Genomic DNA, 72089 nt, shown 5'->3' on the forward strand with positions numbered 1-72089 from the left:
AAAATCTTTCACTACAAATATGAACCTAATAATTTAGATTAAGTTTCAATCAGAATGTTTTCTACATTAGTCTAAAAATTCTTTGAATTTGAGAAGTTCTTTTCGGCAAATTAGGGGATAATGAAAGACGTTATACCGTTGTAAACTTGTTAAAATACTATTTGCATGTCTAGCAGCATCCATTATTTGTAACCTAAAGGTTTAAAAGACGAAGTTCTCAATTTTGTTGCCGAGGAAAAACTCATACAAACTTTAAAAAAAAAACATTTGAGGTCATCAAATTTAACAAAAAATTCTTATTTTAAACATAACACCGATCTATGAATAAAAGTTATTGCGACAGGAAACATTGCTATAAGGGTTCTCCTTTCCAGACTTAGTTCAGAGTGTACCTAATCACATGATCAGGGCTATTTTTCGTGCAAAAAGAGGAACAACTACGTAATGTAAAGTAAATTAGTATCAATAATAAGTATAAAACATTAAAAAATACATAAATCATCAAAACTTTGGATTGTGCCCTTGTTAAGTAGCAGAACACATATCTAAAAGTGCTTTTAGTTAGTTCACAAAAAAGTTTTTAAAACGCAAAAGGTCTTGAAAACATAAATTTAGCATTCTTTGTCTGTTGTAACACACATTTATTTCATATATTTATATGTATAAAGATATACATAGTAAGCTTTGATACTCGGGTTTAAAATACAATTCATAAAAAGAATTAAATTGTACAGGCATATTGTATATTCACAGATACACGAGTTATTCGTTCAAATAATCCTCAAAAAATTACCACCTCGTAGATGTGTGATAAGTTAAAGAAAAACTATTTGTTATTAGGTTTAAATTGTGAAAAAACCTACAAAAATAACATATATGTATAAATTCAGTACTTTTGAACATGTAATTGAAAATGTTAAGGAAAACTCTTCATATTAATTCTTGATTTAAGGTATTGATCCTAATTAATTAAAGTGGGAACAGTGCAAGAAGCTAATAATACGTTCACCAGTGGTGGAAAGGTCTCATGAATTGACCCACACGCAACATAACCTTCCCATTATGCAGATCTTAATACAAAATTATTATATCCTACATGGGATTCTATGTTTTGTGTAAAGGAATCAAGTTGAGCAACAATATCATTTTCAATTGCATTAACTCTACTATTAGAAACAGAAATGTCTTCCCCACATCACACGTCATTTTAGATTTTGGCATTTCTTTAAATCAAAAACCTCTGCCACTATAAATATGAATCTGATAATTTAGATTTATTGTCAATCGGAATTGTTTTCCCGGCCACATTGGTGTAAAAACAATGCTATGCACTAGAGAAGTTCTCTTCGGCTTATTTAAGGAGATAATGAAAGGTGATAATACTGTGTGTCCTTGTTTTGTGTTTCCTAAAATACTTTTTCGATCTATCTAGAAGCATCCCATATTTGTAACGTAAAAAGGTTTTTATCCGAAGTTAATTTCTCAAATCCCTTTCCCTTAATACATGTAACTTATTCAAACTTAAATATTTACATTTCATATGTTTTTTGCATATAAAGTGAATGGAAATGCTTTGATACTAAGTCAATAAATCATGTAATAAAATATAGAATTCGAGCTAAAAATACAATTTGTAAAAAGAATTAAATTGTTCGAGCATATTTCATATTCACCGATACACGTATTATTCATTCATTGACAAATAATCCTTAAAAAAAGTACATAATTGTAGATGTATAAGTAAAAAAAATTGTTAATAGGTTTAAACTGTGAAAAAAAAACAATAAAAGTAAAACATATCATATACGTATAAATTCTGCACTATTGCATCTGATTGTGTTAGGGGAAAGGTCTTCATATTAACTCTGGATTTAAGGTTTTGGTCCATTTAACAGTGCAAGAAGCTAATATACATTCACCAGCGGTGGAGAGGTCTTATGAATTGATTCCATACAAACCATAACCTGCTGCAATACGTAAAACAAAATCATTATATCTTTGTAATCATACATGGGATTCTGTGTTTTGTGAAGTAGAATCTAGTTGAGCGACAATATCATTTTCATTTGTGTTATCTCTACCATTAGATACAGGTTTATTGTCAAGAGAGTGAGTTCCTGAGTCTACAGTATCTGGTTTGGCTGAACTTTTCACGTCATTGTCATTTTGAGGTTGTTTTTGGGATTGTCTGGATTTCTTCTTATCATTGTCAGATTTACTGGAGGAATCAGAGGATTTGGAGGAGTCCGATTCACTACTTTGATGTGTATCTTTAATCTTTTCTTTCACAGAATCAACAGAAACCCCTGTAGTCCCCACGTCTAACAGAGGAGAGGATGACATTCTTACAATACTTTTGGGGGATGGAATCGGGGAAGTTTTAACTTTTGGGTCTTCCTTTTTGACTGAGGGTGCTGATGGAGTTGTCTTCCGTAGTTTGAAGCCCTTTCTTATGTCAGTTAGTAAACGATCAATGATACACCCATCCTCGTCGGGTTCTGGTACTGTAGGGCCATCTGAAAATATTTTTTTTTTGTTAAAAACAAAACCAAACAAGAAGAAGATACAGAGTTGTCCACAGATATGCATAATGACCTACGTTTAGCTCGTTTGCTGGCCATTTCTTGCTGCTGCTTTTTCCTACGCTCTGCCTTTTCTTCCTGCTGTTTCCTTTGAAGATTCTCCTGTTTGAAAATTCAAAGAACATATGAGTGGTGGGGTTTTTATCAAAGTGTAACTTGAAGTGGGAAAAAAGTCCTTTCACTTATAATTTTTACCTTTTGGCACTGTTTAACACGCTCACAGAACGTATTTAGGTTGTTTATACATTCCTCTAATTTAAACGATTTTTCGTTCTCACAGAAGTAGCTGACCAGCTGTTTGGTCAGTTCGGTGATTTCCTGTAATTTCTTGTCTAGGGATGCCATTTCTTCCTCGGCGTCCTACAAATACCAGGCTATTGGTTAATTTCATTGTAATCAATCTATATTTTTCTACAATGTTTTCAAAGACAGGGAAAAATACGATTTGACCATTACTTTCGTTTCAGGTTTTTTATTTCTGCAAAACAAACATGTACATATATTAAGATATTAATTCAAATACTAGGTTTGAATTTCCGTGGTATCCGATGGTAGCTAGGTAAACCAAGCTTTATCGTCCCTAGGTCACACAGCTTACCTGTATAAAAGTTTTGAGTTGGTTTTTGACGTCCTCGGGACAAGTCTCCAAATCTTTGTGAAGTTTTTTGACGTTGGTTTTCAACTGTTTCACTTCAGCTGTTAGAGCATCTACTGTCAACCTTTACAAATAAAATGGCGGGCTGTTGCTTAAAAATTCATGAAAGACTCATAAAATTAAAATTTTCCTTAAGATTTATATTTGGCACAGCAAAATGTTTATCATCGAAATATTAGCGCAGATCTAATCAATTCTAAGACTTCTTATAATTATAAATGCGGAAAGAACAAGAGACTCTGATGTTTTTTAAACGTGTTCCCAAGAGAAGTAACCAGTGCGGGTATATTTTCATTTCAAGCTTTTGTTCTTAATTTTTCTTGGTTTTTTTCTTGTATTTTTATTCATGGAATATTTTGTTCTTCAATAACTTAAAACTAGAGGTACTGTGAGCAATGAGCTCACTAAATGATATCCCCCGCCTCCCATATGAATATCTTGGCAGTGTCCATGTTTTGATCGGGAAAATCCAAAATATATGTCAGATCAAAAAGTAAAACAGGAGGTGCACAATGGCAATATGTAATAAAGATTCTGTGAAAGTTTCATTAAAGATCCTTCAGTTGTATGAGAGGAGTTGCGGATAAGAGATGGGTACCCCAAAGCGTAACAGAGGGACGGACGGACAGACAGACAGAAGGACGAACAGACAGACGGACGGACATACCGATTACTATATGCCCTCCCGCTTTTCAAGCGGGGGGTATAATAATAACATATAGAACGCTAATCCATTCACTTTAGGTACAAGATAATAAGTAAGAATTTACTCGTATAATCAGTAGTAAAATAGCATCTGGCCTGACCTTGAAGCTTTGGCTAGATCTGAGGACATTTCATCAACAAAAGCCAGGGCGTCTTTATTTTCCTTCTCCGCCTCCCCCACCAGGTAATGAAGCAGTGTCACCCGAGGCTTGTTGGCCCTCGTGTCCATAAGCTTATTCAGGGAATTTATCCGAAACCCCATGGCATTTCCAGCGTATCCCCCCTAAAGGAATGTTCAGCAGACTTAAAATACATATAAGCTAGAAAAATTTTGCTTGTTACTGTGAAATCACTCATTTCGTGGGGGTTTATTTTCGTTGTTTTCGAGGAATGATCCAATCACGAAATCAAATCCCCACATACATGTAACAGTAATTTTTTTTCTCAAACCTTGAAAATTTACCCCCAAGAAAATATGTGATTTTACATTATTGTAAAACTTGTTTGAGCAAAAGATTCCAAATTTATGTGTTATATATGACATGCAAAAAAATTTACGTGGGTTTAATGATAAGATATCTAGATATTCAGAACTTTGTATTAATTGATAAATATCTAAAGATTTACGTATTTCACAATTACCGCGTTCATGAAATTCCCAGCATGTAAGACGTATCGTAGGAAGACTTTGAATGACTCGTTCTCTAGAAGGTGTTGGCAGGCCTTCACCACGGCTTCAATGTTTGGCAACAGTGTATCCAACGTTACTCGAAACTCGTCTTTTAGAACCAAGCCATCAATACGAACCTTGAAGGACGCTAACTGGATAAGTTTGAGGAAGAATTTCTCTGCGTTCCCGAGTTTCTCTTTGTCTCCCTCAAAACCCTTGATCATGTTTACCTGATAAACATGAACGAATAGAATAAGAAAGTGAACTCTTAAATCAGAGGTTTATTTTAGAGTCCCATTGAAACTGTGGATCAGCATGTGTTTAGCTGATGATGGAATCAGACAGGATGGTGCTTAAAACAAAGGGCACGAAGATATTGTTTTCGAAGTAAAGGAGGAAGAATGTTTTTTGAACAAACCAAAAAGAATGTCTTTATTTGACAGGCATCCCTACCCTAAAACTATCCTTACTGAAAAAGACTTTTCTCGAGTTACATGCCTGAACAACATTGTGAGGAACTAAAAGCAAGGATAGAAAATATATATAAAATCAGAATTCTTTATTGCTAGAGTACGTTCAGTAATGGATATGTTTACTTTACTATCGGACCTTTTCATTCTCAATTCTATGGTTTTATCCTACAAAATATCCATAACCGGTAGTGATAGTAAATCTTCGAAGAATAAATGAGAAGGTTATAACAAGGAGGTTCGACGACAAAGGACGTCTTGAACGATTCATTTGAAATGAAAAACGTATCTAATGCATAAAGCCATATGCCTTATTGAAGTATAGGTCAAAAACTGTAAGAGACTCTCTTATATGTCTCTGCATAGTTTAATGATTGAAAAATTGACAAAATACTGGCTTGAAGTGGGGATGCTGAAATTGAGTTTGGTACGTTGTGGTAAGAACAAGTAGGGTAGCCCTGTTTAGAGTGAAATATACCGTATAAGAAGAAATTTTAGCGAGACGCAAATTTAGCGATTTGTCCTTAAAAACTGCTATTTTATTTTTAGCAAGATGTAATTTTAGCGATTTTAAAATGTTCATGAAAGAACCTATTACAAAAAAAAACGCAATACATTTTTAGCGATCTCAGCATCCTCGCTAAAAATGCCAAAATTAAATCCTCTACTTATACGGTATGTCGATAACGAACAATGTTCAAGCTCATTTGTCCAATTTAATGCCCTGTTCACACGACGAGTTTAATTCGCAGTAAATTAATGCGAAGTAAACTAATGCGAATCAAATTAATGCGAATTAAGAGGCTGTCCACCGAAAAACCAGGCAATGGGTGGCACATCGCATGTCATGGATTTTAATTATTTTTTGCATGTAGACTTATTAAAGCAAGTGTTTACACATGACAACATCAAAAAAATTTATAGTGCTTCTCTAGTCCTAGTTTTGGTAAATGCTTAATTTTAAGTGCAAAAAGGTCAACATGAGGGTAAAAAAAATACTACGTTTTAATTTTGTTTTATATGTAACAGATACTCCAGAGGTGGATGTGCCGATGAATATTATTTATAGAATAGACTTTTATCTTTTATTTTATGAATGAATAAGACTCCAATTTATACTTCTTTAGAAAAAATTATCTGGTCCAAATTTGAGTTTAGCAGGTAAATGTTTAAATTCAGTATCCAATTTTAATTACGTAATAAAACCCAATACAATACAAGGACATATTTGTTTACCTATGTTTTTATGAATACAAAGTACAAACTTTTGGTTCATTCAATAAAATCATTGGGAAAAGGTATTTTGAAAGAAATAAAAGGAGTCAAATATTTACTTATTTTTTATAGTTTTCACAAATGAAACCGATCCCGACCGGAATTGTATAAAGAAGAAAATACTAATGTTTCGTAAATCTAAAACATTCATCATTGATTCCCAATTTTATAAGAAATGTTCATTATAAACACTTCATTAGTTATTTTAACGCATATCCTGGTAAATCAATTTTAAAAAATTAGTTCTCGGACATGTATGAAATTACTTATCAAAACGTCATCTTGCTGAGACGCCGCCCGGGTACTGTGTAAAATACATTTTGATATTAAAATATTTAACATTTAGTATAATGCACTCTGAAGAGTAATTGATCAGAAAAAGAAAAATCATTTTTTTTAAAATATATTTTTACACTTTACGGAAAGAATTTACGAGCTTCTCTGAAAAACTTGTAACTATTTCATTGTGACGCAATATATTGACGTCACTGATACAAGTACATCAATGGAAACGTTATTTTACCTGAATATTATAGCCAATTTAATCTAAATATTATGTTTGGAGGCGAAAATGAATTATATTTTGAAAATAAATTATTTATTTTTTGTTTAATAATTTTCTTTAGTGTACTGATTCTAAATATTTCACTAGGATTCCGATGAAAATGTGTTTGGCAGATTTACCGATGCCACGGGAGATAACTCTTGCATCGTAATTTTTCATGGAAACGTCTATATATTTTGCCAGAATACTTCTATTAAAAGTGTTTTTCCCAATGATTTTATTTTTTTAACAAAAAGATGAAATATTTCTAGGTTTATTTAAGTGTGAATTATAGTCCTGTTAAAATTGTATTGGAAATTACAGCTCTTTGTTTCTTACCTACTTTCAATGGTTTATATAGGGGAATTCAAAAACACAAAACACAAGGATATTTTACTAAATAAGCAATTTTCAAACAAATCTTCAGTTACATTATTCCTTTTGGACTACATTGATATTGTTTTTAATAAATTACCAAATATTCCTCACATTCGATGTGCCGCCTATTAATACAATACTGCCTGGATTTACGGTGGACTGCCTCTTAAATTGCGTTCACACGACAGCTAATGCCAAGTAAACTAATGCGAATTAGATTTCTTCTTCTACAGTAAGTCTATTATGACGTCATTTGTAAATCACGTCATGTATGCAGAGCCATCCTTTGATACATCATGTAGTGGCTACAGGTATTCATTGATTTTAGTGATTAACATACTTTCCCTCAATTTTTGAACCAAGTATAGCACAAATACCTATATATAACCACCAACACGTGTCCTGTGACTTAATTCTGGCCTTACGCATGCGTCAAAATTTAATTCGAATTAGCTTCGCTTAGCGTTCACACGGAGCTAATGCGAAGTAATTTAATGCGCAGTAAATTAATTCAAATTAAACTAATTCGAATTAAATTCTCCGTGTGAACGCTAAGCGAAGCTAATTCGCAGTAAACTTACGTTTAATTCGAATTAAACTCTCCGTGTGAACAGGGCATAATAATACAAAATAAGAGAAGAGCAAATACGGAGCTCCAAAACATCAGAGGTAGGATCAGGTGCCATGGAGGAGTGAGCATCCCCTGCCGACCGGTCAGTTGCCGTGTGCTCCTTATTCATGATCAGGAAATAACCAAAAAAAAATCCGTTGTCAATTAAGTGTGTAAATAATGGCCTAACAATTAGTATGAAAAACGTCAGTCAAGTGCCTGTGTACTGCTCCCTTCCGCTAAGTAACCTTCACAGTCATCCCGAATGCTGTATTCTGTTAAAACTATTTTCAGAATCTATAGCTACTCTTTCAATGGAAGAAATTTAATGATCAGTTTTAAGACAAACACATTTAAAAACACAAACATAAATACGAACTTCGTGACCTGGCAATAACATAGGTAATCAAAGATTACGAAGCTCACCTCGAATGTTATCAGTGTAAATCATGCAAATCTCACATCATATTTTCTTAATAGTTGGTATTTATCCCGACAACAATAATCTTGCAAGTTCTGTTTAACCCCTTACATGGCATATACACATTTCTAAGCGTCTAGCGTGAAAAACATGTATAGTGTAAACAAATATTCATAAATTTGTTAATATTGCAGATATCTAGGGCTTGATCTGATCCAAAAACTTTAACCTGGTCTCTTGTTTGGGAAAATATAGGTCAGATCTAGCACCCAAAGCAAGTCTGGTAGTGTCCATCCCCAGATGCATCATCCATGCAAGTTTGGTCCGCGTAGGGCTTATAGTTACTTGGAAATAAAAATGTAGGTCAGATCCAGCATCCGAAGCAAGTCTGGTAGTGTCCATCCCTAGAAGCATCATCCATACAAGTTTGGTTCAGGTAGGGCTTTTAATTACTTTGGACTGAAAATGTAGGTCAAATACAGCAAGTCAGGTAGTGTTCATCCTTAGATGCATCGTCCATGCAGTTTGTTCCCAGTAGGGCTTATAGTTCCTTGGGAATGGACCTGCACCAAAAACTTTTACCTGGTCACTCATCTGGAAAATGTAGGTCAGATCCAGCATCCGAAGCAAATCTGGTGGTGTCCATCAATAGATGCATCATGCATGCAAGTTTGGTCCCAGTAGGGCTTATAGTTCCTTGGGAATGGACCTGCTCCAAAATCTTGAACCTGGTCACTCATCTGAAAAATGTAGGTCAGATCCAGCATCCGAAGCAAGTCTGGTATTGCCCCATTCCTAGATGCATCATGTATGCAAGTTTGGTCCGGGTTGGGCTTATAGTTCCATGGGAATGGACCTGCTCCTAAAACTTTAACCTGGTCACTCATATGGAAAATGTAGGTCAGATCCAGCATCCGAAGCAAGTCTGGTAGAGCCCATTCCTAGATGCATCATGCATGCAAGTTTGGTCCGGGTAGGGCTTATAGTTCCATGGGAATGGACTTGCTCCTGAAACTTTAACCTGGTCACTCATATGGTTAATGTAGGTCAGATCCAGCACCCGAAGCAAGTCTGGTAGAGCCCATTCCTAGATGCATCATGCATGCAAGTTTGGTTCAGGTAGGGCTTATAGTTATTTTAGAATGGACTTGCTCCTAAAACTTTAACCTGGGACGCCGACACCGACGCCGAGGGTATAGCATAAGCTCATCTCGACTTCGACGGTTTTAGGTTTTTGAATCTGATTTACAACCTTTAAATTTTTCTGTTATACATTATTATTTTTAAAATTCTAGTTATGCAGCATATTTTTCTGTACTTGACACTATTTTCTTTGGGATTTTAATGTTCTTTTCTTTTTTTATTACGTTTCTGTCTGTGGCTCTTTACCTCATCTGGTTCTGGAAGTATCTTTTGCAGACCGCGCAGGCGCTCTTGACCAATAACGTTCACGTCGCCTGCCTCAATCATGGACATAATTTCATCATGGCTGCACTTAAACTGTTTCAGGAAGATATTCACATTCATGCTTCGCTTTGTATCCAGCAGTAATATCTGAAATTTTGATTTTATTCTTACAAGATGCGATCATTGTATTAATTGAATGCACAGCTCCGACGATGTTTTGCAAATAAAACCTTCGATAAGGGGGCATATATCTTAATTAGTTAAATCTTGTGTTGATATAAACGGTATAAAAGACTCCATTACATAAGAGGCATACGTTCTCTCAGATCTTTAAAAAAGAAAAAAAAGTTTATTGTGGTATCCCTAAATTAAAATCGGAATACATTGAAGAGACTCTTAATGACAAAAGTGGGCGTTTATTAGAAATCCAGGAGGCCCGCTCATAAAATTAATCACTGCAACAATATTGGTTAGAGTAAAACGGAAATAAAATCGACATTTACACACAAGGAATTTGCTTTTTTTCGGTTTTCCCAAAGCTTTATTGGACTGTGGCACGAAACCTTTTGTAATTCACAGTTATTACTACTTCACACTGGAACTATTTCGGAGTATGTAAGTGATTTGTATTTACCGTAAGCTAGGTTGATGAAGAAAACGGTCTTCTGATGTTTACAGTCTTACCTCTGATGGCGGTTTGATTTTATTTTTCTCGTTCTCTTTTCTCTTCTGGATTTGCTTCTGACAGAACAGTTGTTCTAAAGCTTCATACTTTACACTAATCAGATCCTGCATATCAAGGATTTCTTTCCAGACATTTTCATGAGCTGCAATTTTAAAAAAAGAGAAAAAAACTTATTCAAAGCCTCATATTTTGTTTCTAAAGCTTAGAGTCTTCAGCAATTTACCTCTCGTCCTAACACAACAAGTACACAATTTGTTACAGTGTATTCATTTTATTTATCAAAGACATTTGAAAAGCCACACTTACATGATATAGTGTGGGATGGAACTTTTGTCCAGTTGAATGTCTTCATTTTGTGTTTAGGAGTGGGAGTCCACATCTTAGAAGAGGTAACTTGACTGTTTGAGAATGTTAATGGTGTCGGTTTTGACTTGATCATTCCAGGTGGAGGTGGTGGTGGGGGTGGCCCACAGCCTGGGGGTGGAGGAGGAGGGGGAGGTGGCCCACAGCCTGGGGGTGGAGGGGGAGGAGGAGGGACTGTAGGCCCACAGCCCGGGGGTGGAGGAGGGGGAGGAGGAGGGATAGGTATTCCCATACCAGGGGGAGGTGGTGGTGGTGGTGGGCCCACACCTGGGGGCGGTTGAGGATTTATAGGAGGTTCCGTTCCAGGAGGAGGTGGGGGTGGGGGAGGGGGTGGTGGTATAGCACTGTCTTGTGGATATGACAGAGCTGATGACCCCATACCTGGTGGTGGTGGGGGAGGGGGTGGTGGAGGTGGGGCTGATCCTCCATTTTGCTGAGAGATTGTAGATGATAGTGATGTTGATTCCGGAATGTTTTGATTTGGTTCTGTTGAGTCTGTTTTTGGAGATAAACTGGAATGGATGCTACTTGATGGAGATGATAAATCATCATTCACAAAATTAAAACACTGGTCAATTTCTTTGTCAATTCTTTTAAGTGTATCACAGGATGGCTTTGAATTTTGATTCAATTTTGCTTCTAATGCTTTCTTCAAGTCGGCAGACATTTCTTTGGAGAGGCCGGAAGAGACGGTGTGTGCTGGAGGCGGCATTGAGACCGATCTGTTTATTGGCGTGGGGTCAGTCTGGACAGCCCTAGACACCCCTGGGTATTTAGGTAAGACCTCTGTCCCTCCTGCAGTTGCTCTGTTAACATGTGTCTCATCGATCAAAAAGGCACGCCTCACGGACGTTTCCACTATGTTCCACTGTACGTCACTACAAAATAACTAGGTGTTGTCTTACTTTGGTCAGGTGTTCTTTATAGTATGATGGATATGCAGATAAAGAACAGTATTCAATACCAAAGTCGATAAAACAATAAAATATAGGAGCAGAGCAAACACGGACCTCCAAAACATCAGAGGTGGGATCAGGCGAAATAGAGGAGTCAGCATCCCCTGCTGACCGGTCACACCCGCCGTGTGCTCCTTGTCATGATCGGGAAATAACGGAAAAAGACGTCTTCAATATCGTGTACAGTGTATAAATAATAAACTAACAATAAGTATGATAAACGTCAGTCAGCATTTGACTCAATAATACATTGTATTTGCTGACAAGGTCATTGTATCGACCATAGAACTTCCGAAATGATGACTTTAAACGAGACTACTGATATTCTTGTTTCATCAACTTGCTTGTCAATAATTTACCTCGTTGTAGAAATTATTCATACGTAGCCCATGCTCTTGCGTATCGAATCAACTGAAATATATACACTCCGTATGCAGGTGATGAAGGTATATTGCAGCATAAGTAAGGGAAGTTGACGATATAAAAGTTAGTCATCACGTTGATCATATAGCTTGGTTGTTAGATTACCATTAACGTATTAAATATAATAAAACCAATCTTTTTATAATAGAGGGAATAAAGAAAATCTGTTTGAGAAATTCAATTAAAACCTTTTTAAAAAAAACCCATTAAATTGCATAATTGCTGAAAAATTCATAAACATTAAGTCTTCACTTACTTTTTTACGCTAAAAAACATTCATTTTCTAAATACATGCCATTAACGTCTTTTTCAAGCATCCAATTATGAAACAGATGTGTCAGACTCTGTGGTATCTTTTATCTCTAGTTCACTATCTTTTATCTCTAGTTCACCAAGAAATGGAAATTACCATTGTTAATTGACAATACGTTGTCGATATATCTAAATGTCGAGTTAAAGGCCACAGCATGTGTTTTCTTCTTTTCACGCATAAGATTTTGCACAAATTCTGCTTCATATGAACACAAAAATAGGTCTGCTAATAACGGAGCGCAATTGGTACACATTGATATTGTCAATCTGAAACTCAAGCATCTTTTTATGACAACTTCAGAGTATTTGTGTGTGCAATCAGAATGTGTTTTAACAAAATAATTTTGCAAATGACCAACGACCACGTAAGTAAATTTACAAGTTCTATTTTAATTGAAAAAGCAGCTGTTAATGATATCAAAAATCCTGGACTTTAACTCGTGGGGAATGGTTGTGTATAAAGATTGGTCTATATATTTTTTAAGGATATTTTTTAAGGATATCCGATCCTCAGCCAGGAAGGATAAATCCAAAAATTAATATTTTATTTAAAAAACATCAGTATGAGGCTTGAAAATGAAAACTTTTCATTCAACAATTTTCATTTCATTCATCTTTATATGATTCAAGGTTTATGGAAGTATTAGAAAAGGTCCTATAAAAAATTGACATTTGTGCCCCATAAAAGGGAAAAAATAAATACGGTTTTATAGAAGTGAGATTTTCTTGAAACAAGCATCATATACCAATGCTTATTAGCATGATATGAAAGTTATTTGTGATGTCTTGCAATGATAGCAAAGACCTTTTACACCATGTATTATATAGTACATGAAAGAAAGACATAGGATATCAAATAAATAATATAAAGTTCACGACAATTTCTCTAAAAGCCTGGATACATATTTTTAACCTAAAATATATTTATTGATCAATTTGCAATTTGAAAATGCATAACTGGTATTCCTATTCGCTTTCTCTGAATATATATTGGATATTTGACAATTTTTTCCTATACAATATGGATAACTTTAATATTTCACTTTTAAGCAATACTATGGATAAATTAACATTACTATGTATATTCAGAGATATATTTATGAGTAATTTCAATTACTTAATTGCTTATTTTATAGACCTGAGGATCGGACTACCTTAAATGCATGTTTTCTTGTACATGTACATACCTTTTTGATTTATTTTTTTCCGAATGACAAGTGTTACATATTTATCAGAGAACACTGCTTTTTGTTCTGATATACTTTTCCACGTTTTCCTTATCCTATCAAACATATTACGCAACCAAACAATGATACGGGAGACACAAGGAAAAAGGAAGAAATAAGCACCAGGATCTTTGTTTGAAGAAAGATTTAAATCGATTCATCTACAGTATCTCAATTGGAACAACATTCCGCATCAAAGTTTGAGATACCGCGTGTCTTCTTCTTTCAATGACGCCTATATATATTAGTTTACTAATAAGTTTAATAAGCTTGCTTATCTGTTTTGAAATAAATCTATTAGTCTAGAACAGGATTCCATGTTCAACATTTCAAATAAACCGCAAGTCTATACGTATGTCAGATCTACAGTTATTAATCAGAAACAAACATTTTGTAAGAAATTGAATTCTGTAAGATTGTGACAATATCTGTCCTCATTTATTTCAGATGTAATGCTGTTAAAGGTCTACTTGGGAAAGAAATTAAATTTGGAAAACTTTAATAATTAATCTACAGCTTTACGTACCTCAGTGGGTTTTCTGGTTCAATTTGTAAAAGAGTTTGCAGCACATTTAGAAACACATCAGCTAAAGGCGTGTTGTAAACCTAAAAATACGTGACAGTGTTAAACATATGGAGGTTTAGAACTGTGACATTGCAAAGATAGAAAGGTTGAGACTTTACTGTACATTTGGAAGTTAATTTGCAATATTTACAGTTACATAAATACTCTGGATATCTAAGTACGAGTATCTGAAAGATGTGGAATCTAATATACGTTTTCTTCATTATCATAACGATATGGAATACGATATATTTTTTAAGCTGAGCTCACTTCCTAATAATCTTAATATGGAATAAGATTGGGTATGAAAACTTAAAAAAATCCAAATACGTTTTAAATCATGTGGAACTTTATAAATAATTAGAATTTCTACAGCACTCTCTAATGACTACACCATTTCAATGTTTTTCAATGAAGTGTATTTTATACATAATTTATTATTTGTTGAGGACCCAGATGTTACCAGGTTGATTTGTTTCAAGGAGGAAATACAACAATTTCGGAAACATTGTAAAAAATGAATTTATGACTACTGTTATAATGATAACATTGAATATCTATAAACAGCAGCTAAATAATAAAATCTAGGCTAACGAATGAAATAGCAGACGTACTCATGGAAGCTCTAAACACTAATGACCATGTTTTATATAGAACACAGAGTTTATTAAATTCATTGTCAAAAAATGTACCTTCTGCCTTATTTCTCCACGAAAGTATTGAAAGAAAACGACGTATCAGTGTACGGAAGTCAACATTGTGAGCTTATATTGCAAACATACTTCTTCTTGGTCTATTACACTGCTAAGAATAGCTTATCAAATTCGAATCGCATGACATTTGCCGTAGATTTTCCTTTTAGTTTATCTTAAACTTAAGGACAACCCACTCTAACTACATAAATTACAATTGTTCAGTTTGAAGAGATCATTGTTTAGAGCTTCCTTAAGAATCGCGTAAAACATTGATTTTTCCATGTAGAAATAAAAAGTTTAAAACGAAGTAAAATTGATAATAAATATTGTAGTTTTAATTAGAACCATGCATTTGGAAAATTCTAAGCTAATCATTTTAATATATAAAAATTACATATATAATTTACCTTGTGATAAAGGGCATTAAAGACTTCTTTATGATCGTTAATGTCGACACACGCAGGGTTCAGGGCCGCTAACTCTTCATCGTCTGATTCCTTCTCGTCGTCAAAAACATCGCACTGAATGATCAAATCCTCGTCATCTTCATTTCTTAAATTGTTGATCATATCAAGGATGTTCAATCCTATAAGACAGGAAAAAACAGAAGACGCATTAAATCATAACTAGCAATAACTTGAGATCGTTAGTTGGATAAGATGAATCATTTTCTTTTAAAAGATGAAAATATGATGGTAAAACTTTAAAAAGCCTTACCTGATTTCAAAGTTAATACGTTACATATATCCATTTGTGTATATTTCACTTTATCATATACTTCCAATTACTATGTATAGTATTGAGTAATCAATAGCCATTGTGATAAGAGAAGGATTTCCAAGTTTCACTTTTGCTATATGGAGTTTGGGCTTCCCGGATAGAATTAAGTATATGCCCATTTTTTTTTTCGGAGTTACGTTTTACTCTTAAGACTTTCCAAGATCCGTACAAATTTTTCAAATAAAAATACTTTCAATTTAAAGGTCGAATTACTTTGTAAATAAAAATGAAAGAATGTCAAAAACAGTTAATTACTAATGATATTTAGAAGGGCAAATACTTTGGTTTAAAAATTATTATTAATGAGATACGATGTAAGGACATACCCTACCCTTTCTATTCAAGACTTGTTTTATTTCATTAGGTAAATCGCATTTGTTAAAAATGTTAGAAACATTAAAATGAAATCCATTTACTCAAACAAAATACGGATTACAGCAAAGTCAACTGTAACTTATCCTCACTAGTCCAAGATTGCATGTCAGACCAACTAACTCTGATGGTTTGACTGGAGGGACTCATCATCATGATAAGTCTGTTACATTTTTTGCATTCTTTAGTACTTGTACTAATCTTTATTTGAACAATGGATAATTTGAATCGAGTCAATAAAAAATAAATCTTAACAATTTTGCAGTTATTTTTTCTAATATAACTAAAAATTAAATTTTAAAAAAATCACACGGAAACCATGTCATTTATTTCTAATCGATATGTTTCAAAGAAACAAAAGTATCTATTTATATCTGCAGTTCATTGCTCACAAGGGCACACTTAACAATATTTTACCTTTCAATAAGTGGGAAAAACAAACGTTAATGTTTTTAAATTACCTCTTTCTCACGGCCACTTTTATTTTTAGCAAATACTGACGAAGACGAATTAAAATTAGTGCACACGGTAATATTAACCTTCTCCGAGTATCGTATTCGAGCACGCCTTTTTATGGTTTGATCGAACAAACTGAACTCACCTATGAATTCATTACGGACTCTCACTCTGTCTTCTAGCTCTTCATTAGCCACGATGATGCAGTTAACAAAAGCCATTAACGCTGTCTTGTATGGAACCAAGTCCGCCATCCTCAGCTCATTTACAATCAAACTGAAACGGTACCTCTGCTTCTTTAATGTCTGAAAAAGGAGAGTACGAACAGACCTTAGATTAAGATGGGTTTAATTGTTACAAAAACATTCGAAATATACAAAATAACACTCACAGTATATTAGTTCAGGATGATATTCACACTAACTGAATAAAATTAAAAGGCCTATCCTTCCTTTCTTGAGATATTTCAAAGAATAACATGAAAGAAATGAGGAACAGAAACTTCAATTTTCAAAAATTTTATAAGCAATAATTGATACCAATACGTGACACAAGATTATGAAATAATTTCGCTAAAACATCATGATATTGCTATTACAAGCATACAAAATAACAAAAATTTATTAACTGAAATGAAATATTCTTGTACTCTTTATGGTGTGCGGAAATAAGATAACACTACGACAAAAATAAAAAATCCTTAATGAAAGTGTATATCGTGATAAGGAATAAAGATGATCAAAAGCTCAATATTAAATGTCTAAGTACACATGCTTCCAACCTATCTTATATCTATACCCTGTACATTTGAATTCGTAATCATTTTGTGAGCGCTGTATTCATAGCACCTATAGTCTGAGAAAAGATCTGAAGTAAACTGTACTTAAAAGGGCATGGACACAGATTCAACTGAATTTTTTTTTATCAATTTTAATTTTTAGAATTCCTAACTAAGGCAATTCTAATGATCAGCAAAAATTTGAACATCATTTGTTGATTTACAAAGGAGATACAGGACTGAGAATTCTTCATAATGTAAACAAGGCTCGTGCCTTGTTTTTGTTTACATTTAGAAAATATCATGTTTATAACAAAACGAGATTCAGCAAATCATTAGAAAATGTCTAATTGTATTTAGAATTAACAACTTCATTGAAAAATTCTGCTTTGAGGAACACATATCAGCATGTTTAACCTATGTAAACAAAAACACGGCTCGGGCCTTGTTTACATAACAAATGTTCTAAATCTGTCTTGTAACTCGACAACTGAAATTCAAAAATTTGCTGATCATTAGAAATACCTTAGTTAGGTATTTGTAAACATAAAAAATGGTATGAAAATTTTTGGCTGAAACTGTGTCCAGGTCCCTTTAACCTTAGACCAGAAAAAAAGATTGACTTAAAAAAATCTGTACAAATGTTAAATAATTAAAGATAAAGAAAGCTACATTCTCTTCTGTTGAAACCCTACACTTTCTAGTGACTCTCCACTTGATCTAATTATAATTTTTATTTAAATTCATAAAACCATTAAAAAAATAATCAAGTAGTTCCAGATAGAAAATTTATGATGCTTTATATCGATTTTCAGCAGTGACCTTCTTCCAGAGCTAGAGTCTAGGCACAATTGTGTGACAAACTACTAAAAGTTAAAAGACACCCCCATTGCACCATTGCAGGCAATTTTACGTTTGATATGAAGAACTGTCGGTAATTCAAGAATGTCCTATACTACATGTCATCTACTCAGAAATAATCATTTTATTGCAATAGTTGTTTTAAGAATACATTTTTACATACAAGTAAATTTTAAGATTTTCTAAAAAGCATATTCCCGCATCTCTTCTATATTTGACGAATGTTCTATTCTTTCTCAAATCCGATAGTAATCTTAAGAAGCGAAGCCATGCCATTTTTCCAAAAATATTGAGGACCTGTAGAAGAAACCTTCCTCTTTTCAATGTTTTGCATGACCTCTGACCTGTTAAGCTTTTTGTATGATTATTTTGTCTTTTTGATTGCCTCTTTTCATTTCGATGTAAGCGCTACAAAATCTGAATTATTTTCATTTCTTTTTGTATGTATATCTCAGGTTTTTGTCTTTCCATTGTGTTAGAGCAAGTAAACAATTAGATACCACATTATATCAGAAGAAGCTCACAAAGATAATCATAGCGGTTAATCACCGCGGCGGAGATCGGGTTCGTGGAGGATAAAAAAAAAAGTATCCGTTTCTAGTCGTCAACGCTGTCTGATCGATGTCAATGGACAATGCTGTAATGAAACACAGCATTACTGAGAGAACATTATTCAATTACTAGAAAATAATGAAAAATGATCTACCTTAAAGCTGTCTAAGGCGTCCATTGTCAGTCTGTATCCTTCATTAGAATACACGCACAGCGCCGAAAGTAATTCGAACACTTGTTTCTTCACCATAACATTGTTTGTGTCCAGTGCTGTAACCGAAAAAAAAATCGTCATGTTTTGTACAAAACAGCTTTGATGCATTAATGTTTTCAATAATATAAATCCATAACAAAATTATTTCAATTCCTCAGAAATAGATCCTGAAGTTCACAAATATCATCACTATTTGGATGATGAATTCGAACCGCCATTTTATATTTGGATAATGATTATGATATGGTATATTCTAGTTTAAATATATATCGTTAGCAAAACAACATATGGGTGATAATTGAGAACCGATATATTCGACCTGGACGATGATAATGAACTAACAGATTCTAGCTGGACGATGATGTATTCATTCTGGACTTTGGTATTGAACTGATATATTATTCTACCTGACTATGATAATGAGCTGATAAATTCTATGTGGACTTTGATAATGAGATGATATATTCCATCTGGACGATGACAATAAACTTATTAAATTATTATTATTAAACTTATTAAACTTATAAACTTAAGCTGTATTCATTCTGGACATTGGTATTGAATAGATATATTCTATCTGGACTTTGATAATGAGCTGATATATTCTATCTGGACTTTGATAATGAGCTGGTATTCTATCTGGACTTTGAAAATGAGCTGATATATTCTATCTGAACGATGACAATGAACTTATATATTTTATCTGGACTTTCATAATAAGCTGATATTCTATCTGGACTTGGATAATGAGCTGATATTCTATGACTTTGATAATGAAATGATATATTCTATCTGACTTTGATAATGAGCTGATATTCTATCTGGACTTTGATAATGAGCTGATATTCTATCTGGACTTGGATAATGAGCTGATATTCTATCTGGACTTGGATGATGAGCTGATATTCTATCTGGACTTGGATGATGAGCTGATATTCTATCTGGACTTTGTTAATGAGCTGATAATCTATCTGGACTTTGAAAATGAACTTATATATTCTAGACGATATAATCTGGACAATAATGATGAACTGACATAATTATTTTACCTGGACGATGAAACATTCTATTTGGACGATAATATATTCTATCTGAACGATAATACATTTTATTTGAACGATGATAATTAGATGATATATTCTATCTAAATAGTGATAATGATATAAGTATGTGCCCTTCTCTTTTTGAAAAAAAAATTCTCAATAATAAAACTTTCATTTGTAGGACTTCTTCTTAGTCGGCCATATTAAGAATTAAATTATTTTTCTTTCTGTCGATTGTTCTTAAAAATGTCCGTTGCAGACGTTTTCCATTTATTTCCAATAACAACATGAACAAGTGGTATTGATATTTCTAACAACTGGCATTGTCAGATTTTAAATAAATAGAATTACTTTCTAAACATAAAACGCAAGCTATGTAATGTAATCATCGAGTCGTAATTAAATATTTTAGATATTTTTCCCCAATAGTCACCGGCTTAAAAATGACAGACAAAACTTTCCTCTCAATAATTGATGACTGGAAACAGTTGAAGTTGTGTAACACTGAGAATCTAAATCATTTGATGTATTGAATCAATCTGTTAGCTTTTTATCTTGCTAAGATAGGCAAACATGGGGCTGGGATGATGGAGGAAGGTTAAACATATCAAATCATGCAAAACCCACAGAGTCTTATATATTCTGTTATTTCTGCTTCTGTCACCAATCTGGGGTAGGTGTTATAATCGTGACTAGAGTTCAATCTAACTCTCCAGGAATAGTCACTGATCACAAGGAAGGTGCTGTAGTTATTATATATATGTGTACATCTTTTAGCACTTTATTATACCCCCCGCTTGAAAAGTGGGAGGGTATATAGTAATCGGTATGTCCATCCGTCCATCTGTTACGCTTTGGGGTACCCATCTCTTATCCACAGCTCCTCTCATACCACTGAAGGAAATTTATTGAAACTTTCACAGAATCTTTATTACATATTGCTACTGTGGACCTCCTATTTTACGTTTTGATCTCTCATATTTTGGATTTTCCAGAGCAAAACATGGATACTGCCATTATATTCATATGGGAATATGTAATAAAGATTCTGTGAACGTTTTATTAAATTTCACTCAGTGGTATAAAGGAGTTGCGGATAAGAGATGGGTACCCTAAAGCGTAACAGACGGACGGACGGACATACCGATTACAGTATACCCTCCCACTTTTCAAACGGGGGGTATAACAAATAAATCTTCTGTGACTGGTTTTCTGCAAGTAATCCATTTATCCAAATGTAATTTACTGGTCATTGAAACAGTGTTACAAAATGATCGACTTCCCCCATCAAACAGGAAACGTCTGCTTACGGTAAAACAGAACTACAAGTTTACACCAAAGCAGTGCCCGAATACAAAACAAAGCAATTCCATGTGTAATTGAAAACAGAGCGAAATCCTGCACGTTGGGTAATCGGATGATGAATTCCCAAGATCGGGTGAAAATGGAAACTATTGATCCCCAGTTCTAAATTGAATTCCTGAAATCTGGAGGCACGGCTCGTGTTTAAATTCTGGAAAATCCTTCTGTAACTGACTTATTCATGAGAATAAAGGGGAACAAATACAATTGATTGATCAAATTCTTTATCGTGTAATTTCTGTCATTGATGGTTCCTTAATCAAATTTAAGAGAGTATAATTATTGTAAGATGCCGTATGTGAAGGACTACACGGTCAGCTTTTATAAAGCATACGATGACTGCATGTTTCTCGAATTTTTTTACACTGAAAAAAAAATGTGAATGTAATGCAATGTCACGATTTACACTTTTTCTTAATTTGTCCTTTCGGCAGGATCAATTTTAGTTATCGTAAATTTTGTGCATTGTAAATTAAAATATTTAACATATTCCGAGAAAAAACTTAATGTATGGTTAACAAATATCCCAAAGGTTCAAATGATGAATTACATGCCAGTTCCCATCAATGTGTATATATGCAATATTTTAACAATGGTTACGTTTCTGCGAGAACTCGACGTTATTCGATCGACAGAACCGGGATCAAGACTAGCAATTCTCTTGAATAATATATAACAAGTCATATGATATGACATTTATGCTACTTAAAATGGAGAGCTATTTTGGGGCCAAATTTATTGTAATACTGATATATATATATGATGGTTTAAGTAACCGGAAATGAATTTTACAAGTCTTTTTGCAAACGAATAAATGATTGAGTCTATGAATTACTAGTATTATAAATAAAAGTACCTCCGGCAAATTGTGGGCCATATCCCGTACTAATTAATGACTGCAATCCGATCACAGAATTCATAACTGTTTTGATACACATGATACATTCTATCCGTAGGACCAAGTTCGAGAAATTGCTTGTGTACTTGGCTAAATCTCCAAGACATTCAAAGAGTAAATCTAAACCATCGCGCCTCAGAAAATCCAAGATCCACCGTTTGTCGTCACTATCAAGTTTCTTCCTTAGTCGACAAAAGTTGACAACAGAGGGGTGCCGAAGGAGAAAAACACAGGAATTGGTCAAAGACAAGTCGTTAACAATATCCGCCAGGTTGGCTTCGGAACTACACCTCTTGCATCTATTTTTAGGAGGCTGGGTCTCTTCCGTACCCAGGTCGGACACATAGCCAGAATTCGCCATAACTTCAGGAATCGGTCCTTCTGATACTGTTAGGATACACACAGGCAGTCTGTCAGGTGCGAGCTCATATATAGTAGTACGCCTCCTGTGTTCACACATTAATACCAGCAGCTTTGTATCGATTGTAAAAATACGAATACTTCATTCACTATTTCAAACAGAGGACCTCATAGCAACTTAAGACATTACCGGGAAAGACAATGATATACGTTTGTTTCTAGATCGTTACAATTGTAAGATAGGTGGTGAATTTAACATCTTTTTATTATATATTTTAATGTAAAGTTAAATGTAGAGGAAACATGGTCTTGCAAAGTATAATATCCAGCACAGCTCACACAGTGGTTAGAGTGTTTGCTGCACAAGTAGTAAAGAGATGATCCATACGTCATATGTTCGAATTCCGCTGCAGGACGTAAAGACAAGTCTTTTAAGTGTATTATTGCACGAGTAAAATATATCAGTTATTTGCTACATGAATATTGTTAATATATCTTACACCCCCCCCCATTCTTTACATTTCATGACATCGCTTCTCTTCTTACATTTTTGGAAATACAGTAGCATTAAAATATTTTGCATATGATAAATCTGAATAGGGCCAAGTAATTCACCATTTTGTTCCATCGCACATCGTAGGTAGGTATACCCTGGCTAAATGATGCAATGACGCGAAGGTGGTGTGCAATGACAGGATCCTGCCTTAGTGCTTTAATGAGACGACGATAATTCGATGAAGCAATGGGCCTACCGAATATCACTTCGATTCATCGTCGACATCTAATCCTTTTCACAACCACTTAGTCTTTTCCATCGTATCATCATGTGATAACGCCATCGATATCATCACGACGGTCGTGATAACGCCATCAATATCATACGACGGTTGTGATAATGTCATCGCACAATCTCGTGGCGTCGCATGATCGTAATCGCACTTCATATATCAAGCCATAGTGTCCATGCACCATCAACCAAAATCTCGATATTGCAATACTTGGATGGTGAACCACATGTCCCTATCCGGATTCCATTGATGTGAATAGTATGTACATGATATCTTAATGTCGATTTTGCCTGCAGGAGAGACACCAGAAGACTTAAAAGTGTCAGTGCTATAAATCAAGACTGTCTCCTACATTACACGTGTTGACAAAACAAAAATCAATTTGGCATTTGCATTTCCCTTGGTCTTTTTAAAAAGTTTGAGCATCCACTAAGCCAGCATTGTCATTTGAACTCTTTAAATTTGTTATATTGTTCCCTGTGATCTACTAGTTATAACATTAATGCAATGAGCTTTTTGCTGCACTGGACATACATGTATATTTCTTTGGTTACGTGTGACTGTGAACAAGTCTATTTCAACTTTCAAGAATTTGATATTAAAAAACGATGTTTCTGTAAAAGTCATTTGGATTCTGTATTTCAGCTGAGTTCATCGTAGTCATGTGTATAAAATGACGCAGTTCCAGTCACAAGTAACTAAAGTCCCAAAACCTAGCTTAGATGTTATACCATATGAATACGTGTACTACCATTCAGGATGCGGATAATCTTTAGAGGAACGATGAGTTGTTTTATCCTCAAATAATTTAGGTCCTACTTTATATCCCACTTTCATCGATGTTGCAACAGAAGTTGAAAACTAGTACCCATCCTATTCTGGATTAGCCACAAGGATGAAGGTTTTGGAGAAAGTTCATTCTCAAGTCATTGAAAATCTTGGTCAGAGGTTCTTGAAAAGATGATGCATCTTTGGAATTGTCTGTTAATTATAATTGGACACTGCTTATGACCTTACAGTTAAAATGACAGAGTATGGTTTTATGAAGGCCTTTCGGGTAGGTTCGTTTCTTGTAGGTCATTTAGCCTGCAAATAGGGTGCTTTGCGAAGGGTAGAAAGCAATAGTTCCTTAAAAGGCACTGAAAAACGCCGACCTATTGGCATTTGATTGTTAAAAAGGCTAGGGGGTCTACAAATTAACCACCAGATATAACTTCATTTTTTAGATATGATATCTTAAGCTGTCAACTATCATTTGGGAAAGAAAAATTTCCTAAATTTTAGTTTTAAAATTTGATCATTTTGTTATATCTTTCTATGGAGCTCTTCTTCTAAAGGAGATCAAAATAGTCTAAAAATGGCCACAACCACCCAGCCCTTTAGTGCAAGTATTTTTTATGCGCCTGGATCGATAGATCGGGGGCAAATTTTGTTTTTGTACTATCTGTTTGTCTGTATGTCTGTCTATTGACAACTTTAATCTTCGCCATAACTTTTGAACCGTGAGAGATTTCATATTGGTATGCATACTCCACTAATTAACTTAAGTTCTTTCAATTGACACCAACGCCAATGACCTTGACTGTGAACTATATGCTAAAAATAACTTTTAAATCATAAGAGATAGAGACTTCGTATTTGGTATGCAAACTCCACTAATTAAGTTCTTTTAAATGACATCAAGGTCAATGACATTGTGGTCTTGATTGTGACCTAAATGCTAAGAATAGCTTTTTCGAACTATGTTGCCGTCGGGTGCATAGTGTTTCATAAACACATTTTGTTTTCTCATCATATTAAAATGAAGAGATTTTTTAAGCTTAATTTACTTGAATTCTATCATATTACCTCTTTTAGCTTCTAATTTCTGATCTGCGGTTTCTATTCACAATCTCCTACATTTAGACCTTTATTTTTAGCTAAACTAATGAAGAATACGATTTATTAACTAGATAGGGATATAAAACTAAAAACAATCAATCGTCTTTCTCATTAGCTGGGCTAAATTCGTTCCTGACAGATTTAATTGTCCACTGGAAAAAATTTCCGTCAATCTCCATAGCCTTTACTTCACGGTGTAGTACCTAAACGGCTGCTATCGGAACAAAATCGCGTTCATTGTTGCTATTCGAAAATTTGACTGCTAGCAGAAATAAATATGTTGAAAATCTTGGAAAAAGTTGTAAAACTTTAAAATAATTTTCAAGATAGTATTGAAAATTTTCGGGTGCACGGAACAAATAAGGTATTTCTACAGATGTTGTCATGTGTAATTTGCAGAATAGCCGTCTAATAATTTAGAATTAGTAAAATTTCCGAAGCCTGTACCAAATCTTAAGTCAATAAATACCCAGTTTTCATGCTTTTTTAAATCATCTTTTATTCAGATTGTGGGTATTTTGGTATTTGAAGATGCGTCAATCTATAATTATACTTAGAAATTATTTTAAAAATTTAAAAAGTGTATTTTAAAAGAGATTTTTGGATGAAACACGATTTTTAAAAGTTACGGTTGCTATCAGGGTCTTAGCATATATTGCACCGGTTAATAACTGAAAACATCGCATCAGCTGCTATTTGAAAATTTTCCTTATTAACATAGATATAAAACAAACTTATGGCAACAAATGTCAAAATATACATTTTAAATACCCCAAATTGCATGTGAAATAAATGTCTATATACGATGTATGCAGTTGACTTTTACCAACTTAACTCAGGGGTGTAACGCCGATTTTGAAAGGGGGGGGGGGGGGGGCCGAAAAATTCAAATCTATATTTAAAACAAGCTGACATGGATAAAGGAAAATATTCAAACTTCTTTCAGAACCACTTTTTCTCACGCGCTACCGCCTACCCTTCTTTGACTATACTGCAATAAAAAGGGGGGCTTCAATGAAAATTTTCAATATAGTAAAAGTTATGCTTGGAAGAAAGTAAACAGGTTTTTCAATGAACATTTTAGAAAGTAAAGGTTATGCATGGAACAAAATGTGGAGGGGGGGGGCGCGTCTAACTCAAATGTATCGTATTTTTGCAAAGTTGAGCTGATCTTCGAAAAGCATTGAGCAGCTACACAAATCAAAAAGAAAGCTTTACGTAAATCAATTTAAAATAGCATATAATATAATATATTTTATTTTTTTTTTTACAATCATTTCTTTCACTTATCGACCCTAGCTCTTCCCCCCCTCGCCCCATTAGGCTTTTAAGAGTTCTTTAAGTTATATATGAAAACATCAAGCCCCCCCCCCCCCCCCCCCCCCCCCCCCGCCACGAAAGAAAGCGTGGTTTTCATTGATGTTTTCCACTTCTTTTTAGTGTTAAATTTCTTGTAAATCGACTTAAATGGGAGTCTTTGACAATAAAGCAAAGCTTTTTTTTAAATCACAGAAAATTCTTGAACAAAAAGGGGGGGGTGCATACCCCCCCTTTTACCTTCAACACATTACCCGTTGTGCATGTACAGTATATGAACGTCCTACGTACATAAATCGTAATAAATGTAAGCTCCTATGAACATACGTTATTGTCCACATTTTACTCTTATGTACATTGTGCACTTTAATACATGTACTTGAGTAATTATCGACGTTGGACATTTTTATCAAATATCTAAAACTTCTGACGCAATTTTAATATATTTCTTACGTGCATGTAAATGTGCCCAACGCTTTCGACAGTTTTCGTCTTATATATAGCAATCCTTTAATTCATTAAAATTCTAAATATACATGTTAGTATCAAAATGTATGTAACGTTCCGTAAAGGTGAAATACCAAGCGGCTAAACTTTAATAATTGAATTATTGACCATTTTGTTGAGCCAGCGAAGAAAAATACTTACAATTTTCCATTTTTTTTTAGCAACCGCTCAACTTTCAGATAGCAACGAAGAACGCGCATTTTTTTCTGATAGCAACCGTTTAGGTACTACACCGTGTACTTGGAATTCCTGAGTTTTCCCAACTTAGAATTATTGGAAATAAATCTTTCCTTCTTTATTCTAAATTTCTTTTTTCTATTGTTTCAGCTACTAGTATATAACTGTCTTGGGACCTCTTTAATAGTATCCCTATGTTGATCAGGAGTTTAAAGCGTTGGAAGGTTTCATAACCGATTTCACCTTTATCTTTTTAAGTGTGTCAAGTGCTGAGCCTGCTGTTTTCTTAGCAATATAGTATTTTTTCTTCCGTGTCTTATAACTGCTTTATTAATACTTCCTTCCTCTGTAAAACTCGGTCTTCGTGGACTGTACGATTTAAATTAACACGATATATCTACTTTTGTTTCAGCACTGTGGGAGTAGGTCTAAGTTCACATTTTTTTGTCATATATCAGCACTCTTCATAGCGAGCAAAATCAATTTTCGCATCAAATCCCTAAGGTTTTTTTTTTTCCCTCAAAAAAATTTTTTTCAAAAAACATAACTGGGTAAGATGGGAAACACATCGGATCGGCTTAAATTGTTCTTGTTTCACAAAAGTGATGCTTTGTATTTTTTATTGACTTTTCAGTACAATAAATTACGGTTGGTATAAACTCGCGGAATATATAGGAATCAGGATAGGGTAGCAACTACTGCTTCGCCGAGTGTTTGGCACGATGTACTGAAAGTTGTTGGTCTTCAGATGAGACCCACTGTAGGCGTTGGCACAATCAAGATCCTAGTCTAAAATATCTAAAGTTTTCTGTGGTTTTCCTGGCACGTGAAACATTAAAATTCGAAATAAAGCCTGAAAAACGTTAGATATGCAGTGCCGAGTAAAGGTCTAAATTTAACGATATCTGGTGAGGACTTTATTTGAGTGAAAACTTCTCGAACAGGATGAAAAACACCATACAATCAATCAATCTAGGAAAAATAGTTTCAGGATTTGTAGGAAAAAATCCATTTTTACCGCTCATGCAAGTATCATATCGTTCTTCAATGAAGTTTAATACATGGACAGATGCTGATGTCAAAAGAAATTGTGAAATATGACATCAAGGAATGGAGAATGACAGGCGTCAAAAAGTTATCTCCTGAGAGAGAGAGAGAGGTTATATTATATGCAGTCTTATGATATTGATTTCATTCATGCATTCATCACACGCCATGAATACTACCTTGTACGTTCATAATTAGTGACTCTTTTTTTTCATCTAGCTAGCAGGAGAACAAATCTGCTGAACGACAATATTGTGTAACAGTTTTCAATGTATGAAAGGACAAAGTTCAAACAAAAATGATATTCCCTCTCCTATCGATCAATAAATCCTAATTCATTAAGGTCTCTAATATAACAAGGTTTCGCCCACTTTCACCCCGGAACCAGGATGATTATTTTGTGAACTCGTAACAATTCTATTACTCAAGCAGTTATACAAGGTTCATTGTACCCGGGTTTTTTCTCTACATACAATAATCTTGACCAAAAGGTTGCAAATGGTCGCATCGGTCAGTGCAGTCGTTGACATACTCATTAGTTATTACGTCAAGCACACTGACACATCTTTCACTGATGTCTTCTCGCCTTGGACTGGTAGAAGTTTGTGTCGACATGACTCACGTGACTTCGACTTGTGATAATTTGTCGAGAAACTCTGTTGATTTGATGACGCAATTAACCATGTTGCCCAAAAGTTGAGTCAGTGGCATGGAAATGCCAAGTAAATGCAAAGACGTTCAAGTATATGGTACATCACGTACTTCACTGTATATTTGTATCCCCAACTTTATACGTATATCGTTATAAGAGCAGGGGTCACCAGCCAAGTTCCTTACACCAATACCGATTCGAACAATCACTATGCACCGATAGGCAATGACGTACATGACGTCATATGGTGTGTATATGAGGTTATACACACTCTGAGGGTAAAGATGATATACCAACGTTAGTGTAATCTTCTGTAAATTGAGCCTTAAACAGGCTTTTACACCCAGAACTAGCACCTCCCTTCAGCTTAAGACGATTTCTTTGCGAGAGCATCAAATTGCTTCAAGTATGTGTTTTGGTGGATCTTTTCAATCTTCAGAAGGTATAAAGTGAAAAAAGCAAACATAAGTGGAACCATTTACAGCTTGACAAACAATTTATCTGAGTGGAGTATTTGGGGACGGTACAAAGGCCGTGCACGTGTGCTCATTTAGAGGATTTCAGATCTGCCAACCCCAAACGGATGTTTTCCGGTTTCTTTTGTGTAAAGCTTTGACTTCATATGCAGCAGATTTTGGACTTTAAATGCAGAAATTTTGAGCTTGTTTACATAAAACGCATACTTCTATCGTTTTACTTTCATGAGAGATGTGATAAATTCAAAATGAACAAGATAAATTTCACACGTTTATCAATTTCGGTAGAAGTTTATTATACTATCATCTACTGCTCGAGCGGTATTAATTAGCCAAAACACAAAAAGAGAAAGTCAAGAAATCGGGAGAGTTGGTTTTCAAATGATACTGTGGGATTTCGGACCAATTGGTTCAAATTTCATAAAGATTACGTGCAGTTCAGAAGAATTGACAGATCTTTGAAAAACAACACAAACTCTGGATTACGTGACTGTCATTTAAACTTAAATCTGAACACGAATTGTAAAATTGAGGAATTTTTACCCCATATTCTTTCATTCACTCGCTATGCCTCATGGCCCCTATATAAGCCTACAACTTAGACGGGCGCATGTTACATAGCAATTGACGACAGCAACAAAACATGACAGTACTGTGTAACTTCTTGCACGGCAGATTAGAAAGTTACCAAAGAAACTTACAAAATTTACACAGGTCAGTGCTCATCTTTGCTAGCCAAAGGTTTCTGATAAGCTACTCTCCTCATGATTATGAGGAGAGTAGCGTATCAGAAACCCTTGGCTAGCGAAGATGGTCAGTGCTGTATACGAACAAATACACGTAACAATAAATTGTGAAGATAACCAGCACAAACACGTGTCGCCATTTCACGGTGCAGTCAAGTGTAACGAAATGCGAAAGATATATACTCCATACGTGCTGATATCGTAGAAAGTATTGTCGAATATGGCATGTGTCTATTTACGAGTCGTACGCGTGTTTTACAGGTTGGGGGAAAACGTAAATTCCGCTATAATAGTGGTATATCACTATTATAGTGAAATTCCGCTATATTTTCGACCGTATTTACCCTCGATATCATCAAATAACATGCTTGCTGTTTAAACCGCAATTCATGATGGGTATAAAAATGGACACTAATTGGTACCCTTACATATTATGAATTTTATTTAATTTTCTGCCGATGCAATTCATTATGCGAACACACTTTGTAAAACGGAAGTTACATTTTTAACATAGCAACCAGCGATTGTGGCAGTATTTAAGAAAGACCAAATTTCAATTTTTCTCATATATGTGCAGAAATTAATGCTTGTAATAATTTTCAATCTGCATTGGAAAATGGTTTGTCGAATTTACAGTAGAAAAGACAATCTTTGTCTGCATGGTTACGGGTATGGAGGCCCATTGTGACAAATGCTAAAAAGCTCATTTCATGTAAACTTTAATTTGGCAGAATCGATATGTCTCGTCTAGATGCAATAAATCGTAAACATTCTATAAGATGACACTTCTTCAGGTTTTATATATATATATATATCCATATTCAGGGGGTTCTATCCCCCACAAATCTTTTTCAAACATTAACTTTCACTATTGAAAATATTCATTGAAAGGTTGGTTTCCCCTTCCCCAAATTTTTGTTGTAGTACATGTATATAGTTTAATAATGGTAAGTTGGTTATGTATGATAAAGTATTGATTTTTGGTTGTGAAACGAAGTTGGAATACCTAACACCCTGCCCACCCCCCCCCCCCCCCCCCCCCCCTGGAAATAGGATTTTCAATATTTTTAGAATTCTTTCCAATTTCCAACGTTTTTTAGACAACTAATCTCTCTCACTCTCCCCCCCCCCCCCCCCCGACACAGCTTGTATGTAATGGTTTATTTATGTTACACATTTTTATCCAGCAAAAATTATACGAAACATGGCTGTAATTTCAAAAAAATTTACGTTTGGATTTAGTGATAAAGGACACTACGGATATATTATGACACAACTGCTTCATATTTGGATATTATATTGAAGAAAGAGATCGATGGCAAACCAACTACTAAATTTTATGGTAAACCTGATGACTTCAATTTTTCTATCAACTTCCTTTATTTATGTAGGAATTAACCATTATTACCTGCATATGGATTTATGAATGTCTCATGGTTGATTTAGTGCGCATGAGCATTTTCTCGTACGACAATTTTTGAAACGAAGCAGGCTTCTGACAAACAAGCTGATTAATAAAGGGTCTACAATTTCGCATGAAGTCAACACTTGAGCTGTTCCTCCTGTTATTTAATTAATTTTACAATGGAGAATTAATCTTATTCCGTTGCAGTTTCAATTAACTTGAGATTTCATAACCCTTTTCAGTGCATAACTTAGTTAAATACTAGGTGTATCATATGTCATGCAACTTAGACAAGATCGAAATCGTACAAAAAAAAAGATGTCGCTTCATATACAGGCAATCCCATGCAAGAATAATGCGAGTGTCTTTCCAAGATAAAACTAATCCTTTGAACTTGTCGTTTTACCATAAAAAGAAACGTTATACTTGTCATAACCTGAAGACTTGCCATCTTATAGATTGTTTACGATATATTGCTTCTAGACGAGACATATCGGTTCTAACAAAATAAATTTTACATGAAATGAGCTTTTTGGCATTTGTTACAACGGGCCTCCATACCCGTAACCATGCAGACAAAAATTGTCTTTTCTACTGTAAATTCGACAAACCTCTTTCAAAGAGGATTGAAAATTATTACAAGCATTAATTTCTGCACATGTGTGAGAAAAATTGGAATTCAGTCTTTCTTGAACACTGCAACAATCGCTGGTTGCTATGTTAAAAATGTAACTTCCGTTTTACAAAGTGTGTTCGCATTATTAAACGCATCGGCAGAAAATTAAATAAAATTCATAATATGTAAGGGTACCAATTAGTGTCCATTTTTATATCCATCATGAATTGCGGTTTAAACAGCAAGCATGTTATCTGATGATATCGAGGGTGAATACGGCTGAAAATATAGCGGAATTTCACTATAATAGTGATATACCACTATTATAGCGGAATTTACGTTTCTCCCCAACCTGTTTTAAGCTTTAACTCACTTGGAAAATGACCATGCACTTACCTTTAACAAGTCTCTTTGTGTAACTGCCGTGCTGAACTAAGAAAGACAGTCCCATCTTAGAATTGACCAGTTTGGTAATACAGGACACACATTCCAAGAGCTTCAAGGCTTCGGACAAATCCGTCACACGTCGACTACTGATGACGTCAACAGCATCCAACAAGACGTCAAGACCGCCACAGTCCAGAAAGCCCTGGACCCAGGCTTTATCGGACTTCTTTAGTTTCCTTTTGAGGGCCGTGAACGCCTTGACGGTGGGGGTCCTTAACATGTCCACGCACATCTCCCCGTCACACTCATCGAACTGCTTCTGCAGAATCTTCTCTTTCACTTTTGTTCGAAATTTCCATTTTGAGGTTGCACCGGAAGTCTTTTCCTGATCTGAATCCGACGATGAGGACGATGAATCCTCTGATGATTTCTTCTTGTCCTCCATTTTATCGTCTGATACGTCAGACCCGTCTTTGGCGTCAGTGACGTCAGCGTCTGTCGTGTCTCTGTGAACGTCAACTATGATATCGTCTGCTGGTTCCCTCTTTAAATCAGTTTCTGGTTGTTCCTTTTCTTTCTCAAATTCGTCGTCTGGTTGTTGCTGAGGTGAGAGTTGCGAATCTCGTCGACGTTTTTTCTTGCGTCTAAATGACAAGCGCCCTGCCATGCGCCTCAGTGCGCGGATAATTCCCGACATGGCCTATGATATATTGGACCTGGAACGATTAAACAGTTGTTACATTCATATTTAAGTGTCACACGGAACTTTTTATTAACGATTTATTTTTTTTCGTTGAATATTTTTTTTTACAACAAAGCCAGTACGCTAGTATAGGCTTGTCAAGGTAGGGCACATTCTCTATCATTGATAAGAGAGTCTATGCAGAAAATGGCATCTTAGGAATGTGCAGACAGTCTGCACAATACATGGAGATGGTTCATAAATGAAAATTTGGTGACGATTTTTAGAGTGTACACATATATATTTACAACTGTATTTGCATAAATTAATAAAGACACATCTACCTGAATTCTTACCTGAACTATCAAACCCCAGGACACTCGTGGCTGTTGAACAACATTTCAAAATATTTTGTAAAGCGGAAATCAATTATTTACCTAGACCAGGTTATAAATAGACATTTAACCTTTGCCCCCGGTTATAAATTTACCTGGCCATATGATCGTCCTCTCCCTCTTAATTCATAAACCCAATGACTTTATTTCAGTAATGGATATATGCCGAATACTGTTCTATATGTAAAATTATCAGACTGTTTGAGGCCCGTTGAAAGTGATAATTTTACATATAGAATAGTATGAGGCATATATCTTACTTAAAACATTGCGATTTAAATGTCCAAAAGTTTAGTGATAATAACACAATAGGAGTTCAAGCATTCAAGCATCCATTTTCTACCCGTCTGATAATGTAAAAGAAATGAGACAGTGAACTCTTGTTTCATTTCATTCATTCAATGGCAATATATAGGTAGTGAAAGATATTTTGGGGGAACAATTTTATTTATGTTGTGCATAAATTGACATTGATACTGACATAATTTTGGGTGATATTATAGCCATCACCATGGAAAGTAAAAATGCAGATTTTTACCCTGAAGTTTTAGTTTAGATAATGGTCAGGTTTTAAAAGTGTTCGGGGAACAAACATAAAATAAGGAGATTTTATTTTGCAGAAATGGATTTAAATTCGCTTTTTCAAAGTGCTGTATCAAAAATTCTTTTAAAGAGTGAAAAGTATTAATTTTGTGGAAGGTTTAAACTTGGATTTTTTTTTTTGATGGATTTGCTACATGTATTTTGTAGCAATTTAATTTCCTTGCGTTTGCTTTTCCTGAATTTGTTTCCTAACATTTTTATTGGGGGTTTCTGGACACACACTTAATTTCACTCTTCTTTTTGTTTTTTTCCGATATATTGTTATCATTGCCGTCCGATAATATATTATCAGACTGGCAATTATTATTATCGGACGGCTACAGGTAAATTTTTAGACTGCAAGAACAAAGGCATGACGTCACAGCAATGTTTTAAGTATAGTGACGGGTCGTGAAAGTGATCAATTATCCGTATCACAGACAGCTAATTTTATGTTATTTGTTATTTTTCCCGTTAATATTACAGTTGTAAATAATATATAGGTATAGAACTTTCAAGCTTTTTACTTAAATACAATAAAGGTCTTTTTTTTTTTTTTAAATTTTTACACCTACATTTTTTAAATGGTTGTGTTTTGGACTACGCATCACCTTGAGCTTATTCTATACATCGTTTTAGAGGAGTCCACGCCTCTTTGAGATCCGCCCACACACTATTCATTACCCCTTTGATATGGAGATTTTAACGTCATATATTGCTATCAACTTTGGAAAAGAAAGTTACGAGTACAATATTATGAATCTAAATCGCTTCTCAATGTTGTCATTGATAGGGAAAAAGAGGGTTTATAATAGGTGTCTATAGTGCATTTTTATTTTTTTCTTATCCAGAAAAGGACTTACGTACAGGCCTTCTGTAACATATTTCCGATGTGGGTGCACTTATGAAGACAAAATATGACAATGATTTTAAAAACAAATTTAATTCGACTTAATATTCAAAAAAGATTTAGTTCTGAAATTTTATACAAACAGTAATTCTTTAGATTAAAAAAAAGTTACGCAGTGAATAAAATAAGTAATCTGAAGGTATCTAAGGGCAAAGTATTAAAAAGGTCGAAATCATAGAAACTACAAATTTAATCTCTAACTCATCAACACGCTGACACGTACTAAGAATCAGCATAGTATCTGAAAAATTGGGGGGGGGGGGAATTACCGAAAACCGGTCAGATAGACTAACAGACAGAAAAACAGAGGAACAGTTTAACGGTCAGCAAGACAGACGAGAGGAGAAACCTATTGTCCCCTCCGGTTTTATCGGTAAAGGAATAAACAGGCAAGCGATCTTACCTCCATTATTATGAAAAGTCCAGACAAAGTAAATTTTAACCAATCCTTTTTTCCCCTAAAACTTTACAAAACGTGTTTGCCTCGATCATTATCATTCGTCAATCTCCAGACGTGTGGCTTTACGTGATTCACTGCAGATTTTATATAAAGGCCAGGAAAGCTGAACATGCAATGTTTTTCTTTTATTTAAAAAATCACCTAATTTAGCCAAAAAGTCGTGTTATGTAACGTCTATAATGTGGTCGGGAGCAGAGTCTAATTCAAGATACAGTATCTGGATGCAATGTGTGTCAATGAGATTGTCATTTTTACTGGTAATAATTGTTCTTACATATAATACATTGTATTCAATCCGAACCCCCTGAAAATTTCAGAATTGTTGTTTTTTATGTAAAGTAGTTTAATATTAGGCGTTCTAAGGTTCACAATCCCTCTACCTACTCGAGTAATTTTTAACCATAGCGATTTATAAGTTTTTCGAAAAAAAAATCTCATGTCTGATGAAGTTAACAGCAACAAACATTGACCTTAAAAGTCCACTCTTAGAATCTTATTGTAATTTAGCTCCAAATTTAAATAGAACTATATATGTAAGCCTGAGCTAACAAAAAAGAGCGGACAGTAACAATCTACCCAATGACAGCATCAACAGCTATAGGACATTGTTTTTTAAAAATTACATCTATTGTTTTCTACATTTAATACCCTAAAAAAAATCTCTGTCCTTGGAACTGAAATAAATGTCATGCGCCATCTAATATAGACAGCATTGTCCCAGAGCTAATGATTAAGAAAAAAAATGACTGTATATATAAATCTGAAAAACAAGAAATTTGACATGATCAAGTTAATTGTAGCAATATGAAAACGGATATTTTACTTCTCTTCAAATAGGCAAATGCATTTTGAAATAAAAGTTAACTTTGATTTTTTTTTTAAATGACCACACAAGAAGAACTTGTACTGAGAAAAAAAAATACAAATGTCAAGTCAAAATTTCAAGAATTTTAATGATTACAATAAGACGAAACAAGTTTTAAAAAATGAACGGAGTTATAAAAATACTTGATTTTTAGTATAATTTTCAAACGAATTACAAGCACTAAAATGTGAGAAAATAATGAAAAGCGGTTTGTCGACACTAAATGCCTTAACCCCCCCCCCTCCCCCCGGGCGTTCCCTCGATCACAAAATAGTTTATTTTCCCTAAAAGTTTCCGTTTTTCTGCCATAAAGAAAATAGTCGGATTTGTTTAAATTTTAATAATCAGTGGGAATGTATGCCTTCTGGTAAATATTCTGGATCCGCCCGTGATTTTATATACTAGTATATCAAATCGGCCGGATCTAACAATGTCGTTATATAGGCATACTGTAAGGATGTATGGCTATTTTTGACCTAATAATATTGTCAATATGACAGTGGAATACAAATATTGTCATATTGAGACACGATTCCCTTACATGTAAAACTTTATGAGATATATTGTCGAAAATCTCGAATGAAGAATAGAAAATAAAGGTATTGGTTTTGTAGAACACGATTCTACACTTTTAGAATTATACCTTGAAACATTCCTATAAATATGTTTTATTGTATTGAAGCTTTTGGCAAAATGCTCGTGAACGTCTGGCTATAGGATAAAGAAAAAAATAAAATGCCTAACATAATTTCAATCCCAAATCCCTAACTACTGAATTAAAATTCATTTATAATTATATAGTTCTTACCTTTCCACGACCCCGAGTTCTGTTTAAGATGTATCTTTATAGCGGCAAACTACCAATAAAACTGCGTTAACGGGGATGTTCTAAATATACTTCTAGTATTTAAAAGCTACTAGTTTTAGCAAAGGCGGATCTCGGAATTTTCTAACAGCAAATGGTCCACTTTCAATGAAAATGTATTTTCGTTACTTTCAATGAAAATGTATACTCGATTTAATAATTAAGTTGTGTGAAGGGAGATGTTTCAAAGAAAACACCTTTAATTACAAACTTCATACAATTATTTTTTTCGTGAGGGGGTTCAAATTAATGTTTGGAGGTTAGAGATCCAATCATTTATAATGGGGAGGAGAGGCCTGATATATGTAAAGCAGACATAGTCATTTTCAGCCTGGACATTTATGATTGTGAAGGAGTAATATCAACTGTAGATGTAAAAACCTGCTATACAGTCAAAATTAAAAAATTGCCATATACCAGATTTTTAGGGGGGGGGGGAAAATTAAGTTTTTTTTTTCCTGATTCAAATCAATTACTATTAAAATATCAACTGTAATCTTGTAAAAATTCCTGCTATATAAACTCGTATTTTGACTGAACCAATTTTAAAATTTTAAAATTTAAAAAAGTGTCATTTCATATACAAAATCATGGGGTGGGGGTATTTAACAAAAAAAAAGCTAGATTGAAGTTTAGTAATAAATGTACAGGTTAATTGAAATACAGTAATTTACAGTAATTAAAATTTTTTGCTAGGTGGGGGGGGGGGGGGGGGGTTCCTCTTTCAAATAATCAATATAAAACTACATTCAAATCAACATTCAGTAAGTTCAGATATTTGAAAAATGAGAATCTTTTACAAGTACAACATGCACCGGAAAACCCTGCTTCAAGCAAATTCCGAAATGACATTTTTTTTATGAAAAAAAAATTCAGAATTTGAGTAGCGGGAGAGAAATAACAAGATCGACATGCATCAGGGCTATTTTATTGACATTCTGGGCGTGGATCTAGATATTTCACCTACGGGTCGAATTTGGAGATGTTGATGTCTTTTTGTCAAAATGTTTTAAAATGCCCAAAATATATAGTCTGCTTGCTTGGCATTAAGTCAAAGATGAAATTTAAATACCAATATAAATCCTATACATGTATTGAACAAACTTTAGTGAGTTAAAACTTTTTTTGGTTTTATTTTAAATATGTACAGAATAGGCTACATTACCTTTGCTGGTGCCATATTTGTCCATCACGCCCAACTCCTTATCAGCTTTTAAGTACAAGTGCTTAAAACTTGAAAGTTCAGTTTAAACCCCCTATCTATGTAAACAAGATATCAACAGAATCCATTATTAATTTTCACAACTATCAATATTTGAGTCCTCCGACCTAATCCGTTCTTGTGGTCAGTTGCAGTTCGTTCACAATGTCCACTAATATATAAAAAGCATAGCTCGTGAATTACTGCACATTATCCACGCATAATCAGGGCAGGATTTACAAGTATTTGATGGTAATTTGTCAGAATCATATCATCATACTACATCCATCAACTCGTGACAAAAATGGGTTATTGTCTCTTTACAAACGTCAAATACATCAATGCTTCATAACAAATGTCTTAATATTAACTGGGTTACACACGAAGGCTGCTCGGAAATTGAAATATTCTGATTATTTTCGTTTTTATCAACTTTTTCTTATGAATATTGATATGTATGTACAATAACGAAAAAATATCTAAAGAAAATATTTCAAAAATATAATTCTAAAGTAAATTTTTATGTGTGTATATAATAGAGGTATTCGGTGCATCCCAAAATCAGGTTTTAGAATTGTAGTCATGGGAAGGGAAGATACATAATTTGTAATGGGGGGTGGGGTGGTGGATAACTTTGTTCAGCAGGCAGGGGGTCTGGGGTCTACCTTATGGCCCCCAGCTCCTGGGTTTTCGTGTATTTTAAGAATAAAACCAGGCACAAAACAGTGGTAATAGATAAGTTATGTACATTATGATATTTCACTTTCTATGCGATAATTCATAGACTAGGGAATACAAGGTTTTCAGGGTTGATTTTTACGAAAACTTATACTTGATAATTAAATAAAATTACCATTTTTTTAATTGAGCTTTAACTTTTAAGCAAAAGTATGGCATTATTAATATTAGTCTATTTAGAATATGATTTTGGACAATACATCCCATCAGTCATGGTCATTCATACTTTGAAATTTTAAAAGGGGGAGGAGGTGCCTCCCCCCACTCCCTCCCGGTTTAATCCGCCACTGCTAGCTGTATAACTCGTACTAAGTCTTAGTTGACTGTAATTTTAATATACTGGCACCTAGTATCATTTAAAGGGTCAGGAAAATACTGTCCATTCTCGGAAATACTATTTTATGGAGTAGGCAGGGGGGGGGCAACTGTATTCACAACCGAATTTTCTTCATACATTTCAAAACGACTTTGACTATGCCACAAAAGGGGGAGGGCAAATCAGCCCTTCGTTTATGTTTTTCAATAGTACCAGCATGTGTGTGTAATACACTGGTTCCCACGTATCACAGCTTTGGACCAACGTTAATCTTTTTTTTTTAATGTGGGGTCAAACTCCAATGAGTATAATAATCAGACAGAATGTTAGTTGTCAACTGTTCTACATTTTACACGATTTCCAGCGCAGAAAAGTGGATATAGGCAAAAACATGTCCACTCACAGGAGTCCTTAATATCGTAATGAAAAAAATGTTTTTTTCAGTTGAGGGTGTAAAATTTTTTGTCCGGAATGTTTTCCAATAAAAACTTGACACCTGTGGTCTACTTCTCTAAAGAGAATACATCCAAGGGCTGATACCAGTTCAAAACAGTAGTGTAGTGTTATGTATGTTATATATCTAAAACCATAGGTAAAACAAATGATTTATTAAATTTTGTCATGATAAAAATAAGAGTTTATCATTCTTTATTTTTGATGTGTATATGTTGCTTTAAGAAAGTGAATTATCAGATAGAGCAACATTTGCCTGGTCTTTTGAAACATCACATTCCAAAGTATATTAAAAATGGTTTTAAAGGTCCAAAGCATTAAAACAAGTTGCTGTCCTTTAAAAAAAAAGGACTACAATACGTGGACCAAATGCATGTGTTTCTAACCGAAATTCAATTTATTAAAGAAAATTTCTAAGTTTATTGGATATTCATGTAGGTTCGTTCACATTTTCTACGTCATCTGCCTACTTCGACTGTTTTGGACTATTTTGATACATATAACCCATAATGGTTGGAACTTTACATATACTAGTATTCTACATTTATTCAGAAGAGATCTATCATTGGAAAATTAGATCTGATGGTACACGTGTAGCAGAACTCTATAGTACGCAGATTTTGTTTTCGGAGCCCCCCCCCCCCCGTCCAAAGCATTAAAACAAGTTGCTGTCCTTTAAAAAAAAGGACTATAATACGTGGACCATATGCATGTGTTTCTAACCGAAATTCAATTTATTAAAGAAAATTTCTAAGTTTATTGGATATTCATGTAGGTTCGTTCACATTTTCTACATCATCTGCCTACTTTGACTGTTTTGGACTATTTTGATACATATAACCCATAATGGTTGGGACTTTACATATACTAGTATTCTGCATTTATTCAGAAGAGATCTATCATGTGTACACGTGTAGCAGAACTCTATAGTACACAGATTTTGTTTTCGGAGCCCCCCCCCCCCCCCCTCACATGGAAAACTGTTGCTACAGACTTGTATCAAGCTGTATTTGGACTCCTGTATATCAAATTACTATGCGAGCCTTGATGCTCAAAACTAATGCCTGTGAAGACTTGTTCTATTTTCTTAAAAGCTAGAACTAGTCGTTGAACGAAGTTTTTAATTCAAGTTGTTAAGTTATCTTATATATAGTATATACTGCAAGTTCTTCCTACTTATGAGAATGCTTGTGCCATAGAATGAATGTTTAGTTATGTGTATACATTAGAAATTTGGATCCACCAATGAACTCTCAATCGCATCATCTCGGGTCTTTCCGTCAGAGGTCTTAAGCTATTCGGAAAAGCCGATGGGTGTAGCGGAGTCAGCCGAGGATTGTCGCTTTGAACTCTGTAGCATTCACGCGCATGCGTAGTCTGGCGTATGCCCAGGGCATCCGGTTTAACATCGCTTAAATATTTACTGCGTGGACCTCAGGGTCCATGCAATAATGTTTTCATTTTAAAACTAACCGGTTTGCAACTTCTTCAACGAATCGTTTTTCCCCAAGAAAATCTCCTCATTAATAATTTCCGAATTCTGTAAAAATAAATCCCAAAATGCATACAGTTACTACTGGACTTTTACGTATATAACGTAAAATATTAAATATACATAATACTGGATATGTGTTGTGAATGTATAAAGAAAATAAACTCAATATATAATAATAAATAATTTATTCTGTAAATATATGATTCATATTTAGTACTGAAAGAAACAAATGGTGTTAAAGCAGACTGCCTTACAAATACAGTGACCTTCCCTGTGAATTTGGTAGTGCCTGACTGTATAAAGTTTAGGGAGTTGATCACTCTGCTGTCTCTTGTTCTTTATACATGATGCATTGAAGTCAGGGGTATAAAAAACTTATCAAATTAATTGAGTTTGTTTTCATCCCACCACAGTATTTGTTTACACTTAAAATGACGCAAAAGACAATTCCACACTCTGTCACTCCAAAATAAAGTGATTCATGTTCCTAAAATGGTTGCAAAACAAATTTCTAATTGATTCATGTTATTTACTTAATCTTCAGCACTTTCTGAGAATAAATATAAAACTAAATGCAATTTTTGATCATAGAATATATAATTTGTTCTCTCAAATGCATGCATGATATTGCTACAAATCATATTCATTGATCGACACAATATATTACAACAAAATTGCTTATAAATTACTACATATTTCAAATAAATTGTTTAAATAATAAAAATAAAAATCGCTAAAACAAAAATACAAACAAAACTGGCAATATTTATATAAATATTAATGGACGGAAACTTGATTTGAAAAAAGAAGGGAGATTTACAAAGTAATAAAGAAATAAGAAAAATAAAGTGAAAAAGAACTTAAATTTCCCTTCTGTCAGTAGTAACTTCAATGTGCTGAATCATAAACCATACTCGGATGTTAAAACCATCATCAATTACACAATAATGAAATAATTAAGAAAGTCACTGAGTACATAATATCCATCAGTAACCCACTGATGGCAATTTGAAAATATCACAGACAAAAATATCTAAAATATCATGTAGCTAGATACTAAAAAATACCTTCTACACCCAAGGTCAGACATATCTCTACAAAACTTGTCCACTAGAAATGTGCTCTTTTTAAAAAAATATCTATAACAGATGATCTTAAAAATTCTTGAGGCTTTCTCTTCCATATAAATTTCCAATAACTGACTTGGTTCAGGGCAGTGGATTTCTTACAAATCACATACATTAGGACTTATTCACCCATGTATAAAAATCTACAGGCATACTGAACATAAAAATATATATAATTTTTTTTAAGCCTATTTGTTCATAACTAAGTTTGTGAAGTTGCTGCTTTGTGATGATCATAAGACGTCCTGACCGATGCCTTTCGTGGAGGTTTCTGACGGGTCGTCTAAATAGCTGCTTCTCTCTGGACTGCGGGCTCGCCTGGCAGATGAACTCAGGTAGGATGTGTCGGGGCTCCTATACCTGGATGCAATGAAAAGGTTACACTGACGTAATGAAAAGGTTACAGTTTAAAGTGATGCAATACATTCACGTATCATCTAAGGAGGAAAAATCAAAGTGTTATTTGTTGAAATGAATACTTAATGTAAAACTGACCTGGATGGGCTGGGTGACCTTGATCTAGATCGCGACCTTGACCTTGTCATGGAGGAGTAAGTTCTGGAGTAGCTAGGATAGGAACTGTACTCCATGGTGGGGATGGGTGGGGCAATGTTGTGTCGGCGAAGTTCCTGAATGGCTCTTTCTCTCTCAAACTTCTCACTTGTTAAGTTTCTACGTAATCTTTCTACATCTCCTTCCAATTCAACATTTCTAGTCCTCAATGATGCAATTTCACGTCCCTGACTTTGTCTGAAAAATTTACAGGAAATATGATTAATAAAAGACGAAATGGCTAAAAAAACTTTCCAAAGGTCTTCATTGCTCTCTAACTATAAATCAAGTATTAAAGATAACTTAATTTTTGTATCTGAGTAATGCTGTATTTGTCTGTATACATTTTGCTCTTTGACTATTTATTATCTTTATGGTTGTATCTGAGTATTTGTATTTTGTATTGTAATATAAAATGGCTGTAGCTGAGTACTGCTGTAATTGTATACATTTTGCTCTCTAACTATCAATTTAAGTATTAAAGATAACTTTATTGTTGAGTCTGAGTACTGCTGTAATTGTATACATTTTGCTCTCTAACTATCAATTTAAGTATTAAAGATAACTGTATTGTTGTGTCTGAGTACTGCTGTAATTGTATACATTTTGCTCTCGTTGAGGGCCAGTCTGTCCTTTAACATCTGGATCTCGGAGGACTTTTCCTGCTGAGCCAGCTGACTGGTGAACTCTTTCTCTCTGTTGTTCTGTAACAGTCCCTCCAGATTCTTGGCGTTCGTCCTCTCACTGGATAACTGCTGCTTAAGGAGTTCCGTCTCCTGTTTCATGTCCTCAATCAAAGTAGACATCTACAAATCACAAAATATTAATTGTTTACAACATACTTATAGAAATTCAGAAGTGGAAGATTAAATTAATTTCATTTTGTTCTTATGCAAAATTTAAGTTAAAGTTAAGACAGACATCATTCATCAATGTAAATATAAATCAAATGAAAAAAATTCAATGTCATGAAAATAGAAGGAAGAAATACAAATCCTGGTTAGTAATAAAGAATACAAATGTATAGAACATAGTTAAATTAATTTGGTACTCACAAATTTACTTTTACGAGAAACACATGTATACCGTGACTAAATCATGAAATAAATTATAAGTTTATTGTATAACACATGAAATGATCTGAGCATGATAAGGGAGGTAACTCTGTATGAGTCTGTACCTGCTCCTTGTCGAGACTGGCCGAGGTGAGCTGTCGTTGTATGGATTCCTTCGTGGCCTCCAGTTTGGCACAGAGTTCTCGGACCGCGGTCAGATCCTCCAGGAGGTTCTGTTTATCCTCCTCTGTCTGTCTCATCGCTTCCTCCAGGTTACCGACCGAGCGTGTCAGATTAGACACCTGTAACTCATAAGCTTGCTCCGCATTCAGGTGCTGCAAGTAAAACAAGTCAGCTTTAATAAAATCTAATTATTTCATTCACCTAGCAGGATATGTAAAGTAGACCATTTTTTGGCTTTAATCTTTTTTTTTGCCTCGCCATATTTACAATTTTAGGACACCAAATTTAGACATAACCATTTTTTTTAGAACAGTAACTTTTATGGTTAGAGAATATTTCATAACAAAACAAAATTAAGTATTATTAATGTTTTAAAAACAGTTAACATCATCAATTTTGAAAAAAGTACCCAAAAAACAAACAACTGTAGAACAAAAACAAATAAAAATATATTTGTATCTTTATTATGCTTATAAATCTCACCTTAGGATAAAATACCTATCATAAAGAAAGTTTTCAAGCTTCTAGTGATAAAAATTTCTGTTTCTTACTCACAAAACACCTAAATATACATTAGAATCTGTCTGCAATAGACATACCTCCTGAATCTCTCTTTCCAGATTGTCAAGCTTATCGCGAGCTCTCCTAAGCTCGGAGTCCTTTGTCATGAGCTCCAGACGTAGATTAGATCCCTCGCTCTCCAGCTGGTGGGTGGAGGTCTGATATTGTTCTGCCTCGGCTGATAAAGCTCGGTACTGCTCCAACAGATCTGTCCTCTCGTTCTCCTAAAATAAAAATACAAACACATAAAGCAGGTCAGTTTTATACACTATCAATTGATCAAATACATAAATATATTTAGTACTGAATATGAAAAGGTAGTCAACTAGGAAACATTGACCAAAATTTTGGAAAAGAAAATTGTAAACCTTTTGTATTTTTTAATATCTGACAGTTCAATAGAACATCCTATCCTAACCTTTCTTGACAGTACAAATATTTCTACTGACAGTTCATCAGACAATAGCCCCACCTTTCTGGCCACTAAACTAATCTTCTACTGACAGTTCATTAGACAAAAGCCTTACCTTCCTGGCCAGTACGTCCTCGATGCGTTTGACCTCCATCATGTAGTCCTGTACTTGTTGTTTTAGATGTTCCTTGTCCTCGAGTGTCTCCTGAAGTTCCGAATTCAGTTTCTGATTCTCACGCGTCATCACGGCCAGGTCGTCCTGTAGACGTCGATTCTCCCGCAGGGCGATGTCCTTGCTGCGACTCGACTCACTCAGATCCTCCGACGTACTGTCTAACTGACGACGCATACTCTTAAGCTCACGTTCTTTTAAGTTCAAATTGTCATTAGCATGCCTGCAAAGTAAATGTAGTCTTTAAAGATATAATCTACAAATTAAGGGAAAAATGCCACAGTGAGATTTACATTATTAAGTATAAATATGCAATATAAGTGCATTGTTTAGTAAAAGGCCTTATCTGAGCCTGTAAAATTCTCAAAAATGAAAATTGAAAAAGAAATATATTGTACAATGTACTTCATTTTTTTGACCCATATTTGACAATATAACTATGAAGAACCTTTCAACTTTTTAAACGTGCAAGATTATATAAATATTGCATGTAGTTGAGTGTAACATTGAAAATATTCACCCCAAGAAAACCAATGGTTTTCTTGGGGTGAAAATTTTCAATGTTACACTCAACTACATGCAGTATTTATCATATTATACTGAATGTTTTATACAAATACATATAACAGTGAACCGTGCGCGCACAAATTCTGCGCAGTCGATTTTTTGGAATATCACCCATCGTCAAGCAATGTTTACTGTTGCTATGCTGGAGGGCGTGGCTTCATTATTCAGCGGGTAATAGTGTTTTTAAACAAATGTTTCTCGACCAATCAGATTCAACTTATTTACATGAAAGTATAATATTAATTTTTGTCATTCTGGCATAAACAAAAAATTAATGTCAAAAGTGATTACTTACTCTAGTTGTGCTTCAAGTTCACTCATTCTTATCTTCAGATCACTCATCAGTTTTTCCTATAACATAAAGACAGAGTGATACAATTATCATTTTAAATAAGTAGTGAATGATTCTAAACATTTATTATTTGAAAAAAATAACACTGAGACAACCATTTACCTTATGCAAAATTTCCTCTTTAAGATGAGCTACTTTTTTTTGTATTTTCTTGCTATTACCTTATGTAATATATCCTCATTGAGATGAGCTATTTTCTCTGTCTTCTCATCTACCGTGTGCTGTAATGAGTCTTTCTCCCTGTCCATGGCGTTGATGGTGGCTCGGAGTTGACTGATGTCGTCCTTGGCCATCTCTAGTGCCCGTTTCAGCTCCGCACACTTGTCCTCAAGGGCCACCCCTCTCTCCTCCTGGTTATGGAGCTCACGTTCTCTGTGTGACAGTCTCTTCTGTGTGTCCTCTAATGATTTCTCTGTCTCCTCAGCTATCATTCTGAACATAAGAATAAAACAATATTATCAAACCATTCCATTTTAAAACTTCCTCAGTATGTTCTATTCCTATTTTTGTCTCAGTATCCTGAGCTGACATGAGGCCGGACTCACTTCATTTGCTCTGCTGTGGACCTGCTTTGAGCATTGCTGTCCTGAGCCTGTCCAAGCCTGAGGGCCTGCTCCTTCACCTGGTCTTCGTAACTCCTGATGTCCTCCTTCAGGGTCGCAATTCTCAGGGCCATCTCATTCTTCTCTGTCTCAACCTGAAGAGGAAAAATAATGAACTTACTGACTGCCTGTTTACATGCATTACATTTTCATGCATAAATATTAAAAGCCTTTAAAGTTCAAACACCAACATTAACAAACTGGATATAGACATGATGTTATTACATGAGTGAGAGCGGTATCTAGATCCTCAATCTTCTGTTCTAGTTTAGCTCTATCAGACAGCGAGGTCTCCGTGGCTATCTTCAGTCTCTCTCTCAGGCTGTCTCTCTCTGTCGTCATGCGTCGTAAATCCTGGAGGGCGTCATCTCTCTCCGTCTCCACTCGCCGTAGAATGGCCTGAGCTGCCAGGGACGTCTTGGGGGATTTGGGGGATTTCACCAGCTCCCTCCTCACTCTCTGGAGCTCATCTTTAGTCTAACATAAACAATAAACTTAATTTTACAATCAGATCACAATTTAGTGCTTCATATACAGAGTATCAAAATCAAGCTGCCTAGTTTAGAATTTGTTATGGATACATTACCTCCTCATACATAATGTTCAGCTTGTCTCTCTCTGCTGTCAGGACTTTAACATTGGCTTGAATCTACAAAATTTAAAGTGAATACTTCATTTATCCTTAAAAGCTTTTATACAATGATAACTGTTGAATAATATGATTTAGTTGTAAAGATAAGTTAAAAAAAACTGCCTACCTCTGCCATATGCCTCTCAAATTTGTCCAATAAAGCCTTTAGATCATCTCTCTCTCTAATGACCTTTGAAAGCTCTGGGTCATCTGATGTGAAGCTCTGAAATAACATATATCCATATAATTGTTAATCTACCATATTTAAAGATTTCATTGTTCTAAACACAAGAAAAATCATAATTCTGTGATCAATCTATGCAAAAAGATGTTGGCCATGGTGAGAGCATCTCTGTCTAACTTAAACATTTATCACTTCACTACACAGACCTTGGTTGGGGTAGCCCTGGCGGAGGAGGAAGACTTCTTCACTGCCTTCAGGACTTCATACTCCTTCTTGTAGTAATCTCTCTCCTCCTCCAATACCCGAATAATGGTCTCGTACTGCGCCACGGTCTGAAAAACAGAATTAAAATTTAGTACCAAGGAATCACTCATCATTAACTGCCTTTATGTTTAATTTGTTGTCCCTGACAATCACACACCTTTTTATCGGACTTGCTGGCTAGGTCTCTGACAGGACTACTACTGTGTGAGGACGGCCTTGACCTGACGGGTCTACTACTCACCTTTTTGTCAGACTTGCTGGCTAGGTCTCTGACAGGACTATTACTGTGTGAGGACGGCCTTGACCTGACCTTTTTGTCGGACGGCTAAGCTGACAGGACTACTACTGTGTGAGGACGGCCTTGAATCTCCCCCCTCAGCATTTTCTGGAGAGCCTCCGTTTGGTCCTTGTAGTAGTTTCTCTCCTCCTCGATACTACGAATAAAGGCGTCTAGTTTGGTGGCCGACTTTCCTTTCTTTCCATTCACTGTGGTTGCTGGCCCATTCTTTCTCTTCAGTCTTTCAATTTCTAGTACTAGTTCTTTTTCTGAGCAGAAAAAAAACCCATCAACATAATAATATTCCTATGAAACTGTCTCAAGAATATTCTATATAATTTTAAGTATTCCTATCTATGCATTAAAATACTAATTTTGTACACAGCAAAGCAAAACAATAGGATTAAAACATTATTCAACCATTTTAGGCTTTAGTATTATGGAGATTCAGACCTTGTGTATACCTCATGTTTTGAGGCTAATAATTGGGATAGCTGTATTCTGATCATATTCTGAGACAAACTCTTGTCATTCTTACTGTATAATATACAATGTAGAATTACCGTTGGCCATCATCTTGTTACAGCGGTTGCTGAGACGTTTCTTGTCCTCCTGGACACGGTCCAGTAGTTCCTCCAATCGGAGTACATCTCCGCCCTTCACGGTCAGCTGAGCTTTCAGTTCACTCACCTCCTTGTTCAATCTCTGATTCTCCTGAGGAAAGAAGATAAGCAGGACATGAAAAAAAATGCAGCAGGAACTAATCTGTTTTCTCTTTTATTTCTGGAACTGACATTTCCTGCTCCTTTTTTCTTTACCTTTTCAATAATCAAAGTCAATGGACCAAAATTTCTTTATCATGTTTATAAAGTTTTGATAACTGGCTTTGGTTTTAAATCAATGACTAGAAGATCATATATTGGGTTGATTTTAATTTTCTTACAGCTTTGAATTGGGCGATTGTGAGGTCTAAATCTTCCAGTTCATGTCTGGACTTCTCCAGCTCATCCTGAAACATTTAAGAGAAACAAGTTCACAACAATATCCCTGACAGTGAGCATCCAAAGACACTGAACTGAGACGATAAAATACACATTTTTAAATTAAATGTACTGAATTTCAGCAGACCCACCTTGGCCTCCATCATTTCACGGTCGGCTGTCCGTACGACATTGTTTTTGTCCGTCTCTAGCCTCTTAGCCACCCTATCAACATCCCTGAGGTCAAGCTCTAACTCTTTGATCCGTGCCTCTTGATCCCTAATGGTCAATTTACTCTTACTAAGCGTAAGCTCTAGATCCTCCTTAACAGCATTAGAGTCCTGGTATTTCCTCTCCAGTTCTCGAGTTTTCTGCTGCAGGAAGTCAATCTGCAGTAACCAAAGACTTAATCAGTGCATTTATTTATTAAAATTTTAAACTGTAGAACAAAAGCCATCTAATTGTAAATTTTCAATATATAGTGTAGCCTTAATAATCTGAACACCAAATGACATGATGCTTCATGTCAAGGTTTGTACTAGGCACTATTTATATTTACAATGTATGTTACAATAATTCAAAATCTTCACAAAACTGGACAATTTGCTTGGGAACACAAGTATCTGGATTTAATGAGGCCCAACTATATATAAGACCGCGGAACATTAACTGGCAAAATTGGAAATATACAGCTTACGTCATTTCTATCTATTACAATCAAAACATTCAGTGATAGACTTCATTAACGGACGTTTGGAAAACATCGGATTGAAATTGCATCAGAAATTCATTTTCAATCCACCTCAGCTACGCTAGAAGGCACATTATTACTGATTGACCCAGAAGACAAATAATTTCAATTTTGGTACAGTTTGAAGTTTTTTGTCCAGTGTTTTAAATAAATAAATATTTAAGGGAGGAATATTTCATTTCTGTTTGGTAAATATATGTACCGGTATATCTTTGTGTTGCCCTGATGGGCCCCAAATTGGTATTAATAAATCTTATCTTATCTTATCTGTTGGTGGTAGTGGTGGTGGTGGTGGGGGGGGGGGGGGGGGGGGGGGGGGGGGGGGGGGGGGGGGGGGGGGGGGGGGGGGGGGGGGGTGTTGAACGATTTTTAAATAAAGTTAACAGTTTTCAGTGAGAAAAGTATAAAACTCATGCACTGTTATAATCCTAGAAATAAAATATATTGTCATGTTAAGCTATGACCTGACTCGACAATTTTTTACTCTCCCCCCTTCTAGAATCAAATATCTCCTGAAAAATAATCTTTGTCTTCGCGTTCTTAAAATTATATGCTAAAACTCATATTAATGTGAACTTCAAACAATGTGTATTTGGGAGTTGAAATATAGTTGATTTTTGGATCATACATTCACTCTTTGCTTTGAAAACAGCTCAGGTGGATTGAAAATGAATTTCGATCTGCTATTTCAATCCGATGTTTTCCAAATCTCTGTTGGCAACGTTGTCTATCACTGAATGTTTTGATTGTAACAGATAAAATGATATAATTTCCAAATTTGCCATATGTTGTCTAATACATAGAATATCAGTTAGAAATCTGGAGGTTTTCAAGATGTAATGTAAATGTGCATCTAGGAAAACTGAAGTGACATACCTGGATGTTAAGGTGAGAGATCATGCGCTCGTTTGCCCTGTTGCGGGCCTCGAGGGCCACCACATCTGACGGTCTGCCTCCCTCCAACATTCTGTTCAGCCGTTCTATCTCCTCATCTCTGTTGGCAACCTAGTCAAACACACCAGTTAAATGGTTATAAATCTAAACATAGGCTCTCAGAATTCTACACTTCAACTGCTGCATACATTAAAGGTCATTTCTTAACTGATATAATGGAGAGAAAACCTCCCCTGCCTTTATAAATATTTTATTGTGTTGTAAGAGTGACTGAACTGTTATTTTTTGTCTGAAGTGGACAGAAAGTTAGAATTAGTAACAGAGGGATTCCCCCAGGCACCAGTCTCCTACAGAAGTCAAATCAAGTGAGAGAGAACTTTAAATCTACAGACTACCATATGGCTCTGGATACAAAGCATAAACTGAATGAAATGTAATGGAAATAAATGGTCAGTCTAGAGAAATAGCTTATATTCATCTTCTATGGATGCACTAAAACCAAACAACCAGAGTTTAAACAGTGCTAACAATATGTCAAGTGAAAAATCTCTGCAAGCAAAATTCTACAAAGTGATAGACTGTTGATACAGCTCTGTCATGCATGATATGAAATATAAAACTCATTTCTTGCATGCTCACGCTACATAAGCTTGGATATTATTTAAGTGTTAATACTGGTATATGTAGCTTTGTCTACACTTTACATAAGCTCTGGCTTTTCTCCGTTCCTCTTTCTTTAAAGCATCAGTTGTTCCCCCTGAATTTTTAGGCCCTGATCTTTTTGGGACCCTTTTCTTCTTCGATGTGTCCATTACTTTGCTAGACATCCTAAAGGGGAACGGGTTAACTTCACTCACACAATATCAAGTACTTCATGTGTAAACATCATAATTGTACGCTTTTATTCTGATCTGTGTTTATGTTAGCCATAACACTAAAGATTTAAATTTGCTGGTTTTGTTAAGGTCTCAAATCCTTAAGATAAGCAGGTGTATGCAGGTAGAGTTATTGATAATCAAACTGATTCCAACATTTTTTTCTGCATACCTTGGTTTATAAATAAATGCATGAAATCACATACAAATAGAAAACAGCCATTAAAACACACTAGCAAATAACAAAAGAAAAACAAATGTGCGAACAAACAATATCTAAATCTGGAATTTTAACTGTAAAGTAATAACCTATCTTTAACTTCTGACATACAAAATTAGTGCCCATTGAAATCTCATTAATTACCTACTACAATTATGCCCTTGTACCTGTGTACTGCTGGAAACAAGACCTGAGATCTACACACTGCATGACTTCCATATTTTGAATCATATGTAACCAAAATCCACACCTTCAACAAAGGGTAATGTATTGATCTGTGTAATGAAAACCTTGTCACAGTGATACAATAAGCCAGTGTGTCATGCTCTTATTCCCTCGCATGGCTAGACCAAAAAAACATTGATAAAGTACAAAGAAATATTAAAACAGATTAAATACAATAACGTACCTGAAAAAACCTTCATTAATGCAGCCCCATTAAAAAACAGAAAGGGAAAATGGCTGCATTAAATATTCACCTGAGTTAAGTCATGTCCAAGCTTGATGCCACTGCAGGATTTTATCTTTAAATGTATGCCGTATATTGAAAAGCTACAACACAGTCAATTCATACTGCAAACCCCAATCAATCCTTAGTTAGAACTTATAGCCACGTTTTTCAAACTTAGATAAAGCATATAAACACGGAATGTAATTTGTAAAGATAAAATGTTTAGAAGTCTTAAATGTGGTTTTGTATATTCTGACTTTAATCTGGTAATCAAAGTAATGGATGAAATGTTGTAAATAATAGAACCTAGCAAATCAAACTTATAATTCCAGGAGAGAAAAATAAAAAGGGCACACACACAAAAACACTCGTCAGGGTTATAAATATACTGTCGATTTAGAATCTTCAATAAATGTCCAATACCTGTAATATTTTTCATAAATTAATTAAATACTGACAATATTTAAAGATTTTTTAAACATTTATATCTGGTGAAAGCACAGTTCATCTCATGTTTTAACTAGTGAAAAGGAATTTGATCTTATAATATCATGAAATTGAGATTTCTGGGCTCAATAAATGGGGGATTTTAAGGAGGATATTAAAAAGACCTATAAATCATGCTTTTAAAGTTCAGACTTGAATTCTTATCAAATATTGCCATAAAACATTCAAAAGGAGTCAACTCTAAACAGAGTTAGTCATCCAGATGATCAAGATGGACAAATACACAGAAAAATCACCCTCGAACTGAGAATAGAAAATATGTGCACACCTGAATAGAAACATTCGATTTCTAGAGATGTACTTCAAATGTCCAAAACAAAAGATATACATCTACAGTATATATTTTTAGACCATTTGATAATAATAAGGAATCAAAAAGTGGAAAAATATTATGAACACTTTCTGATTTTGAGCCAGACATTACTAACAATACAATTAACACACCGGCATTCCCTAAATTAAAACAAATCATAACAATTTAGAAAAAAAAAGGTACAATCAGATTCAGAAACTGCCAACATGGAAAACTAAAATACATGTATATGGTACTGTAATTGTAAAAAAAAGGTTGATGAATGACCTTCTCTTCATTAAATCCCAGAATACACCTGACAAACGTTCCAATAATGACAATAATGACAAACCGATATCACCCGGGAATGAAAACAGGAAAAATCACAGATCAATACTGAACCCTCCACACAGGTGACAGTGCTAATCATTATTGTCAGGGGATGTATTCAATAATGCATTAGACTGCAAACAGCATTTACAAAGGCTTCATATTTAACTTAACATTTTCATTCATCATCTAGTAAAATTCTGGAAATTATATGACACTATCATTCATATGAGCTATGCTACCAAACATCTTAGTATAATAAGTAAATTTTCTCACCTATTAGGATTTTGGGGACAGGAGTAATATATCCCTGATGTAAACGTAATGCCCCTACAGCTTAGCTACACAGAACCTTACAATTCCCGCTCTCAGCTCAGTCTTACTACAGTTACTATAACACAGTCAAGTCTCAGCCTGTTCATTCAATTCACCAAACAGGTCAATGATTGGCAATTAGTTCGGGCATTTAAATTTTCAAAATAAATGCTAAAATACTTTTTTCTCTTTAAAAACAAAATAATTAGTAGTCTGTTAGCATAAAGTACTGAAAATAAATGAATTTGATGATTAATATCAATTTTATGAAACACATATGTGGAATGGTTTCCCTTTTAGGGAATACCCCTTGGTGAACCCCTTTGAGCATTTAATTTACCTGTGTGCATGTTTCTGTATGGAAAGCTAAATCATCAAATTTAATCTTGCAAGGTGGTTAAAATTCTAACTGCTTATATATGTAAGGACAACAGAATTAAATGACTATTGTCACTGTTGTGTTATATATTTAAATCATCAGAATTCCAAAGTGCCCCACTTGGTCAAGTCTATTAAAACATATACCCCTGTAAAAAGGTTATTGTGTGTCTTAATACACTGTCCATTGGCGTCGGAAGCAAATTGAAAGTGGGGGGGCTAAGTGTAAAAAAAAAAAAAATTTACATTAAAAAAAAACCTGACAAGCAAAAAAAAAAAAGAAAAAAAAAAGGAAATATGCATTTTCAAAACACGAAAATCCTATTTCGTGGGGGGGTGGGTGGGGGGTGGGGGGGTGGGTAGGTTCGAACTTCAGAACAAAAATGTTTTCCTAACACCACCACTTTCCGAATTTTTAATCTATACTAAGACCTATGTGTTGAAAGTGTGTGTGTGTGTGTGTGTGTGTGTGTGTGTGTGTGTGGGGGGGGGGGGGGGGGGGGGGGGCTAAACGTACGAAGATATGTTCAATGTCTATACTAAGTATATATTGGGAAAAAAAGTGCCCCCCTTAGCCCCCCCGGTTCCGACGCCTATGCTGTCTGCATCTAAAGTAATCAATTAATATAAATTGTCAATCACATTACATTTCTATGAGAAGTTCTTTCATTCTGTCATATTACACTTCAGGCAAATCTATATTCTGTTGTTGTTTTTTTTTTTTCAAACTAAACTTGTTAGTTTATAATTGTTAATTGTTTATTAATCTAACTATATACTTTAATCTAACTATATACCCATTAGAAAAAATATCTTTTGGATGAATGCTTTCCAATAGGTGTAATGCAAATAATGGAATTTTTAGCATCAGAATTACATATTTTTTAAAACCAGGTTTTACCTAATGTTTATAATACTGTTCACTAAAAAATGAACAATTGTTAATGCTGGCATACACTTGTTGAATTTTGTCTTACTTCTTAAAAAATATGGCATCCTATACACTTTTTGCTATTATTAGTTAATTAAATTATCATATATTCAGTGAAAATAAATGCAGTTTTTATATGTTGAACCCATAAAATTGTGAGAATGGAAATACCTTAAATACACATATATCCAAGGTAACTAGTGTTCCCTAATCCCTATATTTTTAAATTGTATCATATTATAGGATATAGCAAATTGTTAATCTCTGGCACATTCCTTTAAGTGTTATAATGAATTAAGAAATTCTATTTCAAACAGCCAGTGCCACAAAATCTATGTAAATTAATGCAAGTATCTACTATTGTTTAAAGTAAGACTAGGTATAAATTATTCTATATTTTTTTCACTGAAAAAAATACTACTCTATCATGCATTTAAAACAAGCTTTGTATTCTATCTACACGATCCAGACAGAAATGCTATATTACATGCTACAGATTTACAAAGAAGAAAAGATATTGAAGCAACATGAGTTGCAAACTTTGATGTCAAAATCATCTGTATGAGCTGCAACTTGGAGAGATAACAAGCAAATTCAAAGAATTGTGGCCCCCGCTTTCGGTGTCTTTGTGGTTGAGATGTCATTTTTTATGACATATTGTGTCAAATATGAACACCCTAGGCCTAAAATAAAATTAAGTTTGTTTGCAGTTGCCTATCAACCCACTGAAAATGCACCCGACCCAAACTTTTTTAGCCATTTGGTTAATTTGATTTTTTTTTTTCAATTTTTCAGAATATTGAAACAGTTTGGTTTTCAAATTTTGACACGTTTTTATCATTCAGTGGTTTATAACAAGAGGTGAGCTTATTCATGTCTAGTAGGTGTATGAAAACCTCTTTTAACTGTTATCTAACAAAAATCCGATTTTTTTTCCAAAAAAAAAAAAAAAAGAATGCCTACCTACCAACCCAGTCTAAAAATTATAGGTCGGCAACTGCAAACAAAGAATTTTTTAAGCTTGGTCCTCTCATATGTCATAGAAATTATCACTGAAGTTGAATTTTTAAAAAATAAAGTCAATCGTGAAGGTCGAGGTCAAGGACTCAGAAATCATAGCATGCTCCAAAAAATCTTGTCACAGGTAATGCACATGTCAAATATGAAAGCCCTATCTCTTCTCAACCAAAAGTTATAATGATCAAGATGTGTTTGTTTATTAATGTTTAACACTAATGACACCATATCAATATGGCAACATAGCAAAGATTAAACTTTGCTGAAATGCAAATTAAAAATATTGTTACCCAAAGTAGAGTCTTCTTACAAGAAATACAATTGTGAAATATGAAAGCCGTATCACCACCTGTTCAAAAGTTATGGCCAAGGATAAGTTTTTGAAAGGTAGGTCAAAGGGTCATCGTTGTTAGTTTCTTAAGAAAGGTCTTGTCACAAGAATTACATATGTGAGGTATGAAAGCCCTAGTCTTTACCGTTCAATAGTTATGGCCAAGGTTAAAGTTTTTAAAAAGTAAGTCAAACTCCAAGGTCAAGGTCAGAGGGTCAAGTTCTTGATATCAAATGAAAGATTTTGTCACAAGGATTAAATATGTGGAGTGTGAAAGCCCTAGCCCTAACCCTTCAAAAGTTATGGCCAAAGTAATAGTTTACAAATAGTACGTCAAACTCCAAGGTCAAGGTCAGAGGGTCAAAGTTCTTGATATCTAATGAAAGGTCTTGTCACAAGGATTAAATATGTCAAGTGTGAAAGCCCTAGCCCTTACTGTTCAAAAGTTATGGCAAAGGTTAAAGTTTTTAAAAAGTAGGTCAAACTCCAAGGTCAAGGTCAGAGGGTCAAAGTTCTTGGTCTTGTAACAAGAATTAAATATGTGAAGTATGAAAGCCCTCGCCCTTACTGTTCAATAGTTATGGCCAAGGTTAAAGTTTTTTCATAAGTACGGAAATCTCCAAGGTCAAGGTCAAAAGTCAAAGTTGATCAAATCCAATGAAAAGACTTGCTTTAAAGAATGCATATGTGAAATATGAAAGTCCTAGTATCTACCGTTCAAAAGTTATGGACAAAGTAAAAGTTAAAAATTTTTGTGTAAAAGTGGGTCAAACTCCAAGGTCAAGGTCAAAAAGTCAAATTTGATGGTACCCAAAAAAAAAGGTCTTGTCACAAGGAATATACAAGTGAAATATGAAAGTCATAGCTCCACTAAATCAAAAGTTATGGGCAAGGTCAAAGTTTTTGTGACGGACCGACAGACGAATGAGATTTAATGTCCCCTCCCTTAAGTGAAAGCGGGAACAATAATAGATGGGTACCCCAAAGCGTAACAGACGTATGGACGTACAGAAAGATGGACGTACATATAGACGGACATCCCAATCACTATATATCCTCCCACTTTTTAAGTGGGGGATATGATGAGGTACAATTCCTGAACAAATTTATAACAAATGGGCAACTTTTGCTGTGAAACAGTCACACTGACATTGTCAGTTACAGCTTTAAGTTTAATGAAATGTTTGTTTAACTATACCATGTATACAGAAAATGGTTTTTTTGGAGATATTTCCTAAAAATTCCTACTTTAATAGTACACTGTAGTATTTATAAAATGTTGATAATGAAAACTGCCAGTTTCTTTACTTTATAACTAAGTGAAATAAGAAAAAAATGAAAATGATCAAATTTTTCTGGGACAACTCCTGTATAAGCATTATGTAAAATATGGCCCAAGAAAATCTCTGTTCCTAAACTACCTGTATCATGAATACTATTGTATAATACAATAGTATTTAGAAAAGTTATAATAAAATCACATTTTTTTTCATTTTCTGTCTATAATTTTAAAAAATTGAGTATAAGGCCACATAAATTTGCTTCTTTTGTTCTCGGGCCAATTTGCTCCAAAACAGATCTGATGGAGGGAATCTTTTTTTTTAATTTTTATCATTTTTATATCATTTTTTATTGGGGATGAAATAGATGATGAGGGAAGTATTTTTTTTTAATACACGAGCTTTCTATAAAACAGTGATAAAAATTTTTGTTCATAGATGTACTTCCAATACTTTCCACTTCTGGTATTATCGTTATCCATTGCTTATGAACATGTGAACATTATAGAACATTATAGGAACTAGAAAACTGACCAGTCAGCAAGGGCCCCGCCATGTGGTAGAATTAAAAGGGTGCAGCTTACGGAATGATTAAAAAATGTACAAAGAATAACCAACAGCCACTGTATTCTTAAAATTTCAAGATAATTCCTGAATATTCAAAAACCTGAAAATAATATCCTTGTATTTACATTAGGCAATAAAGAAAAACTTGACATTGAATGTATATTTAAACAATTATGAAGCTTGTGTTATATAAAATGCCAGCCTTCAATGAATGCAAAATTATCATGAAGGCTTGACCTTAACTTCAAACAAACAGCAGTTGCAGACAAAAGTTTTCATTAATCTGAAAGTGACAGATAAAGAAAAGCTTACTAAATTTTCTGCAGCAGGCTAGATAATTAATCCCAAGGGATTAATTGTACCTCTCTCATCATTTTCTTCTAAAGTTACAATAAGAACTTTTGCAGTATTCATGATAGAATGGGGTTTTTACACAACTACCTTAAAAATTAATAATATTCTTGAATTAACATAAAGTGAAAAAAAGTACGTAAGGGTTGCCCGCAACCCTGTGTCTCGCCTGCTGTCGCTGTGGTTAGTAAGAAATGATTGTCTGATAAACTGAAGCATTTATTGACATTTCAGAAGGAATAACTCAAAAAGTGGATCGAGTCATTTTGCTGGTTTTTAAAGAGATATTGTCATGGACTTAATAAGAACTGTAAAACGTTTCTATCTGGACTGACTATAGGTATATTTTATATGGATTTAATATATAACTTTTGCATACTGATGAACACAACATTTTCCTCTTAGTCAATGTGTAATGCACTGCATATGCCAACTGGTAAACAGAAAAGTAGGTAGGATCCAAATGCATCATGTAGGTTAAATATCTTCTGTACAGTTTAAAATTTCCATATTTCATATTATTCACAAGAGTAGGTAGGATCCAAATGCATCATGTAGGTTAAATATCTTCTGTACAGTTTAAAATTTCCATATTTCATATTATTCACAAGAGATAGATTGTTTTTTGTCCACTTTAAGTTTCTGAATAACTGCTGGAAATACTATGTACACTTTAAAAACACTGTATCATATGTTTGTGTTAGTAGTTCATAGCAAACCACAATGGTTTACACAACGTGTTATGAGTCGCAATAATTTGAACTTGCATTTTGAAATCAAATCCACTGTATATGTATCAAGTCATTCATGCAGAAAATGTAGGTGAAGATTACCTAATTATGGTACTGATATTGTTGGTTACCTATGATGTGTAGACTGACAAATTATCATGCCACTATAAGTTATAGTTGCTGAGATATGGACCTCCACCATAAATTTATGCAAAGTCACTCATGCGGAAAAATGTAGGTCAAGATGACCTAATTCTGGTACAGGCGTTTGTGGTTACCCATGATGTATCCACTGACTAACTATCATGCCACTATAAGTTATAGTTGCTGAAATATGAACCTCCATTATCAATTTAACCAAAGTCATTCATGCAGAAAAATGTAGGTCAAAATGACCTAATTCTGGTACTGATGTTTGTGGTTACCCATGATGTATCCACTGACTAACTATCATGCCACTATAAGTTATAGTTGCTGAAATATGAACCTCCATTATCAATTTAACCAAAGTCATTCATGCAGAAAAATGTAGGTCAAAATGACCTAATTCTGGTACTGATGTTTGTGGTTACCCATGATGTATCCACTGACTAACTATCATGCCACTATAAGTTATAGTTGCTGAAATATGAACCTCCATTATCAATTTAACCAAAGTCATTCATGCAGAAAAATGTAGGTCAAAATGACCTAATTCTGGTACTGATGTTGTTGGTTACTTATAACCTGTACAATGACAAATCATCATGCCATTATAAGTTATAGATGCTGAGATATGGACCTCCACCAAAAATTTAACCAAAGTCACTCATGCAGAAAAATGTAGGTCAAGATGACCTAATTCTGGTACTGACGTTTGTGGTTACCCATGATGTATCCACTGACTAATTATCATATCCCTATAACTTATAGTTGCTGGAATATAGGTCTTCACCATAAATTATCATGAAAAAACTAAGTCCAACTTAAGGAAAAAATACGGAAAAATTTGAATTTTTTTTTTCAAAATCATACTTGGGATATAAATTTTTATCCATACTGAATATTGTGTCCAAATTTCAAGAAGACTGAATAAAATTTGAGAAAGTTATTGCAGTTTATAAAACTTTGACATTTGGGTTAACCAAAAGTTGGACGCCGACGACGACGACGACGACGGAATCTATGGTCGCTATGTCTCGCTTCGCGACATTCGTCGCAGGCGAGACAAAAAGTAAATCAAAAACTCTTCTTTAATCTATTTCTTGTTTTTAGAATTCAATGAAATCATAACCATTGAACAAAAATACTTGTAAATCATAAAAATTTATATTTAAATCCACATTTCAGAGTGTTCATAGCATTCCAAATTGACTTAACTTCAAAACAAACTTCATTTGCAGACAGAGGCAGTAATTCATCTCAATGTGACAGATAAAGATAATGCTCTGGATTTTCTTCAGGAGGAAAGCTAATTAATCCCAAGGGACTCATAGCAGCATTCAGTTTACAATGGAAACATCTTCAGCAGTTATCTCTCTTTGCAAATGCATTCTTATATAAAGTTAAGGAATCTACCCCACCACCCCAGCTCCAAACCAGGGGACATAAAGAATCAAACTTAGCATCAAAATATGTATTTCTGTCTACTGAACTACCATACCAAAACTGTACTTGATTGGGCAACCATAAAAAAAGTTGCCCATTCATTCTTATGCATAGTTAAGGAATCTACCCCACCACCCCAGCTCCAAACCAGAAGACATAGAGAACCAAACTTAGCATCAAAATATGTATTTCTGCCTACTGAACTACCATACCAAATTTGAACTTGATTGGGCAACCATAAAAAAAGTTATTAGAAAAAAACAGAAAATTTGCGGACGGAAGAGTGACAGACGGACAGACAGACAGACAGACGGACAGACAGAGTGATTACTATAGGGCACCCGCAAATCCTTGTGGGGCCCTAATTATCTTCAAATGTATTGCTAAACAAGGTAGCCAAGTCTCTTTAAAAATAAGCAATATTTGAGTACTAAACATGCTAAACTAAGAGAAACTAAGAGAAAATGAAGACAGAACTTTTTTGTCGGGATTGGTTTTTAGTTTATCAAAATATTAAGGTAAAATTTGGAATGCAGCTACCTTAAAATGGATGCACGCAGGCCTGAGAACTGTATTTTCAATTCTATTTCTATGTAGCCTAACCATTTTTAAACTAAATGAATTTCATGATCAACAATATTACAAAGAAACTGTCCACGCTTTCTGACAAAGACTTGAAACTGAAGTTTAAGTTTACAGAGGAAGAAATATGCATTGTATACAGATGCTAGATAGACACCAAAACCTGTTCAGCTTTTTGTTTAAAATCAAATAAATAAGTTTTGGGTGAGCTACTATTACCTGTTGCTTGAAGCTCTTTAGTTTTCTGTCTAGAACTTCTTTCTCATCACACACTATGTTGATCCTCTTCTCCAACTCTGCAATTTTGCTGTCAGCGACTTGAAGGAGGTCAGCAACATAGGGGTCGTCTGCTGCAGCAAAGGCGTGCTTCATGGGGCCATCAGTGGGGGGAACAGCACAGTCAATCTCCATCCTTTGCCGACGGAAGGGTATGCTCTTCTTCTTACCTCCTTAAATGTTAGGGAGAACAATTTGTTCAACTTGTATCTAAATATGATTTGAGCATTGGAATGTTACCAGCCTTTGTAGTTATATACATTTACACACATATAATTACATTTATTTACCATTTGTTTACAATGTACCATATCAAAGTAATGAACTGACAAAAATTATTTACCCAGTATTTGATTATAGGAAGGATAGGGATTGGGACTGGATATGGGGAAATTAATCATTTTTTCTTTAAATGAATTCATCTCTAAGCATTTAAAAAAAAAATCGTTATTACCTGGGGTCTGAACCACAGCATGAAAATTTTTCTCCTGAAGATGCAGAATCCTATCCGATTTCTCTCTTGATTCTTTTTCCAGTTGCTTGACTTTGTGTACATATTGATTGTTCAGGAATTTCAAATCAGCATTTTCATGTTCAAGTTTCCTAAGAGATGCTTTTAACTCTGCAAAGCAAGTTTAATTATTATCAGAGTAAAGATATGATGCATTTTTTGTAGGAATAATAATATAAAAACAAAATTCTGAACCAAGGACTATCTTTGCAACAAGGTTCAATATTTCCCCTGGTAAACACTGAATTTTAGTATTAAGGTGTAGAAACCAAAGTGTTTTTTCTGCTTTCCAAACTATCTTTTATTCAATTTTGAAAGATTTCCATTTAACTATTGTAGAATTGTGCCTTTTACAAAGTTCTATGTATCTACTTCATATCGTAATTGTGTAATATTCAGTACATATATACCTCTGACAATAGCATCCGATTCATCTTTCTGTTTGATGATCTGTTGATGGAGGTCATTATTTTCCTTCACTAACTTAGCATTGTCACTCTTGTAAGGTTCAATTGCACTGTCCACATCTTTTGTTTCTACCTCTGTCTTACCAAGCTGTAACTTGGCATTTTTCAAACTTTCTGTGGTGTGGACGAGATCAGCAAATAATTTTTCAACTAGTGGCAGTGACTCTAAACCCAAGGTTTGTCTGTATCCAAGCTGGTCAAGTCGCTTACGTAGATTGGTAAACTTCTGCTGAGCCTGTGCTGAAGTTTTATTGCTGCTGGACATATTGCGTACTTATTTCTCCTGAGGCCTAAAACAAGACAATATTTTCCCGCAAATGAACGATAAGCAAGTGTATATTGCTGACTCAAAACTGAAAACATATAACAAAAATAGAAAGGCGTGGTTATACAAACAATCTACATGACTGAACGTTAAGCAAACCGAGTACATTCGGGTTAATTTTTTTTGTATGCAACATCATTTTCAGAGCTAAAAATGAAATCAACAATTATTACCTTTCAATATTGATGAAGATGTATAACATAACTTAAATATTCATCATTTTGATTCAGGAAATCATCATTACACTTAAAAACGTTTTAGTTTACAATATTTTTGACATGTACCGACAGGTACTGTTTAATAATGGCGGAAATGATTGTTTCCGCCTCCAGAAGAAGAAGAGCGCTAAAAGGTGAGTCTATTCACATTAAAAAAAACAGCCTATCTCAGGGACCTATATACGATATATGTACTAGTATAAGTCACTGCCTATGTATATTTTGTTACAAATAAAATTGAATAGTATACCTATAATTCAACCAAATTTGTCACATGTTCCCTGGGTTGATCTTTCCACTTCCCACGAATGGTCAAAAAATGCCTCATCTAAAAAAATAATGAAATTTTGATAATAGATAGAATAGACTTCAAGCTTTATGGAACTGTTTACCTTTTTTTGATATCTATTTTACTTTTTCTTTAAGAGAGTTTGCAGTATGGCATTGTTTTACTAGAAAATTGTGAACGGAACGTCACAATTGGTATAACGTGACGTAACGTCATATAGGACAATAAAAATTATGTGATTGTAACCACAAAAATGACTTGATAATGGATAATTGAATACCAGGTATGGCATTATCAGTTTAATAGAAGCACGTGGCCAGTTATATTTTGTGCGATTCTAACAATGCAAGGCCCAATAGCAATGTTTTTGAATGTAAGTTTGGGTTGGGGTGGAGGAGAAAACCTCCACAAAAAATTAACATGCAGCAACAATCCTCCTGAAAAACTGCGTCCACAGAGGTCAATAATACTATGTTTGATTTTACCTCTTCACTATATACAACAAAAGGAATATTTCTTGCTTCGTATTTGTATATAAATATATATTTATATAGTTAATACATAAAAAGTAAATATACTAGTAATCACTGGCCCCTGTGACTACACGTCCTCAAAAAGTTCTATTCCGTTAGGGGTGGGTGGCTTCCTCTAACTTTCATTTAATGCAGGAATTTGCCAATGTTTAATCTTTTTAGCCATGGGCAGCATCTAAATAAAAATGTACGTATCAAAACTAGGCAAAATAATATTGAACCCCCCCCCCCTACTCTGTTACGGACAAATATAAGATAACGGGATTTATTTCCAAATAAGTCATCTATGAGAGTTCGCTTGCACCCCATTCATAACAATCATTATTCGTCTGTTTAAAGTAATTTTGCGAACTCTTGTGTATGTAATATTTGAAAAATGACTGCAAGAATGCACAAATATCCTCCAAACCAATGAACATTTAAAAAAAAAAACTGGTTGAATTCAATTTGCATGGAATTTTGATTGCTAAAAGATATTCTTGTAAGCAGTTTTGCCGAAACATTCGCTATATTGTTAAGAAAATAAACTCTTAGTCATTTTCTACAACATGTAACACCATTATCAACAGATACAATTTCGTTATTAACTATTAAGCCACCATTTTCAACATTAAACCCTCTGAATATTCGCATAAAAGAATCTGGGACTTGATAGTCATCATCATGGGCGATGTCCCAAGTTACGCTGTTCAGAAATTAAAAAAATTAATGTAAAAAAATTACAAGATCACTAAAAGTTGCCAGACATTACCGGACATTAATTTTACTACACACCACAAATTCATTATTGTGGACTGTTATGATAAAGATATCACTGAAGTTACAACACACCTTTGAGTATGATGAGCTAGAAAAATCATTAACTTGTGATAAGCCGAAAGTTTTACTTTTCCTATATGCCTCTCTTTGTATTAAGAGGCCTTTATTTCTAAAGACAATAGTGGCAAACTAGTGAGTATACAAATATAATATTATATTGGCGTCGGAAGCAAATTAAAGGGGGGGGGGTAAGTGTAAGAATTTTTACCTTAAGAATACCTTAAAAAAACCTGACAAGCAAAAAAAAAAAAAGGAAAAAGCCAATCCCCCCCCCAAAAAAAGTCCTATTCGGTAGGGGGGAGGGGGGGGGTTAGAACTTCAGTGCCAAATTTTTTTTCCAAACACGACCACTTTCCTCATTTTTAACCTATACTGCAACGTGCCTGTGGAAAGTGGGGGGCTAAACCATTTTCAATGACTAGGTATATATTTGGAAAAAAAGCATGATGAAACCAAAGTTAAGCATGTTCATAGTGATACATCTTATTGGAAGACAAAGACAAACTTCTATTAAATAAAAAAAAAACAATGACTGAATCTGAAATTATATGCTATTAATTAATTCAATCTGCAAATGCCTTATAAAGGAAAGAGGGCGTAAAAGGTGGGCACAATTTAATCTCCCGCTCCGAGACATTATATTTCTCAATTTCGAAAATTCACGGAAAAGTTTTATTTTTCTAAAATTATGTTGTCAGTTATGTCATCTTTAACACGTTTGATTCATTTATTTCATTGAATGACTTAATTGATATTTTGTAAAGTTGACATGCAGAACTTACGCATATTTACCGGAAAAAGGTCATGGGTAGAAATTGTCTTTGTAGAATCTATTTTACGTTTTCAAAAAATGGAGTCCGAAACAATTCAATATAAAAAGCGATTTATGGAAAGATTTTTAATTCAACAACTCGATTTACCTAAAGCACTCTAACATACATTGATGACAAAAAGCCCTCGTAACGTAGTGGTTAACATGTTCAGGTTAAGAGAAAAAACGGGTTCGGTATGATGCCCAACCTTGAGCTTTGGATAGAGTTCGAATCTTGTGAGAATTTTTTTTCACACACCTTAAAACAAACCTAAGTGAAAAATGAAATTATATAATCAGTAAGTTATTTAATAAAATAAAAGAGGGAGATTTGTAAAAGGTGACTCTGACAATGAAATTATTGAAAAACATCTATCATGAATTCTTACACTAAGAGTTGAATTTTTTTTTATCTCAAAGTGGGGATTGTCCTAGCCTTGGATACCATAATATAGTAAATAATTGTGCCCCCATTAAATATTAAACCTTGAATTTGGTGAAAATTAATGTACAGAAAATTAGATATGCACATGCATTTCAGCAAAGTCTAGAAGTAGTACTGTACAAAGTAATAGCATTTTATTTCTCACGTGGCAGCTAGATACGTATATTCCTCTCTCCAATCACCCCCCCCCCCCTCAGAATACTAAACAAAAGATGAAAAAATCAAATGCAATATCTCACGGGAATCAGACTGAGTGAAAAATCTTAGGGAGACTTTAATTTTATATTTGTAAGTTTTCTTTTCAACCACAGTGTTATTTATGAATAACAATCAATCAGTATTTGGGCAGACTGAAACACCCCCATATCCCCCACACCCCAAAAAAGGAAGAAGAAACGGTTTTGTATACAAGTCGTCCGCCTTGTACCGTCGAAGGGGAGGAAGGGGGCTCTGAACTTGACATAGTAATTTTAAGTAAGTGTAAAAGATATATTTAAAGTCCAGTTTTCTGAACTAAGGTGTTTTATGCCTGAATTACTATTGCCAATTTACACTAAAAGATAGATAAATATTGATAAATTGTGGCTTTATCCCCTTAACAATATTGTACGTTTACGTTCTTTATTCCTGCTAGTCCTGGAATTTTTTGTGGGTTCGTGGCTGCAACCCCCAACCCCAATATTTCTTCCTAGGACCTTAATAGCTCTAATAATGCCTGAAAAAAGAGGATTTGCTTTCCTTGAAGAATTAACCCAAAAGCTACATGTACTCAGTATGAGTATTAATTTAAAAAAGAAATAAAATTAATGTGTCTTTGTTTATTTCATAAAACGTTTTATGTCGTTTCTAATATTTAGTGAAAACTTTACTTTCACTTCTCACCTACTGTAGACCATATCTTCCTGATTGTAGTTCGAATAGGCTGATATAGCAATGGATACAAACACGTCCCTCTCGAGTATTTTAACTCATATGGAGACGCCACCACTTGCCGGTGGAGGGCTACAAATTTTGTCCTATGCTCGGCACTCAGGGCCTTTGAGCAGTGAGGGATCTTTTTTGTGCCAGCACCTACTGCGACACGGGGCCTTGGTTTATACGGTCTCATCCGAAGGACCGGTCTCCACGTCCCACAGTTGGATTCGAACCCACGACGTACGGATTGACACCTTACTTCGCGACTCTTGAGCAGACGCTCTAACCACTGTGCCACGCGGTCGACAACATGGTTTAAGGAAAAGCCATGGTTTTAATTGAGGATGAAGATGTAGAATTTTACGTGTTATAATTATACATGTAAGTGTGTATTTCGTGTTGTCCATTTTACTGAGCAATGCCGAACAATAACAATACGTCAATAGCGAATATGACTTTGAATATATTCAGTATTTTTACACAACTTCAAAATTAATGGTTTTTTAAAAGTACTGTAGCTCTTATTCAGTATATTTTAATGTATTCTCTTCTTTTGTTGATACATGATACATACGTTTTATACGCATGACTTCAAAGAAAAGTCCGAAGATATTTGTTTACCTCTAGTGTGGGATCAACTAATTACAGTAAACTGCCCCCCCCCCCCGAAAAAAAAATTAAATAGTGGACCTAGACACCTAATAAAGTGTTAGTGAACAACTAAAAAATCGTAGTATGATACTTTTTTGTGAAAAATGTGTAATATTCTAACAAAATCTATACCCATATTATTTACAAGGGGCAAAAGGGTTAAAACTGAGGAAATTCGGATTTTTGTGGAAATGTTCTTTTTAAGGTATGAGCACACTTCTGCCCCACAAAATTTTTTTCATGAATAGAAACCTTTTGATGTTAGTTTTAAACTGAGCCCTAAATAAATTTGGGGCAGGCCTGTGCTGTATGTAAAATTTGACTATTTAGCCCCCAAAATGTGATAAATCAAGCAAATTCCTGATTTTCTATGATTTTGGGGCTATAGATCTCAGGTATACAAGTATGGAACTCCAAGAATTTTTCCACTTTGATAAACTACAATACCTAGACTACCTTTTAAGCAAAAAATTTTTGGCCAAAACTTCAGTTTAATTTTGACCATTTTACAGGGCATGTTTTGACCCTTCGTGGGCCAAGCTCTTTCTCAAGTTCGGAAAGGGTGGTGGTGGTGGTAAGTGCCTTTAATTGCATGAATTTAACATTTTTGTTAAAGATGTGAAAAAGTAAAATATTTACTTAAAGATATATGAAATCAATCAAAATCTTATTACAATGCTTTCTTGTCTTTTTCTAGACCCCCTCCCAGGTTTGAGATCACACGTACGTACTCACCCGTTTTTGTCAGTTTAAGAGATCCTCTGAGTGAGTTCCCACTTGCAAAATTTTCCAAGAATTTAATCTATCAAACTCAAACTAGATTATAAGAAATATGTCTATAGGATATGAATGCCCTGCCGAAATCTAAAAAAAAATGGATATAGATGATAAATTGTCACCTAATTACGTATAAGTGCATGCTTACATAAAATATCTTAAATAGCTTCTTTTTAACTAGGCAAAATACAAATTAAAGAAAAGGAGGTCAAGGTCACAGGAAAGTGCATGGTCAAAAGTTTTTGATACAGTTGAAAAGCTCCCGACCACTGATAAGTATCAGCATATTATGTTTCAAGTTTAATAAAAATATATTGAATGGTTTATTTAATGCTTAGTTAATCACTGATTTAAGAAAAGAGAGGTCAAGGTCAAAGGAAAGATTAAGAGGTCAAAATAATGTTGATTCAGTCGAAAAGCTTACATAAGTATTTATCGGCATATGACGTGTTATAAAAATATTTAAAACTTAGCTAAACACTAATTACAGAAAAGTGAGGTCAAGATAAAAGGAAAGGTCAATGTCAAAGAATGTTCATGCATTTAAATAGATTACATCATTATGTATCAACATATAAAGTTTGATTATACTATCTTGAACGGTATCTTAAAAACTGAGCTAAACATTCACTTAAGAAAAGTGAGGTCAAGATCAAAGGAAAGGTCAAGGTAAAAAATGTTGACTCATTTGAAAAGCTTACATTATTATGTATCAACATATGAAGGTTGATTATACTTACGTGAATGGTGTCTTAAAAACTGAGTTAAACACTCACTTAAGAAAAGTGAGGTCAAGGTCTAAGGAAAGGTAAAAAATGTTGATGCATTTCAATTGCTTACATCAGTGTGTATCAACATTTGAAGTTTGATCACACTATCTTGAATGGTATCTTTAAAGCTAAGTTAAACACATATTTTAGAAAAGTGAGGCCTAGGTCGAAGGAAAGGTCAAGGTCAAAAGATGTTGATGCAATTGAATAATTTACATGACAAACACTGTATGCCTCGGTCATATTCATGGCGGGGCATAAAAAGCATTAGCTATATCATTAGTCAGCCCCCGGGCTGACTAGTTACGTTAGGATGAAACTTCAAGTGCGCTTGCGTTAATCGGAATTCCGGGAAAAAGATTTGCACAATTTTCTCCAACCAGAGGGCGTGCTATTTCACGCACACTCACGACCTCGATCTATTTATAGACTGCATCAATTGTTCTTCGTCGTTCTCGATGAAAATTAATGACATAGACTGTTCAGCCTTTAGATGTGATATTTGTCAGTTTTTAAATGATACTATGAAAATATTTCAATGCTTTAATATTTTAATAGAAGATTCCCTCAATCGCCACTGCAAGCCGAAGATTTAAATTGTGTATTCCTCTGGATGCCTGATGCAAGACTCCCTCGACCTTGCATAAGACATGTACGGGTCGGAATTCACACAACAATACACTTGCCACAAAGGTCCCAAAATAGTGAAAAAAAGAAAGATCAATTTCTTTTCACTCTAATGATTGAAGATCTGAAAACATCAGAAGACCACTGTAAGACAGTAAATTCTTATGATTTACATGACGATAGACGTATAAGTGCCGCTTGTGCGTGCACGTGAACCGCGCCCACATGTGAGAAATTGACAACAGTGAAAATGCGATAGCTGAGAGAACTGTGCTGATTTATAGACAGGGTCCCCCCCCCCCAATGAAAGGAAAGGGGGGAGATGGATTCCAGCTTTTTAATCTAAAGTTTTGCTATGATGGTAGACATCATCATCAAACTTTTAAGACATTTTGTGTACATGTATATATACGTACTGCATGTATAAACATATTTTGATTTTCCATTTTAAATTGTTTTCCATGGCGTTCATTACTTTTTTTTGGACGCAGTTTTTTTCTTTCCTAATAACACTAAAATGGATGCTCAAACTTAGAAATTGAAAATATACATACAGTATGCCCCCCCCCCCTCCACATCATGCATTGCCTCGAAATGCACAAACGAAAACGGTTATTTAATAATATTTAAAAATAATCTAACACAAAGTCTACCCACTTTTTATTCTTCATAATCTGTATCATTTTTATAGAATTTAACGTGATTTTAGCTGCCATGGTGGCTTTGTATAAGATGAACTTTCTCTGATGTCTATGTATGTGCCGAAGAGAATTTTTGGAGACTATTGTAATGATCACGATGCAAAATAAACAAGTATTTAAACATGATTTTTTCTTTGTTATTTACAAAATTACTCAATGATGTAAAAAAAAATCTTTTTTTTCCAAATTAATTAGCTTTTAATACCTCTAAAGTCCTTTATATCTGTTTCAAGCTTTATAATTATTATGTACAGCACTATATTACAAATAAGAAAACGATTACAAGAATTTTAACTTTTCTTACAATGGCATTTATTACATTTATATAAGGAACACAACATGATGGATAGATCAAATCATAAACCATTACAAAACAAGAAACAAATTTTCTGTATTCCAGTGGCTGACACTCAGCTTTTTTTAAAAAGCTAACCTTGTATTCTATTGTATTTACATGAACATACTTTCCAGCATGCTATGGACATTTTTGCTTGCATTAGCCTACTCCGCTCTTTTTTTAAACTCTTCGGCGAAGAAGGCAAAAAACACTATAGGCATGTAAACAAAACTTACATCCCGTCGATTGATCGAAGGGTTGCAGAAAAAGAAATGGCAAACATATTTGCCAGCGTTTGGGTTGAGATATCACCACTCTGCATTTCAAACTTTGTAAATACTGAAATTAATTTGGCCAAAATATGCAAAATCACCGGTACAAAGATTGTCAACATGTTTGACAAGACAACAGTCCAGGGACAATGGCACCAGATTCTGATGCTACACAGACTACTGGCGAAAAACCGGATCAAGAAAGCCGTTAGAAAGGAAACGTTGTCCAAAGCATTGCTACAGAAATACAGGCTACAAAGAAAGACTCGAAATCTGATAACTCTCAAAGAACATGGCAAAACAAAGGATGTGACAAACAGAGATGGAGCTTCCTTCGAGTCGAAACCAGAGAAAGATAGGAGTTTGGAGGAGTGTGTAGCGTTTTCAAATGAAAATGATACTTTTAGCAAGGAATCCTGTGAAGATCAAACAAACGAAGCTTCAGTTTTGAACTTTC

The 72089-nt window shown here is 34.5% G+C and overlaps 3 protein-coding genes across 3 annotated transcripts in view; 1 reads left to right on the forward strand and 2 right to left on the reverse strand.

Annotated features, from left to right (window-relative positions):
• Positions 1–2139: 2139 nt before the first annotated feature.
• Positions 2140–33745, reverse strand: LOC134254408 (inverted formin-2-like; the record flags this gene model as incomplete). Its single annotated transcript, XM_062736932.1, has 15 exons — positions 33656–33745; positions 32627–33333; positions 18896–19011; positions 16696–16855; positions 15350–15528; positions 14209–14288; positions 10709–11643; positions 10402–10544; positions 9700–9864; positions 4585–4842; positions 4044–4225; positions 3181–3301; positions 2778–2942; positions 2600–2684; positions 2140–2516 (listed from the first exon to the last, which is right to left on the reverse strand). Coding segments are annotated over exons 2-15 (3654 nt in total), but the record flags the coding sequence as incomplete, so codon positions are not given.
• Positions 33746–41747: 8002 nt separating this feature from the next.
• On the reverse strand, positions 41748–63786 carry LOC134254409 (centrosomal protein of 135 kDa-like). The gene is given in 22 exon segments (XM_062736933.1): positions 41748–43066; positions 43202–43456; positions 43862–44064; positions 44439–44648; positions 45096–45281; positions 45585–45864; positions 46504–46559; positions 46722–46992; positions 47106–47257; positions 47388–47639; positions 47749–47811; positions 47921–48016; positions 48184–48309; positions 48483–48787; positions 49082–49232; positions 49462–49527; positions 49651–49887; positions 51126–51254; positions 62108–62337; positions 62619–62786; positions 63086–63432; positions 63641–63786. Coding segments are annotated over 21 exon segments (3885 nt in total). The 5' UTR covers positions 63408–63432; positions 63641–63786; the 3' UTR covers positions 41748–42939.
• A 7829-nt stretch (positions 63787–71615) lies between these two features.
• LOC134254410 (zinc finger protein 354C-like) overlaps positions 71616–72089 on the forward strand; it is a 3040-nt gene continuing 2566 nt past the window's right edge. The window contains exon 1 of the mRNA XM_062736934.1: positions 71616–72089. This exon is cut by the window's right edge and continues 75 nt beyond it. Within this exon, the coding sequence (XP_062592918.1) occupies positions 71633–72089 (457 nt within the window). The 5' untranslated portion in view covers positions 71616–71632.

Source organism: Saccostrea cucullata, unplaced genomic scaffold (genome assembly GCF_032062105.1).
Source record: "Saccostrea cucullata isolate Sc308-1 unplaced genomic scaffold, CSIRO_AGI_Scuc_v1 ctg1413, whole genome shotgun sequence".
NCBI classification, from domain to species: Eukaryota; Metazoa; Mollusca; class Bivalvia; order Ostreida; family Ostreidae; genus Saccostrea; species Saccostrea cuccullata.